A 72,089-nucleotide genomic window follows, 5' to 3' on the forward strand; every position below is an offset into this window, starting at 1 on the left:
TGTTGGATCAATTTCAGCCATTTATCCACGACATCATTGATAATATTGTTGATGTTGAAGCTGATGGAAATTGTGGATATCGGGTGGTTGCCGGTTTATTAGGTATGGGTGAAGACTCTTGGTCGTTGGTCCGCACTCATCTGCTTATAGAACTTGCCAAATTCGCAGAAGATTATATCAAGCTCTTTGGTGGCACAGACAGATTTGAGGATTTAAGGATGATGTCACTACATGTTGATGGGTTAACCACAATATTTAATTTGTGTTTTTGATTTTTAAGACTTAACTTTAAAATAAACTTTGACGTCTATATTTGTTTCATTCAGGTCACTATGGATAAGTGGATGGATATAACCGACATGGGATATGTGATTGCATCAAGGTATAATGTAATCCTTGTATCCTTGTCTCACCAACAAAGCATGACGTTCTTTCCTCTTAGAAGTCAACCACTGGGAGATCTTTCGGTGCATCGCATAATTTGTATCGGTCACGTCTATGAAAATCATTTTGTTCAGGTACATTGTAGATATATTTTTTTTATATTTATGCAATCAGTTGTGTACGATTGAGTTAATACTTATTTATTTTTTCATGTACGACATATTTATTTGAAAGATCGTTGTCCTTTACCGCTGATAGCATTATTACGGTCTACCAATTGTCATACTCAAGTGAAGCAGTGGCCAACTCCATATATTAGTAAAATGCAACATTATAGAAGCTTGACGTTGTACAAAAGAGACTATGTAGACTTAAATGATGATTGAAAATGTACCTTTGTTTATTTGTTATGTTAACATAAAAATTTGTTGCTTATTTGAAAAACAAATAATTGTTGCAACTAAAATAAAGTACGCATGTATGATAAATTGTTGTCTGAGTTGACAATACATTGGGAAATGCAAGCGTGTTAACATAAAGTGTGACAGGACACTGTAAGACTTGACTACACATTGGGAAATGCAAGTGTGTTAACACAAAGCGTGTTACCATGTCACATCATTGGTGTGATTGACAACACAGACAAAAACCATGTGCACGCGTATGTATTTATTCTAAAAAATTGAATCAATAGTACGGAAACTCATCTATATATATTACACAGCCGAACACGGTGAAAAATCAAACATTCATTCCTAACTCAACTCTTCGAACAAAGTATGACATTTTTGGGAGAAACAAGCAGTCAGACAATTGTGAACTCTATATTAGGTTTTATTTTTCCAAATGGTTCCATTGTTTACAATAATAGTGGTGTTTATTTTCAAACCTCCACTCCGGTACCTTTTCGAGTACCTAACGCTTGTGATTTTCAAACGTTAAACACCAGAATACACAATATCCTTCAGCTAACCGATGAACAATATTTGGATGAAATTTACTACCGGCAACCATTCGCAGATACAGGTAACCATTTTCGCTTTCAATGTATGCAATTGAAAAATGATGATTATGTTAACACAATGTTAATGTGTAATCATCAATTCTCAAGTGTTGGTCCGATTGAGTTATTATGCACCATTGGTAGAACACCAGATGGTATACTAAACATACTTCAAGCCACTATGACCCCTACTCATGATGCTCTGCTGTATTACAATGAGAGGTGGAACATGTCATGCCAAAATGAGTTTGTTGGTTACTCGTTCATAGAAAAAAAATCCCAAAAAGTTTGACATTCCTTCCGAATATACCATGGATGAACTGAAAGATTTGATCAAGTAAATTGCGCCTCATGGGATTCCCCCTTATGTTATTCATGAAACACAAACGGTAAGGCGATTGTTTTTTCGACAACCAAGTCACTATGAGTTTTCACATGAAATTATCAAATTCGAAATTATTGAACTAAAATCCAACGATGAAGTCTTGAAGGTGTTAGTGCATTCTATCTACTGGAAAAAATTCGGGCCAATAGAAATTTTAGTCGTTTTTAGTAAGCATGTAATTGAAATGGAAGATAATATGTTTATGTCCTTGTTGCAAAATTAGCATGGCTTAATTGTCATATTTTATGCAAATTTTATTTCTTTCCACTCTCTTTAAGTTAATGTAATGTTTGAAGCTAATGTAATGTTATTTTATGTTTGGAATGATTTTATGTTTCAATTCGTGCAAATTTTATGTTATTCGTATTCAAAAATAAAATGAAATCTCCATCTAAAATAAATATATATAAAAAAAAAAACAAAGACACAACCTGCTTGCGGATCAAGTTGATCCGCAAGTGACTCACGAATCATCTATGTCACCTACGAATCAAATTTTTCTTCTGGGGATCAACCAAAGCCAATGGGCAGATCAACCTCAATGACCTGGTGCACAATTTTTTTTAAAAAAATACACGGGGGGTGCTGGGTGCACCAGCAATAACGCTGGGTGCACCTAGCAACACCCTAACATTTAAGTTGCAAATGAGTTTGTGAAGGGTGCCCTCATTCGAGATCGCTTTGTGGAGTGTGAGATGATGAAGCGTGCGTGCCAGACACCCAAACTTGAATTCATTCATTCAGATGATCAGAGCCATTTGTATGATCCAACGGTTGAACCTCTCTTAACAGGACCTCCATTTGCCGCTAATACGGGAGAGGATCTCATCTTCTTGGCTAGTGTTCTATGATGCTAGCTCGCAAGGAAGTTACGGTGTGCGCACTATCCAATTAAAAGAATTTATTTTTGTAAAAATAATCAATTTTTTTATCATAATTTATTTATAATAATGAGTAAATATTATAGTTTATGTTTTTCGTTGTAAAAAGGATTTATTTTTCTGCGTATTTTTTATTATATAAAAAGTATACACAAGACTAACTTTTTCCCACCACAAAATTTAAGGATAATTTTGGTTGCGATAATCTTTTATTATAAAAAATATCAAAAAAATAAATTTAATTATATTAATCATTAATATGAAGTTAATTATAGGCCTTAGATTGTTATTATTAATTGTTTAAGGTATGTTTTAAAAAAAGAAGTCCAATTGATTTAAATTATTTCACTTGCAAGTGTTTAATTCTTGGTTTGAAGGTGACTTATTAATTTTACTTTTTTACCTCTTTTTTATTGCATCTCCTTTGCCTTTTTTTTCATTGAATCTTAAGAAAAAAAATGGTTTCTACTACAAAATTGCTTTAATTTTTGCATAATTTGGCCCCTTAAGGACAATGAGTCATGGTGGAACTATTATGCACTAGTAGATGACTATTCTAGATTCACTTACTTGTTTCTATTATCAAAAGGTAGTTTTTAAAGCTTTTAGAAAACTAAACAAACTGATTCAAAATGAAAAGAATTTGAAAATAGGTGTAAGTTACGGTGAAGAAGTAAATTTTCTTATGTATGGTGGATGATTTTTTTAACCCTTAATTAATTTAAGGTTCATAGTGATACCATAGACCCTGCACACCAAATAATTCCCTCTACAACGCATCCTTGTCTGTTTGTTTCTTCCTACCCCATGATGAATGCAATGTCGGTGCCACCTCTCCCATCGACTTAAACAAGACCCATCTAGATCGACAACAAAAGAAAATCAAATTGAAAACAATAAATTATCAAAACTAGCAACAACACAAGAGACAAAATTTGAGCTCCCATGTGAAGGCCACAGTAACATCACGATTTCAGGCTTTGTAGCGATGGATAGAAAGCAGCGATGAAGGTTCATGCGATTGTGGGGGGTGACACGTAGTGACTGTGTGTGGTGGTCACGATCTGGAGATTCACAACAGTGAAGGTTTTGTGATGGGGCCTTTGCTTGGTGATGATGGTGGTCCACGATCTGTGAATAAGGTGCTTTGAGGATTCTGACTTAGGTTCTCGTTGTTGTGCGGCTTGGTTGGTATTAGATCTGTTTGGGTCGAAGGTTACCCACCATTTCATTAGCTTCAAATCAGAGTCACCTCTAGATCATGACCACTACACATTGGGTTTGGATTTTATTCTTGGTAGTGATTCTTGTGAGCACGAAGAGACAGGGACAATGGAACAAAAGGACCTTGATGGCATGGACAGGGTTGTTGGCACTGGAGAAACTATCGGAGATCCAGGGGAGAGTGAGGAAGAAGTTGGAGGAAGCAAACAAACAAAGGGAGAGGGATTGTAGAAAGACCTTTTTAGTGTGTAGGGTGTATTGTATTAATATGAACCTTAAATTAATCCAAGGGTTAAAATAATTGTGCACCATACACAAGGAAATTTACTTCCCCAGTGTAGATTACGCCTTCAAAATAAAATCTTTGAGAAATGATCATGGAAGTGAATTTCAAAATAAAGCTTTTGAAATTTGCACAATCTCCTTATAATATATTTAATTAAAGAATTTATATTTTTGAAAATTAAAAGTTGCAAAATATTTTCTTATCATAATTACATTATCATATATTGTAAACATCCATATGTCATGAAGATTATATAGCCCTTTTATATTGTTGATGATGAGTTGTATATTGATAAACACTAGTCTTGATTAGGATGATTGTTATTGCTTTAATGCTTGATTGTGAGAAGTCATGCATACATGCATCCTAGAGTAGAATGTGTAATTTGTTAAGTATGGACATTCCAATTAGTCACAATCGGACGATCCATTCCTGCCTATGATTTTGATTATTACAAAGATATAAATTGTTGATGGACTAATCAGTTATTCTAAAGTGAAACATGAATTCCTACATATGATCAAACATGGATTTTGTTGTCCCCCTACCATCGTCCCATGGAAATGAATATATCCTAGTAGCAGTAGATTAGGTCTCAAAGTGGGTGGAAGTAGTGGCTACTCCCACCAATGATGCGAAGACGATGATCAAGTTCCTTAAGAAGAACATTTTCGGTATGTTTGGAATGCCTCGAGTGTTGATTAGTGATGGAACACACTTTTGCAATGCACAACTAGCAACATTATGAAGTGAGACACAAAGTGACTTCCCCCTACCATCCACAGACAAATGAGCAAGCAGAGGTCTACAACAAGGGGATTAAGCATATTTTGGAGAAGATAATGGCTGCCTCAAGGAAGGGCTGGTCCAACAAGCTTGATGATAGCTTGTGGGCCTACCATATTGCCTTTAGGCACCTATAGGGCTCACACCTTTTTAGATAGTGTATGGAAAGGCATGCCACCTCCCGGTGGAGTTGGAACACAAAGCCTTTGGGGCTCTTAAGTTTTTGAATTTTGATCTAGCTAAATCGAGGGATGAAAAGAAGCTGCTGTTACAGGAGCTAGAGGAAATGCAACTCACTACTTTTGGGTCGTCCAAACTATACAAAGAGAGGACTAAGGCCTACCATGACAATAAGATCTTGAAGAGAGAGTTTAGGCTAAGACAATGAGTGTTGCTCTAACACTCTCGACTTAGACTATTTCCATGGAAGCTAAATTCCAAATTTAGTGGCCCCTTTAGCATAAAGGAGGTCAAGCCTAATGGGGCAATAGAGGTTGAGGACCCTGCTACACAAAAAAGTTGGGTAGTAAATGGTAAGAGGTTGAAGATTTTCTTAGGTGGTGTCGTCGAGCGGCTCATTGCAGTGATCCACCTAAGTGATCTGTGAGGTCGCTTCACACATCAAGCTAGTGACGTTAAAGAAATGTTTACTAGAATGCAAACCCAGGATTCTAACCTTTTTTCTACATTGCATTGCATTTTAGGATAGGTTCATGTTTTAAGTTTGGATCATTTTTTCTTATTGTGCACATTAATGGACACACGATACCCTTCACTTAAGCATGGCTATCCAATCACTTAAGTAGGGTAAGTCAGAAACTAAAGGGGGACTCTTTGTAACCCCCTGCTTAAGCGTGGCTATGTCATCACTTAAGCAAGGAAATTTAGTGCAAGAAGGGGTACTCTTTGTACCCCTTCGCTTAAGCGTGGCTCCCTGTACGCTTAAACGAGGCACTTAAAAAAATGATGGGTCTGAACTTCTTAGCCCATCATCCTCTCTTAAGCGGACAGATGCCCACACTTAAGTGAGCACCCATGTAACTGATGGGAAGTTTTAAAACTTCCTATCTTTCCTTCTTCCCACATTACTTTCTCCATTACTCCCTTAATCATTTTCACCTTTTCACGCTTTAGTACCTACTTCTCCCTTTAAAACCCTATTTCTCTTATTATTCCCTTACACCTTTATTCCTCTACTTCACAAACACACTCAAGCACCCAAGCTTCCTTCTTTCTAGTCTCTGCATCTTCCTCTAGGTATGTTTCTGAATTCTTCCTCTGTTTTCCCTTGCAATTGGTTGAAACCATAACGATAAAAGACGTGGGGTTCCAATTGATCTCTAATTTTTTTATAAAAAAAAATGTGTTGCTGCATTACATTATGGAAGAAATCACTTTGGAACCCCCCCCCCCCACAATTATCTCTAGATATTGAACCACGCTTAAGCATAAGTCATTATCTTTTAAGCATGGTAGGGTTTTTGTTCAAAAATATGATTTTGGGGGTGTTGTTGATATGCCTCACTTAAGCGCAACACATTGCACGCATAAGCGAGCCACCCCTAAGGACTTGTCCTCAGGCTTGGGCGAGGATCATAGCGAGGTTGCCACCTTGCTTACGTGTGTTGTTTTGGGCGCTTAAGCAATGAGGTATAGTACCTTAACTTTTGAATTAGCAATAGCCTCACTTAATCAAGCCCTTGTTCAAGCTTAAGCGAGGCCACCCATAACAACATTCTTTGTTTCTCTTTTCATCTGAGGTTGATCTTTTTTTTTCCAAATGTGTTATTTCCTATGAATTTCAGGATGACCCATATTAAGACAACAACTAAGAAGGAAGCCTCTCCCCATAAGAAACAAAGGCTCCAAGGATGTGGGTCCCCGAGTGCTCCTAATCCAAAGGAAAATGAACCTATGTGACCCAACAACTACTTTCCCTCACTTCACTATAAGAAGTAGTTTGAAGAATTGGGGTGGCGGCAATGAATCAAAGAGTGGTGAGTGGAACTGGCACCCAATCACTTTTTTTCCTTCACCAATGCAATTAAAGAACACCGCTGGAAGAAGCTTTTTGAACCGGACCAGGAGTTTAGCAATGCCCGACTTGAGTTCTATGAAAATGCTTACCATCCTCTAGAGGAAAAGGATGTATTTCTTGAGTGGTACAACATTATTCATGGCATTTGCATTCCCTATGATGCACACACTATTAACACCTATTTGGTAATGTCTACTCCCAGGCTGGGTACTTTTTTTAAGTGTGATTAATGGTTGCACAATCCTTGTGAATACACAAAGGTGGCAGATGTCCTTTGTGTACCGAGGGATGGGTTTTGAGATGAGTGAAGTAGAGAATTTTATTGTTCCCCACTTGATTCATTGATCGATACGAGGCCGTTCACCCAGACTTGGTTGACCTTTTACTATGCCAACATCGCCCCTAACTCCCATGTTTCTGACCTCAACAAAGACGTCACTTAACTCATCTATGTCATCATCGCGGGGATGTCCATGAACATTGGGTACATCATTTTCAATAAGGTTGAAGAGTTTATGCTCTTGACCAACCCCAAAAACCCTACACACAAGGGTTCTTTGGGATTCCCTTCTATCATCATTGGCCTTTGCAGGTCCAGGGGAGTCCAATTTGACCGACCTCATGCACCTCCTTATGATACGATTTTGTGTCCCATCAACTAGAGATTCATTCTTCATAATTGCACACCAGTTGTCCCTAACGTTGTAGATGATGTAACACCCTTAAATATAGACTTTCAAAATAACCCATTGATTTCCTTAATGAAAAGATAGTCTTTAGTTCTCTTTATTATTAATTTAAAAGATTATAAAAGATAGAGGAAATTTTTTTCGATAATACAAACCTTCTATTCCAACTAGTTAAAACTTATTTTTGTTTTTAAAACATGCCTAATAAATTATAGTAATTGCTTATCGTGTTAAAACTTTAAGTCGATAAGTAAAATAGAAACATTTGCGACATAAACAAAACACACATGCTCAAGTAATAAGTAATGATAAATATGTGAACCTCTATGTTCACCAAATATAGATAAATAAGTTTCATGTGTCATAATGAATGAGAAAACATAAGTGCTTCGGTGAAACCAGTAAGTAGAATATACAGCCCCAAAGTAACAAGTAATATAAAGTAAGTAATGACTAAATAGATACAAAGGTTTGAGCCTATGTCTACCCATCCCAAAACACATATAAGGGGGAAAACCTAAGACTTAGAGTAGTCACCTATACCTAAGCCCAAGTTAGGTGTACCTCAAAAGAAGTATGACTGGAAGAAAAAGAGGTCTCCTAGAAAGACTCATAAGAAGAATCCTGTTAAGAGTCCTCTTTCATCAATGCTAGCTCCGTGATGGGGTCCTCCTCATCCATAGACAGATCCTCCATAATAGATGTATCCTCCTCCAAATCTTTTCCTTCATCCTCAACATGAGATCCACCAGGTCTACTTCTGGTGGTACCCAAGACTCAGGTAATACCGATCATGGAGACATTAGAGCAGAGGAAGTAGCCTCAGTTCCCTAGAATGAAGAATCAAATCCAACAAAGGATATCATATCGTCCAAAGGCGGTGAATGGGACTTAGATGGAATGATGACCTCTAGCATGGGCAAATTTTGTTTTAGGTCCCTAATAAATTAGCAAATTTTATTTTGAGTCCCTAATAATGTTTTCTTTTGTGTGGATTTCAAAATAAACAAAAAATTTGTTATTGGTCAATGTTATTTTATTCTAGTCCTTTTAATCAAATATTTCCCAAAGGGACTAATACAAAATGAACAAAATTTATTAGGGACCCAAAACAAATTTCGCTAATTTATCAAGGACTAAAACAAAATATCAAGGATCAAAAACAAAAATTGTTTTATTAGGAATTCAACGCAAAGAAAAAATTTATTAGGGACCCAAGACAAAATTCATTAATTTATTAGAGACCCAAAACATACTTTAGCCTGTGTGTAGAGTTACTCCTCATCCTCACCATTCATTTTCTTAAAATCTAATGGTTGTAATGAATAACTAATCTTAGCTATTAGATTTCGAAAGAATGAATAGTGAGGGCAAACTCTTTGAGTAACTTGATCCCTATATCATATTAATAGAGTTCATAAGATAAGGGTATAAAAGAAAACTAGTCATTAATACATTTAAAAGTGATTATTTGATTCTTATAACTAGGATAAAAAAAATATTATCATTTTCTTAAAATTTAATGGTTGTGATGAATGACTAATCTTAACTATTAGATTTTAAAAGAATGAATAGTGAGGTTGAACTCTATGATTAACTTGATCCCTATATCATATTAATAGAGTTCATCATAAAATAAGGGTATAAAAGAAAACTAGTCATTAATACATTTAAAAGTGATTATTTGATTCTTATAATTAGGATAAAAAATATTATCATTTGCTTCTTATATAAAGTATCACAAAAGTAGTAGTATTTATAATATTTTGTGTATTATAATTAATGCAGTATTTAATATAGTATTTATTATAGAATTTAATATGTTATACTAATTGTAGTATTTGTATTATATTTATTACACACATTATATGAGATAATTATTTAAAAATTTAACAAACTTATCATACAAGATATGTTATGATTGAATGTTTGTGCAAAAAAAAAAATTTAATGTAGTATTTACTGTAAAATTTAATATATTGTATTTATTGAAATATATATATATATACATATATATATATATATATATATATATATATATATATATATATATTCATTTCAAAAATTAATATATAAATTTATTACTCATATTATACATATTTAATGTAGTAATTACTCCCTCTCTTACTTTTTGAGGATCGGATTTTTAACAAAAATTTGTTTTTATCATTTTCAAAGTCCAATATAATATTTTTTTTTGCCAATTATACCTTTTTTCCCATTAACTATTTTACATATTTTGTTTATAAAAGTAAATAATAAATATGCATTAATTTGAAAGAAAAATAAATCAATTATTAGTCAAATATGTAGTGGAGTATGTACACGTTTCTCGTTTTTTGTTTCACAAATTGCTTATTCCCCCAAAAAATAATGATAACACATGCTCTAAATCTAAATTTAAAGGAAAATATTAATTACACAGAAAGAAAAATGAAACTGAGAGAAATTAATAAAAACGACAATCAATAGGAAAAAAAATTATAGCTAGTTAAAGAGACAGAAAGAGAATGGGCACAATAGAAGTGCATACAGTTTTAATGAGAAAATAGTGGATTAATTGATTTTGTTGGTTGAAGTGCAAGATCCTTAAAGGACTATTATAAAACAACGAAGGGAGTACCGTAGAATTTAATATATTATATTTATTGAAATATATATTGTATTCATTACTCAAAATTAATATATAAATTTATCATTCTTATTAAATATTATACATATTTAATGTTGCATTTAAGATAGTAAGTACTATAGAATTAAAAATAATATATAATAGATTATATTTATGGCAATATTTTTATTACATTTATTACACAATATATATATATATATATATGTATTATAGGTGTGTGTGAGAATACAATTCCTTTAGAAATGTTTTTTTATGTGAGAAAATAAGAATAACTAAAAATAATTGTTAGATCAAGAATAAAAATAATAAATACTTAAGGTTAAAATATTTAAATATTATAATTAAAATCTAATATAACATCAAATTTTTAGAACTAAAAAATTCATTGTATAAAATTTAAATATGTAAAGATTTTAAATTTTTCATTGCTTAATATATCTTAATTATCATTAACTCATTAGCTCAACATGATTGTCACCATCTTTACCGTCATGAACACAAAGATGGTGACGACAATGATGATGACAATATAAAAACTTATCTATTATTTTTAATTTAAATTTTTAAATATTTTAATCTTAATCTAATGATTGTTGTTAATTATTCTTATGTTTTTACAAAAGAAAAAGTTCTCACAAGAGTCATATTATTATTAGATATTATAGAGAAAAAAATATAGCATTCAATGTAGTAAATATAATAAAATTTAATTTAATATGTAAAAATAAATTATTTTAATGTTTTTTTTTACTGAAGAATTTAATACAGTATTTAATATGCTATATTTTTAGGGAAAAAATAATATATTGTATTTGTTGAAAAAATATACATAAATTTAATATTATATATATAATTTAATATAGTGTATAGTAATGCATTATGTTTAATGTAGTATTTATATTATTTTTACTAAACATGATATAAGTGAATTCAAGTTTTGTAATCTATAATTATGTATAAAGGAAATAGATTGTTTTGGTGTACACATCTTTATGCCCATCTCTATGATTACATTCATAAGTGTCTTAAGATATATAAATGCTTTTTTTAGAGAAAGATTTAACAAACTATAATGTGGTGTCATTGTCCATTACTTTTTATGTTCTTTTATGATTTACATGATAAATATTTTTTTCTTTTAATTCCTAACCAATATTCTAAGGGCACTAATATTATAATGAGCAAATTACAAGTAATACCCTTTGAGGTTTTGTGTAATTACACAAATATTCTTCTAGTTTTTATTCATATATTCACCTCCTTTATAGGTGTTAGTGTAAGATTTGATGGGGGCATTGATGGGTGTCACCCTAATGTTTTTAGACATATAAGAATGTTAATATGACGTTTTCAAACTTAAAGTGAGATTAATTTAGGAAAATAAAAAAGAGTGAGATTATATGTATATAATTTGATAAAGCACTAAAAGCATTGTTGTCATTTGCTCTATTATAATTATAAAATTTTATAATGTTATTAGGTTATTATATATAAGCGAATCTCTAGTCGTATATAGCCTATATAGAAGAAACAAAAGACTAACTCATCGACAAAGAAAAATAGTTAAATTAGTTATTTTTAATTCATATTAATATAAATTTAAATTTTATTTCAAAAATGTCCTTAACATTAATTGATTTAAGTGGTTATTAGCTATAATGACACTACTCATAATCTAAAAAATATTTTTCAACCAATGATGAGTTATATTGATAATATCTCATTAAATGCACACTTTTATGGAAAATGAGTGATATCATAAATAGACTTCACAGTTAAGATTATAAAAGAAAATCAGTCATTAACACATTTAAAAGTGGTCATGTGAAATCACGATAAAAAAAAAACACTATATTCCTGTAATATTTAATGCATTATAGTTAATGTAGTATTTATTGTAGAATTTAATAAAGTATTTAATATGCTATACTAATCTATCTATAATAATACATACTAAAATGTTTTTCAATATGATTTTTTATACATGACATCCTCAAGAGCTCTAAGCAATAAATTCATTTGATTTTGTTTTTGAGAGAGAATTTATTTTAAATCATATAATAATTGTAATGTAATTATAATAATTGGTTGCAAATTATAATTATAATAATGAAAATGATTAACAATAATTTATGATAATTATACATTCAAGTAATAAAAAAATTGTGAGTAATGAATATGAAATTACTAAAAATATTTTATACACATTTTTAATAGGTTTAAATGCAGTTTTGATTCTCATGTTTTGCTCAATTCCTAATTTTAGTTTTTTCATTTTAAAATAAATACATTTAGCCTCTCTATTTTTTTATAAAAAAAACCTTCATTTTAGTCCCCATATTTCAAACTAGAGATTTAGTCCTTTTATTTTAGAAAATTCATAATTTTGGTCTTTATATTTTAAAAATCTACAATTTTGATTTAATCTTCAAGTTTATCTATCTTTCATTTCTTACATTTTAATTAATTAAATCATTTTTATGATACCTTAAAAGAATATGTTAGGTCTTAGGTTCAACTATATTAAAATAAAAGAAATAAAATGTAGTCAAAATTAAGGATTTGACTAAAATTTAAAAAAATTCTAAAATAAAAGAATTAAATGTCTCTATTTAAAAATTGAGGAATGAGTAAAATAGGAGAACCAAAATTATATTGAAGACATTTGAATAAATATCTTTGTCAATTCTGAATAATAACCTTCTTTGGTGTCTTCCATTATTTTTTGCTTATGTGTTAGCCTTACACTTATTTGAACACATAATAATTTATGCACAATTATTTACATAAAAAATAATTTTAAGACAATTATGAAATTTAAAAATAAAAATTAATCTTTATAGTATCTTCTGATCGAACATAATTTCACAATTAATATATGTAATCAGGGAAATTATTATTAGTATCTAACATTTCTATTTTTATTTCAAACAAAGTTAGAGAATGAAAGGCGGTCAATGAAACAAAAAATGACAAAGGGATGTATCTTCAAAGATAATTCAATCTAGAATAACTATATGTATCAATAATTAAATAAGTTGAAATGTAAATTGAGTTAAAAAAGTTGATATCGATAGAAGAAATTTTAAAATTTAGAAAGAAACAGAAATATCTTTTATTTGCATAATAGATAAACAAAAAAGTTAATTTTGATTTAATTGATTTATATGTTATAATACATAATTATATTTTTTATGGAAAAATAATAATTCTATTAAATGTGATAAAATACTAGTTTATATTTTTTTTTCTTGAATCAGAGACCACACAGGTATCTTTAACTAATAGAGTTAAACAAATTTAACGGTAGAAACCTTTTGAAAATTAAAATGTAAACTTTAGGACTACAAAATTATCTTATTAATTGTAGAGACTAAAAGAGATAGGTTTAGAAACTATATGGACTAAATGGGTAGTTAAACCTATAGGCAAAGTGCTAGCAACTATAGGGGAAGGGAGTTGAGTGCCAATAAGGATCATGGCCCCCTAGTTTCTTATATACTCTTCTAGCTTTCGGATGATCACAAATTTTTTCCATTAATTTTTTTAGGGAATTTTTTGTTCCTTTTTTCGTGCTATGACTCTTTCATTATGCTTCTAACATTTTTCATCTTGCATTTTGTTATCTTACATGTTAAGTTTTTTAATTAGGTCTCATAAATAAAAAATGGAAGGAGTAATAAAATACTTAAAATAACTCTGTGTCTTCTATGAAACGATTAACTTATATAGAAACTAACTTTGAACAAATAAAAAAAGTGATTTCTTTAGTAATATTTTATTAGATTTATAGTATCTATTTTTGTTGATGATAACTTATACTTAGTAAACTTTTCTAAGCATTTATCATGTCTTATTCATTTAACCAAGTATTTTTTCAAAAAATTTCATATGTTTCTCTAGTATCTATTTTTGAAATATTTCGAATAACTTGCTTTGACTATAATGAAATTTTCTTTTAACTTAACTTAAATGAAAATTTTCTACTTTCTTCTCCTTTTGCTATCTGCCTTTGGATGTTTATGTATTAGTTGCACTTGTTGATTAGTATGTCTTATGTTCAACACAATTTATATATTTCTTTTTGCTCATAAGAAAATATTAGTTATATATTAAATTTTTTATAAATGTCATGCATGTAAAATTTTAAATATTTTTTAAGTTATGATTTTTTTATATTGGCCCCTCTTATCTAAAATGTTTGGCTGTGCCCTACTAGCAACACATTCTCTAACTCACTCTCTCATATTGGTTGAAACTTATTGAAAAATACAAAATCATGAGAGCCATTAAATGAGAGGTGAGACCCATACAAATTTATGATTTTCAATAAATTTCAACCAATAATAGAAAGTGTGTTCAAAATAGTGTATTGCGATCACTTTTCATATATATAATATACTCCTTGTGTCCCAAGATAATTGGCATTTACAACTCAAGCAAAAGTAATAAATACATGAAAGAAAGTAATGATTTTACAAAATTAACCTTACATAACCATTAATTAATTTCTAGATTTTTTATTTTATCATTAATATATAATATAAAGGATATAAGTGGAAAAAATAATTAATGTTAAATGAAAAAGTAAAAAATGACAATTATTTTAGGTTTATCTTTTTTCTTACATGACAATTATAATGAAACGGAAGGAGTATACATTATTAAATATTATATATTTAATCATTATTAAATAACAATTTTATGACATGGAGATATGATGTGGGGACTAGAAGATAAAATGAGGGAGCTTTATCCCAGTCTCTTCCTAGGTAAACAAAATTTTTCTTATTGGGGGAGGATTGTAAGACCCATATATTTAATAAATTTTTAATAAGTGATTGAATAATTAAAATGATAAAATTTAATTTAATTTCAATGCCAAAATATTAATCATGAAATTATGGTTGTGTTTTGTGTATATTTTATGAAGATTTTTGTAGGAATTCAACCTGTTTGGCTACTGGTAGTATATAAATACATTGTGAAATAACTAACAGATAAAATTGAAACCTGAGAATTTACTTATAATTACATTCAAGTGATGTTAAAGTGATTTTCTCACCTTATGTATCAAAGTGAGGTAATAAGAGCCATCTAATTGAGTTCAAGAATCTAGAATGTATTATAAGTTGGAATTGTCTATCTGACACACTTAACTGAGACCTTCCCATAATCCACACAGACACATGAAGACCTTATATTCATTCTAAGATTTTTTTTTTTCAAGTCATAAAATTCCATTTGGACAAGAAATGACTAAACTTGAGATTTTGATGAAACATGTTGAGATTTATCTATGTATTCTTTACCAATACACATAAAAACTTTTTTATTTTCCCTAGACAGGATGGACTCACAAAATTATCTCTCTCTTCCACCTAACCAAGTAGTTCTATTTCAACTAAGCTCATTGAAAAGTAACCAACCTAGTTTAACTACATGTAGTTTTCAAGTACACATTTACTTTCCCCATTTTCTATGCATTGTACTTAAGCTTAGTCTAAATCAAATCATGTTCCCTCTTTCCCTAGCTTCTAATTGAAATGTCTCCTTGGGAGATGATAATTTATTTTCACACCTTAAATTGTGAGCAATTATTTTAGCTCTTCTTTAGAATTTTTGTTCATAATTTTGGTTTTTGTAAATAAATTGTATAAAATGGTTTTGAAAACTTAAAAAGACATTTTTGGATATATATATATATATATATATATATATATATATATATATATATATATATATATATATATATATATATATATATATATTGTAAATTTTGATGCTAATGGAATAGATTTTGATCATTAAGAATTGAAGAGTTGCATAGTTAATCTCGCAACATCGAGATATATTTTTGCCACAACAAAGAAGGACTCTTGATCAATTGAAAATAATGAAGATTTGATACAACAAAGCTAAGTCCCGCCACAATGATTTTGTAAATCTGAAGACCTTGAAGTTAGTAGAAACTTGCTCCAGCAAGTCAACTTTTTGCTTCAACGAACAAGGTGCAGAAACATGAATATCAAGTTAAGAGTTCTTAATTCATTAGTGTAATTTCACTGCAACGAAACTTCCATGAGGCATAAAAAAGTTAATGTGATTTCAGCACTATTAAAAAAGCTTGTAAAATCATTGGAATAGACTTTTTTGTTCATTTGATAAATTAAGAAATAGAATCTCGAACTTCTTCTCTCTATTCTTTCTTATATCTTTTTTCTTTCCTCCATTGTTGTTCTTTTAAGGTTCTATATGGATCCTTCATGATCCAAAGGAGCTAAAATTCATAGTTGTTAAGTGATTGAAGTAGAGTTCAAATATGTAATCTCTATAATCCTAATCAATTCTCGTAGTTAATGTGAACCTATTTCAGTTTTATGCTTAGATGCATGTTAGGAGGGATTAACTTAGCTTTTAGGGATTTGGATTGTGTGAAAACAAGTTAATATCCTAAATTTGAATTGAAATTGTGCAAGGTTTTGATACCAGGAATAGATTAAATACTTGCACTTGTAGAGATTCATTGATCTTCTTATGAGTTTCTAGGTTTGAGCCATATAAGGAATTAGGGATTTGACTTGGAACTTAAGGATTAATTGCTAAGGAATTAGGATTAATTATTGTAGTTTGGATTTTGGTTGCACTGAACTAGGAGATTGGTTTGGAACAAATTTTATATAAAGAATTCTATGGATGATTTCATCTCAACAACATTTTGATATGTTGATTTTAATTTTTCTCCCAAATCATGCTTGAAAAACCAAAAATAGTTGGATTTTGCTATAGCGAATCGATGTCTTGCTACAGTGAAACACTTCTTTTCCAAAAACTAAAACTAAAATCTCACATATTTACCACAATGAATTGACAACTTGCTACGATGAATGTGTAAAAGTTTGTTGATTCCTTTATGTTGCACACACAATCTCTATGGATATGATAACTCATTATACTTATTGTTTCTTTTCGATAGATTATACTAGACTTACTTGCCTATCTGTCAGAAGCACAACAAGAAACTGACATCGTTGCCAGGGACTTTGTTTCAACATTTAGGCAATTGACAATTTTGTTATTTTGAACTATTTTAGCTTTAGAATAGTTTAATTTTAGATTTGATTTTTGTGAACTAACTTGTTCGTAGTTGTGCACCTTTTGTCAACTTAAGATTTTCATTCTTTATTTCTTGTTTTCACTTTTTGTTGTTGTTATCTTGTTCTAACTAAAAAAATGAAGAATGTTCTTTTCTTTTGAATCTATGCATGTGGGGTTGCCACGACCTGTCTATTGTGATTTTTGCAGAGAAGAGCATGTAACTAGTGATTGTCATCTGTACTCCATGAAACATTCTTGGTGACAACAAAAGTTGCACCCTCACAATCAACTTGAAGAAGAAAGACTCTCTGGGCTTTAAAATGTGTCAATGCAATTCATAGAAGCTTTCCAAGCTACCTTCGAAGCCAATCGAAATTCAATTCAATTCATCTAATGTTTTTATTGTGTGTATAACTTGTTGAGCTTATTCATATGTCAATGTATGTCTTTGACATATAGTTATATCGCGAAAAATTAACTCATATTTTCACAAATAAATTAAATAAGATTTTTAATGGAGTTATAATTTAGTAGAAAACCTTAGTAGCACCATGAGTTGTTATAGGAAGCCCTCCTTGAAGCATAGAAATGAGAGATTTCACGATTTGAATCATGATTTTAACAACATTGAGTATGACTCCTGTAAGAACACTTTCTTATGTGAGAACATAAGAACAACTAATAACAACAATCAGATTAAGATTAAAAATAATATATGATTGAAATTAAAATGTTTTAAAAAAATCAAATAAACCATTGAATCTCTAAAAAATTTACAAAACAAAATTGAAATATACAAAGATCTCAATTATCACTTCCTAAAATACTGCAATTATCATTAACTCATCACCACCACCATGGTTGGGCAAAAAATGTTATTGTATAATTATAGGCTTGGACTCATGAGTGGTAAGTTAAGGTCTAAGTGGATTGGTCCTTTTGTTGTTACTAATGTTTTTCCTTATGGTACAGTTGAGATCAAAAGCGACTCCACAAACAAGAGCTTTCAAGGTCAACGGACATCGAATTAAGCCACTCCTCACGAACCCTTCTTTAGTGGACGTAGTGGTGGAAGAGACTTCCTTACTCCACCCTACTCTTCCTCCACCATGACTTAGGGAGTTCTTCTTTTCTTATCTCCTTCTTTGCTTTTATTACACTTGTCCAATTCTATTTGATGGTTTAATTGTTTTAATCTCTTAATTGTGCTACATTGAGGACAATGTGTTGTTTAAGTATGGGGGGGGGGAGTGTTCTTTGGTTTTTGTTAGTTTTGTTGGTTTTGTTAATTTATTAGTTGTGTTAATTTGTTAATGTTGATTAGTTTCGTCGGATTTTTAGTTTAATATTTTGGGTCAATTCTGTGTGCATGTACGACTTTGCATGTTTTTCTTTGAATCATAGGATATGTTCAAGAAATGGGTAATTTTTTTGAAAATAAAAGTTTTTGACATTTTGTGACTTGAAATCCTTGATTCTCCTCTACATGTCATGATAGTTTTGAAAGCTCAATTTGAAAGTGATGAGTTTACCTTTGTGAGAATTTGAGCCATCCATCATCATAATCATTTGGTGTGTTTTGTCCCATTGATTGCGTGCACAATAGCCTTGGCTTGATTCTTGTTGATGCTTCCTAATTCACATGCATATTTGGATATGATTGAGGCAATTTTGTTCTTATAAGCTTCTAGCCAAATGAACTTACCTTGACTTAATTCCTTTGATAGCCCTTTTGAGCCTTGTTTCCATTTCCTTGTTTTGAAGCTCACTACAAGCCTTAAGTGAAAAACCATGACATCACCATATCCTTAAGGAATTTTGGAGCTTTGGAATTGTTTTGGGAATAAGTGTGGGGGTTTTTGTTTCATTGGATAACATGTTTTGTTGGCCATGCTTCATGATATATTTTGAGCCATACTTGATATACATTGCATATTGGTTAAATGTTGGACATGCTGAATATGATGCTGTTTCTCAAAAGGCTACAGAGTGAAAAAAAAATCGACAAAGAAAAAGAAAAACAGTAAAGTTGAGTGAATAAGAAAAGAATGATAAGACTCTTGGTTCTACTCTTTATGTTTAAATTTTATCTTTACTTCTTTTTATTTTCTTATGTTTTCTTAATATGCACTTATTCCCCATTGCTCCTCTATTCCTTTGGAATTCAGCCACTTATTCCATATTTTCCATACCTTGTCCTTGGCCCCATTACAACCTTAAAAGACCTTTTGATCCTCATGTGCTTGTGTTTATGGGTTGATTGTCAATTTTAGAATCTTGCCAAGTTTATGTGGTGTTTGTTTTCATAGGTGCTTTGAGGGTAAATAGTAGCCTAGACACTTCAGAGATAGAGTGTATATCTTGTGAGGCTTTATCACTTTTCATTCTTGAGCTGATTAACTATTTTGCCATGATTGGGTTGCTTGGATGATTCTCATGAATGTCTTGACTTTTCGGATCTCCTTATGTTACATGTTACCCATTCCTTTCATTCATTGATGTTCATTGAGAAATATGTGAATGTTTTCGTTTGCCTCTCTTTGATATCCTTGGATTTTGTTCTTTGTTTCATTTTGCCGAGGAGTGCAAAAGGCTAAGTATGGGGGGTTTTGATGTGCCATCATTTTCTTCTATTTTCTAAACCCTTTTTGCTCCATTTTAATTACTGGTTGGTCTTAATTGTCAATTAATTAGGCAATTTTATTATTTGGTCTCATTTAGCTAATTTGATGTTTTTAATCTAATTTCAGGAATTAATGAAACATTGGGCTTAATCCGGATTTTGGTTGTGGACTTGAAGAGGGCAAATAAAGCAGCGCTTACCTTAGTTAATTTTTAATTAGGAAATTTCGCAATTTTATTTTATGTTGTTTAATGTTTATTTCGTTTTGGGCCAGAGTATTGTAATAGGGCCCAGCGACTTTGAGTGACTCTTTTTAAATAGCAGCCGTGGGATTCGTGCAAGGCATTCTGTTATGTCATTCATTATTCAGAGCTTTGTTTAGGGTTTTAAGTTCTTTCTGTTCTAATGCTACTATTTTTGTTCTTAATACAATTTCCCATTTCCTGCTTCTAATTACAATTTTGTTCTTGTTTCTTCTTCTACTTTCATTTACGTTTCTGTTTTCATTTTCGTTTCTATCTCATTTACGTTTCTGGTATTTATGTTTCTGCTTCATGTTTCATTTACGTTTTCTGTTTGAATCTATGGAAGGCTAATTATTCTGGTGCTGTTTCCTTCCGAGGAAGAAGCCCAACTCTCTTTGAGGTCTCGTTTATAATGTGGTTCCCTGGCAGTTTTCCCTTCACCAGTTAACCCAAATTCGTGAACATTAATCAGTGCACGCTTCGTGTTCGATTAATTGCCTCTGAGCCTAACTTGCGTTCATGCTTAATGGACAAAGGGCTAACTGGTGTATGTGGTGCCTAATCATGTATTGACAACCCTAGCTTGATTTTCGCTTAGTAAATTAAAATAGGGTTGGATTAAGTGGTTACTGTTAGGGTCAAATTCTCCATAACCCAGGATAAGAGAATGGCTTCTGAATCAGAGGAAACAACCCATTTTTAATATTATTAGTTTCGTATTCCAGTTTACTTGTTCTGCTCCTTAAATCACAAAACAAACAAACCCCCCCCCCCCAATCGTTACTGTTACTGTAAGTATATTATGAACATTTGGTTTATCATTGCTCGTTGGGAAACGACCTAGGATCACTTCCTAGTTACTGCATTATCATGTTTATTTGATTCGGGTACGGCCTCGATCAAATTTGGCGTCGTTGCCGGGGAGCAGTGTCCAAAGGTTCATAATAGCTAGCTAGTGTTGTGTGTTTAATTCCTTCGTGTTTTATGTTTAATTGTTAGTATTGTGTTAGTATGTGTGTTAGTGTTGTTTAGTGTCCTGGTATTTTGTTTAGTGTGTGTTCTGTTTCAGTTTTCCTATTAAGCGCTTCCCCTGTTTCAGTTTTGGGTGTTTTGCTGTGAATAATGTTTTGCGACGGACTTAGCGACCACTTTTGCTTGCGACAAAACAGAGTAGTAGTAGAAATCAAGTAGAGACGGATTTTAGCGACCACCCATACTAAATTATTTGAGATTTTTTGTTTTAGTAGCTAGAGTTGTTATTTTTGGCTGAATTTTTTTGTGGTAACTTCTTTTAATCTATATTTTGTGGGAAAAATAGTTGGAGCCTTTAGTTTGGTCAGATTTGAAAGTTCCAAAAAAGTAGCAAATTTTGTGTTTGTCGAAACTTCAAACAGCCATAACTTTTGCTCCGGTTATCAGAATCGCAATTATTATATATGTATTTGGGGTAGAAAAAAATTTCCTACGCCATGTAAGCCGGCCGGCGGCCGGCGGCCGGCTGAGGTCTCCATCATCCAAAAATAGTGATTCTGTCAAAAGTTTTTTATTTTTCAAGTTTTATTCACTTATTTTTCTTAACCTACCATTTTTAGCTTCCATAGTTAGACTTTGAATTTTTGCCTGAAATTTTTTTGTGCTATCTTCTCATCCTTTTATAAGGTTGCTTACAAAATTTCAAGTCATTTGGATATCATTTGAGGGTAGCTGTAGTTCAAACCTGCACCTTTATTTACATGACAAAACAACTAGTTGTGCATGCTGAATGTAGTGTATGACTAGAGGCAATCCATCTGACTTACAACCCTTTGATCCTGAGATAGATAGGACATTTCATAGATTAGTTAGGCATCATTTTATACCTTTTGATCATCCTGAGCATTCCATTACTGGTGAATCTGTGCATTCTGTCATTGGTGATTTTGAACATCCAGATTTTGAGCATTAGAATTTTGAGCATTCTGATTCTGAGCATTCTGATTTTGAACATTCTGAGAACATGGCACAACCTCCACCCCGTGAGAGGACTCTAAGGGAAATGGCTGGACCTGATTTCACCTACGAAAGCTTGTGCATCCAATACCCTGATGAGGATGTCCCATATGTTCTTCAAACTGGACTGATTCATTTGCTTCCAAAGTTTCATGGCCTTGCAGGTGAAGACCCGCACAAACATTTGAAGGAATTTCATATTGTCTGCTCCACCATGAAACCCCCAGATGCCCAAGAGAATCATAATTTTCTGAAGGCTTTTCCTCATTCTTTAGAGGGAGTGGCAAAGGACTGGCTGTATTACCTTGCTCCAAGGTCCATCACAAGCTGGGATGACTTGAAGAGAGTATTTTTAGAAAAAAATTTCCCTGCTTCCAGGACCACAGCCATCAGGAAGGATATCTCAGGTATTAGACAACTCAGTGGAGAGAGTCTGTATAAATACTAGGAGAGATTTAAAAAACTATGTGCCAGTTGCCCTCACCATCAGATTTCAGAGCAGCTGTTTCTCCAATATTTTTATGAAGGACTCAGCAATATGGAGAGAAGTATGATAGATGCTGCCAGTGGTGGAGCCCTTGGATACATGACTCCTGCTGAAACCAGAAATTTAAATGGGAAGATGGCTTCCAACTCCAAGCAGTTTAGTGCCAGAAATGATGTTATAGTCATTAGAGGAGTGCGTGAGGTAGCTACAAACTCAGCTGCATCATCTGAAACTAAGAAGCTTGAAGGCAAACTGGATGCATTGGTTAACTTGGTAACCCAGCTGGCCTTGAACCAGAAATCTGTACCTGTTGCAAGGGTCTGTGGTTTGTGCTCCTCTGCTGACCACCATACAGACCTTTGCCCTTCCATGCAGCAACCTGGAGCAATTGAGCAGCCCGAAGCTTATGCTGCTAATATTTACAATAGACCTTCTCAACCTCAGCAGCAGAATCAACCACAGTAGAACAATTATGACCTCTCCAGCAACAGATACAACCCTGGATGGAGGAATCACCCTAATCTTATATGGTCTAGCCCTCAGCAACAACAACAACAGCCTGCTCCTTCCTTCCAAAATGCTGCTGGCCCAAGCAGACCATACATTCCTCCACCAATCCAACAACAACAACAGCCCCAGAAACAGCCAACAGTTGAGGCTCCTCCACAACCTTCCCTCGAAGAACTTGTGAGGCAAATGACTATGCAGAACATGCAGTTTCAACAAGAGACCAGAGCCTCCATTCAGAGTTTAACCAATCAGATGGGACAATTGGCTACACAATTGAATCAACAACAGTCCTAGAATTCTGACAAGCTGCCTTCCCAAGCTGTCCAAAATCCCAAAAATGTCAGTGTCATTTCATTGAGGTCGGGAAAGCAGTGTCAAGGACCTCAACCCGTAACACCTTCCTCATCTGCAAATGAACGTGCCAAACTTCACTCTACTCCAGAAAAAGGTAACGACAAAAATTTACCAAACAATTTCTGTGCAGGTGAATCTTCCACTAGTAATTCTGATTTGCAGAAGCAACACATTCCTCCTCTTCCATTCCCTCCAAGAGCAGTTTCCAACAAAAAAATGGAAGAGGCAGAGAAAGAAATCTTGAAAACATTCAGAAAAGTAGAGGTAAACATACCTCTGCTGGATGCAATAAAGCAAATTCCAAGATATGCCAAATTCTTGAAGGAGTTGTGGACTAATAAGAGGAAGCTTAAAGGAAGTAACGAATTAGCATGGGCAGAAATGTCTCCCCACTGATTGGTAAATCTGTTCCCCAAATTCCTGAAAAATGTAAAGATCCAGGTACATTCAGCATACCTTGTATTATAGGGAATAGTAAGTTTGACAATGTCATGCTAGATTTAGAAGCTTCTGTTAGTGTTATGCCTCTGTCTATTTTTAATTCTCTATCTCTAGGTCCCTTGTAGTCAACTGATGTGGTAATTCATTTAGCTAATAGAAGTGTTGCCTACCCTATTGGATTCATAGAAGATGTCTTAGTTAGAGTTGGTGAACTGATTTTCCCTGTTGATTTTAATATTTCGAATATGGAAGATGGATTTTCTCAAGGATCAGTTCCCATCATTCTAGGCAGACCCTTTATGAAAACTGCTAGAACTAAGATAGATGTTTATGCAGGCACACTATCCATGGAGTTTGGTGATATAACTGTACATTTTAATATTCTGGATGCTATGAAATACCCATCTGAAGATCTTTCTGTATTTCATGCTGAAATAATTGACCATGTTGTTGATGAATACATGACTGATCTTTACTCTAATCTGCATACCTCTCACTCTTCATGCATTGAGTCTGAAATTGTACTTGATCATATGTCTGAATTTGATGCTGAAAGTGAATCTGAAAGTGATATTGATTGCATGTCTGGTGGTGGTGTTTTACCTCTTGAGATTGATTTTATAGAGTCAGATAGGACTAACCATGTTTCAGGAAGTACACATACCTCTAACTTTCTTTATGAGGTACAGGCTGAGAAATCATCTCCTTCTACCACTACCCAGCCTACCACACCAGAATTGAAGCCTCTGCCATCAAATTTAAAATATGCTTACTTGGATGATAGCAAAAGTTTTCCAGTGATTATATCTGCCTCCCTTACTGATGAGCAAGAGGAAAAGTTGTTGTATGTTCTCAACAAGCATAAGAAAGCTATAGGCTGGACCCTGGCGAACATTCCTGGTATTAGCCCATCCACATGTATGCATCGAATAAATTTAGAGGATATAGCTAAACCAGTAAGACAGCCACAGAGAAGACTCAACCCGGTGATTCTTGATGTAGTGAAGAAGGAGATAACCAAGCTTTTGCAAGCTGGAATCATTTATCCTATCTCCGACAGCCAATGGGTGAGTCCCGTCCAGGTAGTCCCAAAGAAGACCGGCCTCACAGTGATCAAAAATGAGAAGGAGGAGCTGATTCCTACTCGGGTGCAGAATAGTTGGAGAGTCTGCATTGACTATAGGAGCCTGAACCAAGTTACCAAAAAGGACCATTTTCCCTTGCCATTCATTGACCAGATGCTTGAGCGCCTGGCAGGTAAATCTCACTACTGTTTCCTTAATGATTTTTCTGGTTATATGCAAATTACTATTGCTCCTGAGGATCAGGAAAAGACCACATTCACCTGCCCCTTCGGCACTTTTGCCTATAGGAGGATGCCTTTCGGCCTGTGCAGTGCCCCTGGTACCTTCTAGCAGTGCATGATTAGTATTTTCAGTGACTTCTTAGAAAATTGCATAGAGGTGTTCATGAATGATTTCACTGTGTATGGATCCTCTTTTGATGGTTGTCTGGATAGTTTGGAAAAAGTTTGAATAGATGCATTGAAACTAACCTTGTTCTAAATTTTGAAAAATGTCATTTTATGGTTGAGCAAGGCATAGTTTTAGGCCACATAATTTCCAATAAGGGTATTGAAGTAGGTCCTGCAAAATTTTCTGCTATTTCACAATTGCCTTACCTCTCTTATGTGCGAGAGGTGCGATCTTTTCTTGGTCATGCAGGATTTTACAGGCGCTTTATAAGGGATTTTAGCAAAGTAGCCCTTCCACTGTCCAACTTGTTGCAAAAGGAGGTGGAGTTTGACTTTAATGACAGATGCAAAGAGGCTTTTAATTGCCTCAAAAGAGCGCTGACTACCACCCCCATCATCCAGGCACCTGATTGGACAACCCCTTTTTAGCTTGTGTGATGCATCAAATTATGCATTGGGGGCTGTCCTTGCTCAGAAAAATGATAAATTGCCCAGGGTGATATACTATGCTTCTAGGACTTTAGATGCTGCCCAAGCGAATTATACTACTACTGAGAAGGAGCTTCTAGCCATAGTTTTTGCTCTTGAAAAATTTCGATCTTATTTGCTTGGTACCCGCATCATTGTTTATACTGACCATGCAGCTCTAAAGTACTTGTTGAAGAAGGCTGATTCTAAGCCTAGGTTGATCCAATGGATGCTCTGGCTTCAAGAGTTTGACTTGGAGATCCGTGATAGGAGCGGAGCACAAAATTTAGTTGCTGATCATTTGAGTCCGATCGAACATGTATCGGATGCGAATTCACCCATTCGGGATGATTTCTCGGATGATCATTTGCATATACTGTATAGTATTTCTGACTCTCTTTCTACTCCCTGGTTTGCTAACATTGTCAATTATTTGGTTGCTTCTGTTTTTCCTCCCTTAGCATCTAAGGCCCAAAACGATAAAATTAAAAGTGATGCTAAGCATTTTATTTGGGATGACCCCTACTTGTGGAAATTGTGCAGTGATCAGGTCATTAGACGATGCATTCCAGATCATGAGACTGACTCAGTCCTGCAGTTCTGTCATTCTTCCGCACCAGGAGGTCATCTGGGTGTTCAAAGGATAGCTCGCAAAGTGCTTGATTGTGGTTTTCATTGGCCCACCATCTTTAAAGATGCATGGAAGATCTGCAGCACTTGTGAGCAATGTCAAAGAGCAGGAAATACACTTACATGGCGACAACAAATGCCTCAGCAACCTATGCTATTTTGTGAGGTGTTTGATGGCTGGGGTAGAGATTTCATAGGCCCTTTTCCTGTCTCTTTTGGTTATGTTTACATTCTCCTTGCAGTTGACTATGTTTCAAAATGGGTGGAAGCCAAGCCCACTAGAACTAATGATGCTAAGGTTGTTGCAGATTTTGTCAGGTCTAATCTGTTTTGCAGGTTTGGAGTACCTAAAGCAATTGTTAGTGATCAAGGAACCCATTTTTGCAACAGAACAATGCATGCCCTGCTTAAAAAGTACGGGGTGGTACATAGGGTATCCACACCATACGACCCCCAGACCAATGGACAGGCAGAAATTTCTAACAGGGAGATCAAGAGAATTTTAGAGAAGATTGTGCAGCCAAGCAGGAAAGATTGGAGTACTAGGCTTGATGATGCTCTCTGGGCACATCGGACTGCCTACAAAGCACCCATAAGAATGTCTCCTTATCGAGTTGTCCTTGGAAAGGCATGTCATCTTCTAGTGGAAATTGAGCACAAAGCATACTGGGCAGTGAAGACTTGCAACTTCTCTATGGATCAAGCTGGTGAGGAAAGAAAGTTGCAACTGAGTGAGTTAGATGAAATCCGCCTAGAAGCCTACGAGAATGCCAAGTTTTACAAAGAAAAGACCAAGAAGTTCCATGATAGCATGATAGTTAAGAAGGACTTCATGGTTGGGCAAAAAGTGCTATTGTATAATTCTAGGCTTGGACTCATGAGTGGTAAGTTAAGGTCTAAGTGGATTGGTCCTTTTGTTGTTACTAATGTTTTTCCTTATGGTACAGTTGAGATCAAAAGCGACTCCACAAACAAGAGCTTCAAGGTCAACGGACATCGAATTAAGACATTCCTCACGAACCCTTCTTTAGTGGACGTAGTGGTGGAAGAGACTTCCTTACTCCACCCTACTCTTCCTCCACCATGACTTAGGGAGTTCTTCTTTTCCTATCTCCTTCTTTGCTTTTATTACACTTGTCCAATTCTATTTGATGGTTTAATTGTTTTAATCTCTTTAATTGTGCTACATTGAGGACAATGTGTTGTTTAAGTATTTGGGGGGGGGGGGGGGGGAGTGTTCTTTGGTTTTTGTTAGTTTTGTTGGTTTTGTTAATTTGTTAGTTGTGTTAGTTTGTTAATGTTGATTAGTTTCGTCGGATTTTTAGTTTAATATTTTGGATCAATTCTGTGTGCATGTACGACTTTGCATGTTTTTCTTTGAATCATAGGATATGTTCAAGAAATGGGTAATTTTTTTGAAAATGAAAGTTTTTGACATTTTGTGACTTGAAATCCTTGATTCTCCTCTACATGTCATGGTAGTTTTGAAAGCTCAATTTGAAAGTGATGAGTTTACCTTTGTGAGAATTTGAGCCATCCATCATCATAATCATTTGGTGTGTTTTGCCCCATTGATTGCGTGCACAATAGCCTTGGCTTGATTCTTGTTGATGCTTCCTAATTCACATGCATATTTGGATATGATTGAGGCAATTTTGTTCTTATAAGCTTCTAGCCAAATGGACTTACCTTGACTTAATTCCTTTGATGTGCCATCATTTTCTTCTATTTTCTAAACCCTTTTTGCACCATTTTAATTACTGATTAGTCTTAATTGTCAATTAATTAGGCAGTTTTATTATTTGGTCTCATTTAGCTAATTTGATGTTTTTAATCTACTTCCAGGAATTAATGAAACATTGGGCTTAATCCGGATTTTGGTTGTGGACTTGAAGAGGGCAAATAAAGCAGCGCTTACCTTAGTTAATTTTTAATTAGGAAATTTCGCAATTTTATTTTATGTTGTTTAATGTTTATTTCGTTTTGGGCCAGAGTATTGTAATAGGGCCCAGCGACTTTGAGTGACTCTTTTTAAATAGCAGCCTTGGGATTCGTGCAAGGCATTCTGTTATGCCATTCATTATTCAGAGCTTTGTTTAGGGTTTTAAGTTCTTTCTGTTCTAATGCTACTGTTTTTGTTCTTAATACAATTTCCATTTCCTGCTTCTAATTACAATTTTGTTCTTGTTTCTTCTACTTTCATTTACGTTTCTGTTTTCATTTTCGTTTTTGTCTCATTTACGTTTCTGGTATTTACGTTTCTGCTTCATGTTTCATTTACGTTTTCTGTTTGAATCTATGGAAGGCTAATTATTCTGGTGTTGTTTCCTTCTTAGGAAGAAGCCCAACTCTCTTTGAGGTCTCGTTTATAATGTGGTTCCCTGGCAGTTTTCCCTTCACCAGTTAACCCAAATTCGTGAACATTAATCAGTGCACGCTTCGTGTTCGATTAATTGCCTCTGAGCCTAACTTGTGTTCATGCTTAATGGACGAAGGGCTAACTGGTGTATGTGGTGCCTAATCACGTATTGACAACCCTAGGTTGATTTTCGCTTAGTAAATTAAAATAGGGTTGGATTAAGTGGTTACTGTTAGGGATGAATTCTCCATAACCCAGGATAAGAGAATAGCTTCTGAATCAGAGGAAATAACCCATTTTTAATATTATTAGTTTCGTATTCCAATTTACCTGTTCTGCTCCTTAAATCACAAAACAAACAAACCCCCCCCCCCCCCATCGTTACTGTTACTGGAAGTATATTATGAAAATTTGGGTTATCATTGCTCGTTGGGAAACAACCTAGGATCACTTCCTAGTTATTGCATTATCATGTTTATTTGATTCGGGTATGGCCTCGATCAAATTTGGCGCCGTTGTCGGGGAGCAGTGTCCAAAGGTTTATAATAGCTAGCTAGGGGTGGGTGGTTAATTCCTTCGTGGTTTATGTTTAAATGTTAGTATTGTGTTAGTATGTGTGTTAAGTGTTGTTTAGTGGCCCAATATTTTGGTTAGTGTGTGTTCTGTTTCAATTTTCCTATTAAGCGCTTCCCCTATTTCAGTTTGGGTGTTTTGCTGTGAATAGTGGTTTGCGACGGACTTAGCGACCACTTTTGCTTGCGGGCAAACAGAGTAGTAGTAGAAATCAAGTAGAGGCGGTTTTTAGCGACCACCCATGTTGAATTATTTGAGATTTTTTGTTTTAGTAGCTAGAGTTGTTATTTTTGGCTGAATTTTTTTGTGGTAACTTCTTTTAATCTATATTTTGTGGGAAAAATAGCTGGAGCCTTTAGTTTGGTCAGATTTGAAAGTTCCAAAAAAGTAGCAAATTTTGTGTTTGTCGAAACTTCAAACGACCATAACTTTTGTTCCGGTTATCAGAATCGCAATTATTATATATGTATTTGGGGTAGAAAAAAATTTCCTACGCCATGGAAGATGGCCATAGGCCGGATGAGGTCTCCATCATCCAAAAATAGTGATTCTGTCAAAAGTTTTTTATTTTTCTAGTTTTATTCACTTATTTTTCTTAACCTTCCATTTTTAGCTTCCATAGTTAGACTTTGAATTTTTGCCTGAACTTTTTTGTGCTATCTTCTCATCATTTTATAAGGTTGCTCACAAAATTTCAAGTCATTTGGATATCATTTGAGGGTAGTTGTAGTTCAAACCTGCACCTTTATTTACATGACAAAACAACTAGTTGTGCATGTTGAATGTAGTGTATGACTAGAGGCAATCCATCTGACTTACAACCCTTTGATCCTGAGATAGATAGGACATTTCATAGATTAGTTAGGCATCATTTTATACCTTTTGATCATCCTGAGCATTCCATTACTGGTGAATCTGTGCATTCTGTCATTGGTGATTTTGAACATCCTGATTTTGAGCATTACAATTTTGAACATCCTGATTTTGAGCATTACAATTTTGAGCATTATACTCTTTGTGTCTCTTTGTTGGTGCATATTGTTCCTTTTTTTATCCTCATTTGATTAAGTATGCTTATTGATTTTTCCCCTCGATATTCCTTGTTTTGCTTATGATTTGTGGCTTGGCTTTAATGCTCCGGTTCCGATTCACATGTAAGGTATTACACATTTTATTTTAATGATTCTTCTATCCATTTGGCTAAATCATTTGAATGCTTGTTTTAAATAAATTTTTATAATTTATTTTTGGTATTATTTTTGTATAATTTCTTGAAATTCTAAAATATTTTATTTTACATTTATTAGTTTCAGAGTTCAAAGAGCATTGCGGTGAAGTATCTGAATTCAAAAAAGTATATAAAGCTATCAATTTGCAAGTTGGAAATCCGTTTTATTGTTCTAACATTTTTTTCATAATCTTGATTTATATTTTTTTATTTATTTTTCCCGTACATTAGTTGTTTTATTTCAAAACGTCAACTCAAAAATTTGAATTTGGTTATTCAAAACTTAAAAAAAAAAAAAGAGTTGATGTTTTAATTGAATCACAAAAGGGGTCTATAGATAGATTTATAGATAAAAATATAGGTAATGGCTCGTTGAATGAACAAGTTAACAATGTAGAAATTGATGAAAATGAAAATAGAGAAGAAATATTAGTTAATGAACAAGTTAACACAGTAGAAATTGATGAAAATGAAAATAGAGAAAAAGTATTAGTTAATGAACAAGTTAACAATGTAGTAATTGATGAAAATGAAGATAACGAAAAAGTATTATTAGTTAATGAACAAGATTATATTTATTCCCAAACTCAAAATGAAAAAGAACAAGAAATTAATAAGTTAAAAGAAAAAACTATTAAAATATCTATGATCCAGGTCAATGGACAAATTATTAGTACAAGTTTGAGAGATTTATTAGTAGAAAAAAGTCCTATTAAAATTACTAATATAGATTTTCCTAAGGATGAATTCTCAAGAAACATTTTTTCATCATTTTACATTCAGAAGTTGTCTAATGATAAACAAGGTAAAAGAAAATGGTTAATTTATTCTCAAGATTTGGATAAAGTCTTTTGTTTTTGTTGCAAATTATTTAATCTTGTTCGTAGTACAACTAAATTAGCTAATGAAGGTAGTAGGCATTGGAGAAATATTAGCCATAAGTTGAGGAATCATGAGATAAGTAATGAGCACATTGCTAATATGATTTTATGGATTGACTTAGAAAAAAGGTTACTAAAAAATAAAACAATTGACAAACATGATCAAGAACAAATCAATAGAGATTGGAAACATTGGAGAAACGTTTTATTTAGAATTATTGCCGTTGTTAAAATTCTTGCAAAAAAATAACTTAAAATTTTGTGGAACAGGTGAAAATTTTTACAAAGAAAGTAACAAAATTTTTTTAAGTATAATTGAAATGGTTGCACAATTTGATACTATAATGCAAGAATATATTAGTCGAATTAAAGATAATAAAATTCATAACCATTACCTTGGACATAGATACAAGATGAATTGATAAATTTGTTAGAAAGTGAAATTAAAACAAATATTATAAAATATTAAGAATGCAAAATATTTTTCAATCATACTTGATTGTATTCCTGATGCAAGTCATCAAGAACAAATGTCTTTTGTATTATAGTGTGTAGATGTTTCTTCAACTCAAATATAAGTTTTTGAATATTTTTTAGAATTTCAAAAAGTAGGTGATACAATTGGAAAAGACCTTTTTGATGCTATTAAGAATGAAATAAATAATATAGGACTTGATATTAGTAACTTAAGAGGACAAGGTTGTAATAATGGATCAAATATAAGAGGAAAACATCAAGGTGTGCAAAAAAGAATTTTAGACATTAATCCTCAATCATTTTATACTTCATGTAGTTGTCATAGTCTAAATTTAGTACTTTGTGATATGACTAACTCTTGTCCTAAAACTTCATCTTTTTTTGGAGTACTACATGTCTACATCACATATATATTCTATTTTCTTCTTCAACAATAAGATGAAAAATTCTACAAGATCGTATTCCTAAAGTAACTCTCAAACCATTGTCAAAAACACACGGGAAAGTCATATTGAAAGTATAAAAGCTTAAAAATTTCATACTCCACAAATAAGAAATGGTTTATTAAAATTAGGTAAAATTAATGATGATCTTAAAATAAAAAGCAAAGCCAGTAGTTTAACAACTTATGAGCTTGAAAATTTTGAGTTTTTGTTAAGTATGACTATTTTGTATGACATATTATTTGTTGTAAACTCCATTAGTAAAAAGTTACAATCAAAAGATATGGGTATGGATGTTGCTATAGAACAATTGAAAGGTCTTATTTCTTTTTTTGAAAAATATAGAGAAGATGAATTTCAAAATGCTATAATCTCTGTCAAAGAAATTAATACTGAAATGGATATAGAACCTAAGTTTCGTGAAAAAACATGTTAGTCATAGAAAAAATAATTTGATGAGAATATTGATAATGAAGTTGTAAAATCGTCTAAAGAATCATTTAAAATTGATTACTTCTTGTATATAATAAATTAAGCAATTACCGCATTAAGAAATAGATTTAAACAATTTAAAATATATGAAGATATTTTTTGTTTTCTATTTAGCATTAAGAAATTGAAGTCTTTTGATAGTAATAATTTAAAAGAATATTGTTTTATCCTTGAACATTCACTAAAACATAATAATCGCTCGGATATTGATGGATTATATTTATTTATAGAACTAAAAATTATAAGAGAAATTATACATGTCAAAAATGATACATTGATTGACATACTTAATTATATAAAAAGAATCGATTCTTTTCCAAATGTTTTTATTGCTTATAGAATAATGTTACTAATTCCTAAAAGTGTTGCTTTGGCAAAAAAAAGTTTTTCAAAACTAAAATTAATTAAATCCTATTTAAGATCAACAATGTGTCAAGAAAGATTGAATGAATTAGCTTTAATATTGATTGAAAAAGAAATGTTAAAGAAAATCGTTTATAATAAATTAATAAATAAATTTGCATCATTAAAAGTTCGAAAAATAAATTTTCAATAAAAATATTAATTTTTGTTAAAATAAATTTATTAGACTCTAGTACTTGTCGTCTTCCATTCAAACATTTTATACGAGGATAAAAATATATCCGATCGACTTTTTTCCGAGGCAAATTCCAAGAATTGTTCAATGCCTTTCTCATACACAGGACTTATGCGACTTCCATTCATCTAACTTCGATATATCTAATAATTCTGTGATACACACAAAGTTATTCTATGTACGAAAACATCACTTTTTTCATTAAAGGTGTGACCCTATCCCATTTAGGAAACCATTTTTTATAGTAGATTCATATGTATATGTTAAGTCTTTTTTTTCTTAAATTTGACAAAATTTCGATAGCATTTTGCATTGATCTTCAAATACACGATATGAAAGGGGTGATATGAATTCCCCCACAATCAGTTATGCACTCAGAGAACAAAGTGAAATATATCATACCAAAATTTCGTCAAATTTAAGAAAAAAAAACTTAACTTATACATATGAATCCATTATAAAAAAAAAAAATTTCTCAAACTGTCTAAACGGACAATTCAAGATTCAATACAACAATTAATCCAAACTGTTTAGAATCATTGTATTGAATCTTAAACGAAAAACTAAGGTTCACTCATAATGAACATAACTTTTATATAAAACAATAGTTATTGATCAAAAAGTAGTGATAATGATCACTAACAATCTCCAACAATGAATGTTGTGATGACGATGCAAACAGGAAAATAAAAAATGCCTACAAATTACATTGAACATATAATATTCAAACATTCAAGAAACTTGTGGTGACATGATATAATTGTACTATCTTTTTATCAATCAAAAGGTAGAAGTAAAAGTGGTATATGGCTATCATATTCAGCATATATATAATTTAAGGTCATCAGGAAATTTTCAAGAACATAATAAGCATTTTCAAGAAGAAAAAAACTAGGCAAATATTTTTAAAAAATATTAAACCATCAAAAAATCATAATATCAAGGATTTTTACTTATTAAATGTATCCTTACTTTTAACCAAAGCAAAACACAACTGGTTGCATCCAAAGCACGTGCGTCTCGGACCCAAACCAAAATGGGCCGTTGACCCCACTATATTGTCTATTAGCTTTTTGGCACAAGAAAACCGAGAATCAATCCAAATCACTTAACTTCTTTAATTGAAATTTTGAATTACACGAAGGAGACAAGTACAGATACATCATTGTATTAATTAATTTGATTAGGTATAACTCGAAACTCAAGGTAAAATTATAATATTGTATAATATGAAGCTATCTTTATATTTGATTGTTTTTTTACGTAATTAGTATGCATTCCTATTTCCTAAGATAACTATTTCTTTAAATAGAAATTAAGCTAGAAAAATTAGTGTACTAGTCCTTAATTTGGATTCACAAAAAATGCAGCGAGCATATATAGCTTTTTCTTATATATTAGTGTATTAGTCTTTTGGATTGTGTAAACCAAGGTCTTAGGAGGTTTTCTGTTTATGTTCCCCTTTATGCTTCTCTTAATCTATTTTGGCTTATCAATTTTTTTTAAAAAAAAAAATCTAATTCGATCCCTAAAAAGTTTAAAGGTGAACACGTTAAAATCCCATTTTAATTGGTCTTTCAAATTCGAAAAGGCGGGTTATATATTAGTCACTTTTAGTAACTAATGTGTTCTGTTTGAAAAGAAAAATATGACTTATATTTGTGATTTTTCCAATGTACACTTTTTGTATCATCAAGGACTCGATTAATTAATATGTCCTATGTTAAATTTATCATAAGCAATACAAAACCATAGCTCCCATTAACTTCTCATCTAAAAACTATCAGAGGATGAACTACTTTAGCTTATGCATTCAGCTGGTTAGTTAACAATTGACCTGACTCATAAGCTTAATAGTGAGAAAAATTAAGAACTATTTTAATTTCTAAGTAACTTTTATTATTGATTTATTACAGTATGGGTAAACAATGATTAATATAAAAGTAGGATGGAACAAAAATGAAAAGGCTTACCGACTACTGCTTATAATGAAATAAATACACAACATACAAAGAGTGAAATGAGCATATATTCCATATGATTACAATGACAAATAAAACTTATTCATCAGTCATCACCAAATGAGCATAATCACATAAATAAATGGTCGGAAATTGTTTTTAAATTGAAAAGGAAGACTGGGAGGGGCCACGATCACTGCCAGCTGTTGGGAATGATTAAATTCACCCATTCATTCATTGATGAAGGTGAAAGCTCAAAGAAACTGAATGACCAATGTCTCTCCATTATGACACACGTAATGTCTCATCTCTCACGCATCAACCCACACTCTGACACTTTTTTAATCCCCGCAAATAGAACCTTACCCACCTAATCCAGCACTTTGTTATTAACTTGCATTTTGAAAATAAAATTGAAAGACACCCGTCGTGACCTTTCATCTAGGCAGAGTATTTCGACAAAGCAATACGCACAATCCACAAAGCAAAGTATTGGGGTTTGAGTAGTTTATTCCAGGGCGAGAAATGCATTCAAAATATAACGGAGAGAAGGCAAAGATGGGACCATTTGCAGGTCTAGAGCAAGCGCGACACAGTCAGAAGATACTAACCTCGTTGTCGCCGTGGAGACGGTTGTGAGTGAGAGCGACAATGAGAGTCAAACCAAGAGCAAGAGCGAGAGGAAGCGCCGCCGCGGAGAGTGAGAGCGAGAGGAAGCATTGCCGTAGAGAGTGAGAGCGAAAGTGGGAGCGAGAGGAAGCGCCGCCGCAGAGGATGAGAGCGTGAGAGTGTGACTGAGTGTAAGAGTAGGCGCGAGAAGAAGGGGAAAATGATTATATACGAAAAACACAACATAGATTTCTTAGAAAACATGGTAACGAACTCATATTATTTATAAGTATACCACCCTATTTTTGTTAACACCGATTCTATTGAAAATCAATATTAACTAGTGATGTCAAAATAATTTTTTCTAGTACTGAATTAATGTAGGAAAACAAGAAAAAATAAGATGTTATTATATGTATATAATTTGATAAGAGCTCGGAGAGTATTATTGTAATTTTCTTCGTTATAATTATAAAATTTGGCAATGAATGTTGTTTTATTAATTTTATTATTGTTTAAATATTATTTTATAAAAAAATTTATAACATAAAAATTTAAATATACTCTATTTTTATTTTTCATAAATTATTTTGAATTAATTTTCTATTTATTTAACATTAATATAGTATTTATATATCTAACTTTTATCTATAAAATCCTTATTTTAATAATTATTTTTCATTAAATGTATTTTAAATATAAAGCGTAAACTTACTTATAAACATAACAATTTATTTACTAATTATAATAAAATATTATAAATCATTTCAGTTTGAAATACATTTTTATAAAATCAATATAGTTATGATATGTGTGTGTGTGCGTGTTATTTAATTTTATGATTGTAGTATTTATATATCTAAAATTTATAATATAATAATATTTTATATTATTATTTATATACAGTTAACTTTTATCCACAAAATTCTTATTTTTAATTACTATTGATCATAAATTATATTTAACGTAACTAAATTAAAATATAAAATAGACTTATGTATATTCATAATAATTTATTTCTTAATTTATATCTTTAATTATTATTTAAAATAAAATACAATTAATAAATTTAAATTTAACTACATATTTATAAATCCATTAGTTTTGAAATCAATTCATCTTTTCATCATAATATAATATTTCATTTAATGTTATTATTATAGTATTATAAATATAATATTTTTTATCATTTATTTTTGAAAAAAATGTCTAACTTTGTATCTAAAATGTACCCATTTTTATTTATTATTCGTGAAATATATTTTATCATAACTAAAATTAAAAAAGAAAACAAACTTATGTGTATGCATTATAATTTATTAATTAATTTGTATCCTAACTATAAAAATCATAGGACTTGTATTAATGGTTAAATTTAATTTTTATTCTTAATTAATTGTGAGATCTATCTATCTGATTCACTCATATGTAGTCGTTGGAGGTTGAATTCCAAATTCTAATTGCTAAATGAGTTGTCCAAGTTCTTGCAGCTAGTTGTTTTGTACAGTGGTTCCCCGCGGTTTTCGAATTTAAACCATAGGAAGTCTTCTGAAGATTGGTCTGTATCATCTCTTCTATATATGTTGTTATAACTGCAGTGCAATGTACTTAAATCTTCAAATGGCTTCTTGTTCTTTGACAAGGACACACCATCTTCTTAATTTGAGTTTCATTAGTTGAAAATCTTCAAAGATAATGATGAGCTCACAACTTCAAAATCAATGTTTCAGAACACTAATGCATGTCTTCAATTGGTGTGTGCTTCTAGATGGTGAGACACGTTTGCTTTCACAAACCACTTTTGCAACGCAATTTTTTATGATCCCTAATCATGTATAACTTCTGACATCTACCCATTGACTAAAGCTATCCCTAGCATCATGCATTTGATCATACACAACTTTTATTATCTTCACTTTGACGCATAAAACATGTTGATCTGTCTTTCCAGCTTTTGAATACCTTTCCTTCTGGTAATCCTGCTTCTGAATGCAGAATTTGTCTTGAAAAACTTCCATTTTAGGCCTATGCTTCACACCTCCTCCATGCTTTTGAATTTGTCCTGTCTTATTTGAAAACACTCAAAACAACCATTAGTAGCAAAGTTCATAATAATTGAGGTTTTGCTTCTTGATGGCTTGTCATCATTAAAACTCTAACTTTTGGAGGGACTTTGTCTTAACAACAACTGCCAATTTGAAGGCAAAGGGATTGGGAAAGTGAAACACTATGCTACAATAAGGTTCAAAAGGACAAAGAGAAGTCTTCATAAAGAACCAGAAAATGATCAAGAGATAGAGAAGCTCTTGAAGGAGATCGGAACTAGAAAAGTTCTAAAGAGCAAAGTACAAAGAGATGGGCTCAGAAAAACACATAAGCAAACTATAAGTTATCTCAACTTGGCTACTAACGGTTGCTTTAAGCATGCTTAATTAGATAGGACTAAATTCAGAAGCATGGAGAAGGTATGAAGCATATGCATGCCTATGGTTGAAGTTTTTTCAGACATATATTCTATATATTTAGAAGAAAAACTAATAGGAGAGATGCTTAGAAATTGAAAAGATAATCATGTTTTTTGGGTCTAAGTATAAATATCAAAAGTTGTGTATAATTAGAAGCATGGTGTTAGGGGTAGATTTAGTCAAGGGGCATGTATCAAAAGCTACACACATGATTCGGGAAGACAGATGCGTCTATGTTAGAACTGGATCGTCCAATAGGTTATATCTGGATGATCCAAATATACTCATCGTTTTAATGATATAAATATATAATTATTGATAAACTAATGGTTTCTATGAAGTGGAATATGACATACTTGATATAAGTTCATATAGTAAAAATCCTTATCCTTATGCTCTTATATGTTATTGTTCAATGACTAATGATTTATTTTTAAGTAAAACAAACTTACTATATATGAACTTACATGGTAACAAAACTCTATTCTTATGCTCTTATTAGTAACCACCAGAGAAACTTGTTTTTATTAAGTACTATTCAACGTCCAACGTACATTGGTGTTTAAAACTCATAGTTGAAGAGCAGAGTTTTCTCTTTAGTGCAAATCATCTAATTATTATTTTGAAATCGTGTTGGTGTTGGAGCATTAGACGTTAGTTGTCAAACCATTCGGGTAACATAGATATTCACGAGTAGGGGTGGGTAAATAGGTCCAGGTCCATGGACTGGCCCACGAGGTCCGTGGTCCGCGCAGGTGATGGACCAATTTTTTAAACGGTCTATGGTTATTTCATATTTTTGGGTCCGTCCCGCTTAATCAGCGGACTATGCGGCTTTGACCAGCAAGGTCTGCGAGTTGCCCGCAGCCCGCATTAGGTTTGATTTGTGTGACCCTGACCCAATTATATTAGGTTTGATTTTCTCTTTTTCATTTTAAACTTTTCTTTTAAAATAACAAATAAAGAAATATATTAGATAAGATAAAAATTTAAAGATAAAAATAAAAGATTTAAATTAAAAGATGATAAAGATAAAAAAAGGATAAGATAAGAAAAATAAAAGATAACAGAAATAAAAGATTAAGATAAAAAAGATAAGTGATAACATGCTAAAAATCTTTCTTTTTGATATTTTCTCGATCTTTTTTCTTTTAATCTATCCTCTTCATATCTGCAAGCCATAAATAATAAAAATATCAATTCTTATCATTTAAGCTAAAAATAATTGTTAAATAAATATTTTTAAAGATATTTTAATATATTTTTATCATAAAAAATAGCTCACAATATACTTTTTCTTCTCACGGTTTTTCTTCACCACGCAGTCACGCACGCGCGCAAGTCATACGACTATTTCCCTTACAAGGAAAACAAAACGCGACTCACACTTACGCAGTCATGCAACACATCACAGCAGCACAGCTTCAGCCCACCACCGCGCCACCACGCAAAGTACATCTCTTCTCTCTCTAGAATTTGTTTTTATCCTATTTTTGTTGGGGCTGATTCATTGTTGTTGTACTCTTAAATGTGGAGATGGAGAAGGCTCAAGCTACTTCAAATATGGAATCATTTGTTGTTGGAGATGTTTAAATTTCATATTTTAGATTTATTGCTTGAATTTTCTTTTGTTAAGACATTATTTATTTTATTGATGTAATTGACTAATTATTGAGATTTTATTTACATATGTATTGAACTTAATTTGTTTGTATTGTATTTTTATTAAAATTGAAATTATTTTAAAACTAGGCCCGCGAACCGACCCGTTTGACCCGTGGGCTCCGCAGGGCGGGGGCGATCCAATTTATTTGGTCCGCGTAAGAAGTGGGGCGGACTGGCCCGATTGGCTGCCAATGCGGGCTTATGCGGACGGGCCTTACACGGGGCGGGCCGGCCCGCTTACCTACCCCTATTCACGAGACAACAGTAATGAAAATAATTCAATAATATACCACATTCTCCTATTTACTTAATTGCGTTCAATATTGTGCATAAATTGCGATATGGTTGGTTTATTTTGTTAGACTAAACCTTTTAACCTGTGATGTTACAAACTACAAAAGAAACACAGGTCATTAACAAATTGCGGAAAATAAAAATCAAATCATACCTCCATCCATTGCCATGAAGAGTTTTCTTGTTTTTGGTTCTTCCAAGCTCTCTCTCTTCCTCTCTCTAGATGGTGTATCCGAATGAATTCGAAGAAATGAGCTCAGGCACCAAATACATGTGCTATATATAGACATTTTACCATCAAGAATGCATTTAGTAGTCATTACCACTCATTATTGGCTGTTACAATTCATTAGTGGCCATTACCACCCATTAACAGCCATTCAATTTGGCTTCCAAAACTGACGAGCGTTTTCAAAATGTTAGGACCAGAAATTATTACATTCTCCCACTTGGTCCAAACATTTTGACTTAATGCTTAATCTTCTTAAGAAATGAATATACGAATCATAGTAATAGTTCCTCTTATAACAAGTAATATCATCCATGTATTACAATATGCTCAATTTTCCAAGCAGTATACTCAAAGTGGTAATAAAACTTAATGAATAAACCCAATGTTTATTCTTGGTCCAAAACATAATTTTTCTCAAATAAATCAATGTGCACCCAAATATGAGAAAATATCATGATATAAAAGTTTCAATTTTAACATATAAGTATACAATCATAAAGTAGAACCAAGTCTCATTTTTTCTACATGATCCTTAAATTTAAATGGTGGCATGCCCTTAGTTAAAGGATCAACGATCATCAACTCAGTGCTTATATGCTCAATGACCATTTTCTTGTCTTTTACTCTTTCTCTAATGGTTAAGTACTTAATGTCGATGTGCTTACTTCGACTTCCACTTTTGTTATTCTTAGCCATAAAGACAGCAGCTGAGTTATCGCAAAAAATTCTCAAAGGCCTTGAAATAGTATAAACTATCTTCAGCCCAGAAATGAAACTTTTAAGCCATACACCATGTGATGTAGCCTCAAAACAAGAGACAAACTCAGCTTCCATGGTAGAAGTAGCAGTCAAAGTCAGCTTAACACTCCTCCATGAAATAGCTCCACCAGCCATCATGAAAATGTACCTAGATGTTTATCTACGAGAGTCAACACAACCAGCAAAGTCTGAGTCTGAATAACCAATCACATCTAGATTGTCTGTCTGTCTATACATAAGCATATAATCTTTGGTCCCTTGAAGGTACGTCAGCACTTTCTTAGCAGCTCTCCAGTGGTCAATACCTTGATTACTCTGATATCTTCCTAACATTCCAACTGCAAATGCAATGTCAGGCCTTGTGCATACTTGAGCATACATAAGGCTTCCAACAACTGAAGCATAAGGAATGTTTTTCATTTGTTCCCCCTCAAAGTCATTCCTTGGACATTGGTTCAAATTAAACCTATCACCCTTCATAATGGGAGCAACACTTGGTGAACAATCTTTCATAAGATGCATCACCCACATCCTTCATGTCAAAATTCTTAGAGAGAAATTGTTTCACCTCATGTAGCAAACCCCGATCATTGGCTGCAAGTAAAATATCATCTACATATAAAATAAGAAAACATATTTTACTCCCACTGACCTTGTGGTATATGCATTGATCCATGGGGTTTTCATCAAAACCAAATGAAAAAATTATCCCATGAAACTTAAGGTACCATTGATGAGAAGCTTGTTTTAAACCATATATAGATCTATTAAGCTTGCAAACCAAATGCTCACCACTATTAGAGGAGAAACCTTCAGGTTGTTTCATATAAACCTTCTCCTCTAAATCACCATTAAGAAAAGCTATTTTCACATCCATTTGTTGCAACTCAAGGTCAAAATGAGCAACTAATGCCAAGATTATATGAAGAGAATCTTTCTTAGATACTGGAGAAAAAGTCTCTTTGTAATCTATTCCTTCCTTTTGAGTAAATCTCTTAGCAACTAGTATTGTCTTGTATCTCTCAATGTTACCTAATGAATCTCTTTTGGTCTTAAAGACCCATTTACACCCAATGGCTTTTGCCCCATTAGGCATCTCTACAAGGTTCCAAACTTTGTTACTCTGCATGTAATTCATCTCATCCTTTATGGCATCATACCATAAATTTGACTCTTTACAACTCATGGTTTGATCAAAAGTTTCAGGATCATTTTTAGCTCCAATATTATAGTCAGATTCTTTCAAATATACAATATAATCATTAGGAATAACTGATTTTCTTACTCTAGTAGACCTCCTTAATGTTGCATCAACATTTTCTTGGGGATCATGTTGTTCAACTGGTTGTTCATCATTTTCATGAATTTGATGATCAACTTGATCTACTGGATTATCAACAACAGTTTGTGGAATGCCAATCATGTGTTGTTCATCATCCCTTTGAACTTGAGGGGTATGAATTACAACCAATCTTTCATTTGATGTGGAAGGTTGAGACTCTATATAATCAATTTCAGAACCTAAGTCCCTCAACTGATCACTCCCACTGATCAAGTCATTTTCAATAAACTTGGCATTTCTTGATTCCACAATCCTAGTAATATGATGTGGACAATAAAACCTATAACCTTTAGACCTTTTGGCATATCCAATGAAATACCCATTAATGGTCCTCGGGTCAAGTTTATTCTCTTGTGGGTTATATATTCTCACCTCAGACGGACAACCCCAAACGCGCATATGTTTCAAACTCGGTTTCCAACCTTTAAACAACTCAAAAGGTGTCTTTGGGACAGCCTTGGTTGGAACACGATTTAATATATACACTGCCGTCTTTAGTGCTTTAGCCCACAAGGATTTAGGAAGATTGGAGTTGCTAAGCATACTCCGCACCATGTCCAATAATGTCTGGTTCCTTCTTTCTGCCACACCATTCTGATTTGGAGAACCAGGCATAGTGTATTGGGCAACAATCACATGTTCTTGAAGAAACTTTGCAAAGGGACCAGGTGCTTGTCCATTTTCAGTATATCTGTCATAGTATTCTCCACCTCTATCTGATCTCACTATTTTTATTTGCTTGCCACATTGGTTCAACTTCAGCCTTAAAGACTTTGAAGGCATCCAATGCTTCATATTTGTTATGAAGCAAATAAACATTCATATATTGTGAATAATCATCTATAAAGGTGATAAAATATTTCTGACCACGTGCATCCATATCTGGACAACAAATATCAGTATGAATTATTTCTAATATGCTCGAACTCCTGTTAGCACTTTTCTTAGACATGTTGGTCTGCTTACCCTTAATGCAGTCCACACAAGTCTTAAAGTCAACAAAATCTAGAGTATTGAGTATCCCATCTTTCACTAGCCTTTTAATCCTCTCAATGGAGATATGTCCTAATCTCCGGTGCCATAACATAGAGGAATTCTCATTAATATTACACCTTTTAATGCCAGTTTGAACATGCATTGAACTATAAGTGGCACTATTTTGTAAACCAAGAAGATAAAGACCACCAGACAAGATAGCATTCCCAACACATTTAGAATTATAAAATAACTCAAATGATGTGTCTTTGAAATTAAAGGAATATCCAAATGGTACAAGTCTTGAAATAGAAATCAAGTTTCGGGAAAACTTGGTATATAAAAGGTCCTTTCTAATTTTAAAATAAAGCCACTACTTAAAGTCAAAATGCAAGTTCCAATGGCCTCCACATGTGAGCCTAGCTTATTGCCTAATAAAATGTTTTGCTCACTTCCCACTGATTTCCTTAGGTTTTGCATACCCTATAACGAATTTGCAATATGAATAGTAGATCCAGAATCAATCCACCAGGTGTTAATATTAACACTAACCATATTAGATTCATAACATACTAATGAGATTGATTTATCTTTCTTCTCAAGCCATTTCTGGAACCCGGGGCAATTCTTCTTCATGTGTCCCTTCTTTTTGCAAAAGGAACACTTTGCCACCTTCTTAATATCAGCTTGAGGTGGTATTTTACCATTCCCCTTCTGATTAGCTTGAGACTTAATTGCTTTGTTCTTCCCATAAGCAGTAGTCAGCAATGCACTCTCACCCATCTCTATTACAAGCCTTTCTTCTTCCTGAACACACATGGTCATTAATTCATTGATAGGCCATTTATCTTTATGTGTGTTGTAGGAAATCTTAAACGGCCCATATTCATGCGGAAGGGTGTTCAAAATGAAATGCATTAGGAAGGACTCAGACACATCAACCTCTAGTTTTTTAAGTTGAGCTGAAATATCGCATTTTTATAACGTACTCACACACACCTTTCACACTGGTGATCCGAAGAGAAGAGAACTTCATGATCAAGGTGCTTGCTAAAGTCTTATATGAAGTTAAGAACTGGTCATCAATGGCCTTAAGCAAGTCTCGGACCTTTTCATGCTGGTCAACAAAACCATGTATCACAGCCGAGATTTTAGTCTTAATGAACATCACGCTGAGCCGGTTGGATCGCTCCCTCCACTCATATAGCGCAATGTCAACTGGGCTACTTTCATCAGTTATTGCAGGTGGTTCGTCTTTCCTTATAGCATAGTTTATGTCCATCCACCCCAATTGTAGAAGAATTCTCTCCTTCCATATCTTATAGTTATCTCATTTGAGTTCGGGAACATCACATTGAATATCAGAAAAACTAATAGTTTGAGAAGCTGCAAAATTCAAAGGCTTGTCAAAATTTGAGGCATACTAATCTTAATTGTATCTTTTACCAATGTAAACATACCATAAAATTGAATCTTGTGACATAAAAATTGCCTGTGGGCTAAATTTTTAATTCAATAAGAAACAATTAAACCTTATGATAGAATAATCAAATTACTTGCTCAAATTCATGCTTTACGGATATAACATGAAAATAATTTAATTTCTATCGCAAATATTTACTTTATGATAAAATCGACAAATTATACATACCTCATGATGCCTATGGGTAAATCATGAAAAATAATATATCATTTTATCCCAATTAATTATACAGATATAATAAAAAAATTCCTGTGGGATGAAATTCATTATATAAGTATAATTAATTATAATATTATGTCTAATTCCTTATATGATCTTTAACCAACTTAATATATAATTTTAATCAAAATATAGATGTTGCGGCTAATCCATAATTAATCAAAATTATAAAGATCACTTAGACATAAAAATTTATTATATGAGAATAAATGGTATTATGCATTTTAAAATCAAGATACAATATAATTATGAATAAGATTCTCATATAATTTTATAATTGAAACATAATATTATGCATTTGATTTCATATATATATGCATAGAATACAATTTTCCAGAATATATTCATGCATAAATTAAATCAAAATTCCAAAATTGTAAAGCAGAATGAGTATATAACATATGAAAAACGAGTACATATAAAAAAAATACTGATTTAGTGGTCTGCACGTGCTATAGTGTCCTATGAGTGATGAGTTTGACACCCAGCTAGCGCAAAACTAGGGTTTTTCGTAAATGTTAGACTAAACCTTTTAACTTGTGATGTTACAAACTACAAAAGAAACACAGGTCATTAACAAAATGCGGAAAATAAAAATCAATCATACCTCCAGTCATTGCCATGAAGAGTTTTCTTGTTTTTTGGTTCTTTCAAGCTCTCTCTCTTTCTGTCTCTAGATGATGTATTAGAATGAATTCGAAGAGATGAACTCATGGACCAAATACATGTGTTATATATGGACATTTTAATCAAGAATGCATTTAGTAGTCATTACCACTCATTATTGACTGTTACAATTCATTAGTGGTTATTACCACTGATTAACAGCCATTCAATTTGGTTGGCTTCCAAGACTGAGGAGAGTTTTCAAAATGTTAGGAACATAAATTATTACATATTTTTCCAAAATTGTGTTTAGATTTTTGTTGAAAAGTATGAACATCACCCGTTAATTGACTAATAGCCTGTAATTGTTTTATTTCCTAAAATAATTTTTATATATAATTTTAATAATATAAAACTATTTTAAAATTTATATATATTAAATAAGAAAATTTTAGTGGTCTTCTAAAAATAAGGTCTTGGCGATCGTTCAACTCAATCGTGCTATCAGAACCATCACTGTATGTTATCGCAACGCAGTTTATCATCACATCCAATAGCAATACAAGAGCCATGTTAGTATTAGTAGCTTCGGTTAAGAAGTGAAAGATTATGTCAAATGAGTCCCCAATAGTGTATCCAGACAAGCTGTAGGTATAATTACATTGTGTCTAAATAAATATTAGATTATTATAATCTTCTTTTCAAAGGAGAAAAGTAGAAAGTTCCCGAAATGGTGTCAATCTTCCTCCAACAAAATTTTAAACTCATAATTTTAGGGGAATCAAAAGCAATCAAACTTGAAAATATTTCAATGGCAATATCCTTCTTTCCATCTTCCTTGTGATGAAAATTATGTGAGTATTAATTCAGCTTTTAATTTGCTTCCGAACCTTGCAAGATCAGTACGTTTCATTCAGGCTTCGCACCAATAGAGAAGAACTCAATGATGACTTCAAGAGGCATGCCCTTTGTTTCAGGAACTTTCAAGTAGACAAATATCCATGCAATGATGCACCCAACAACGAATAATCCAAAGACCCCAGTAAGACCAAGGAGATGGAGCAAGAAGGGAAATAAAGAAGTGACTATCAATGTGCAGATCCAAAATGTGAGGGAGCAAATAGAAATGCATATTCCGCGAACACTTGTTGGGAAGATTTCTGAACACAAGATGTTTGGAATCACACCAAGTCCCATGCAGAAGCAGCTTTCGTATACCATAACACTCACTGCAGTGATTGTTGCATTAAGGGTGGAACCCATGTGAAATGAGTCCCGAAGTACTAGTACCATGAGAGACACTACCAGAATGGGTATTGTGTATAGCATTATTGACCTGTCATGAGAAAATATATAAAAATGTCATTGTCATCACTCATCATGATTTGTTACATTCTAGTTTAAATTTTGGCTTAAATATTGTTTATAGTTAAAGTAATATATACTTGTTTTATGGTTTTAGTTGCTATAAATTTTTTCTAATAATTTTAATCCAATAGAATTTCATTTTATCATTTTAATCCGGGTTACTGTTCACCCATAATGTGGCAACTATCTATTGAAAAAATAGACTTTGATTTTTCTTAAATAATAGATATTAAAATGAATATCTTCTTTTTTTAATTAAAATTAAAATTTATATCTCCTAATGAGGGACTAAAATCAAAAGTTTACAGATTTATAAGCACTAAAAAATATCATTAAAAACTAAAACTATAAAATAAAATTTTATAAAAATCAAAAGTGCAATTTTTTTATAAGAACTAAAACCAAAAAATAAATTTATTATAAGAACTAAAAATATATTTAAGTGTTAAATTTTTTGTTTTTGTTGCACTAATATGATGGAATTTAACTACCGTGTTATTTTTAATTGGGGAAACGGACTAAAGGGACAGAAAATGGAGATAAATTATTTCAATTCCTAATAGGACACTATCTAGCCTTAGAAATTAATGAACCTTGAAGTAGTAACCTTGTAAAACTGCTATACATTCCACCCATCTAATCGAGTACAAACTAAAAGGAAATTCAAGCATACCTCCTGCCAGCAATATCCATGAGCCTCATGGAAACGGCTATACAAGGGAGCATAGTGAATGTTGTAATGACATTTACAAGTAATGAAGCAGATCTTGAACTAATACCCAAATTTGACAGAAGTGGCCCAACACCTGCCTGTTCAAGAATCTGGGGAGCATAGTATAGAAATCCATTTATGCCAGCAGCCTGCAACAAAAAAACTTCTGTTTTTAAAATCTAAGAAAAGAATCTAGTATAGTGTGTAATTAACACAATACAACTACAGAAAATATGCTATTTTAACTTTTCCTATCAACATATCTCTTTTGCTATAACCAAGTTCAAAACAACACTTGGAAGCATCAAGTACTAAGCATATGGAAAAGAACTTTGAAGATTGACTGTAATAGAATTGAAGTCCTTAGGATGTTGTATAATAGAGTAAATGTGAAAGAAGAATTGAATGTATAATAGAGTAAATGTTCTATATGGTTGGGTTGGTTATATATAACAACCTTTTAGAGTACAAGTGTGTAAATGTATCCATAACAAGAAGAAATTTGATTCTTAGATTTTTTTTATTGTTGAGAAGGAAAGTTAAGAGGGGCTAGGTTGCCCCATTTCAAAAGCAGAGCATCTTAGCAAAGGTTAGATAAAGTACTAATGAAAGATCATAATCAGTTGATTCAGTACGAACCAAAGACTTCTTTTGTTGATATTGTTCAGTTCTACTAGTTGAGCTAAACCTCATTAACTACTATTGCACAATATTTGAGGTACACAATGATCAAACGACACCCTAATACCAAACTCATCAGTAGGAAAACTAGAAGGTTGCAAGGGAGTAATACCAATTAGTACTTTGTTCTTGTTTGGATAAAATCTTCAGTATATACTTATAGGAGAAGAAAATAAGAATGTAAAATTAAGTAAGCTTCTTCCATAAGTTAAAAAGTAACTTATGCATAAAGTAAAATCAACTTTTTAGAAAAGCTTATCAAGATAACTTCTACAAAAAGTGAAGTGCATAGGTTGCTTTTAACTTATAGAAGTTAAATTAATTCATTTTATCTTGTTTTTTCTTATTCCTTATGTAAGTACTTATCGAGAAGTTTATCTAATCAATCCTGTTTTGTTTTACCTGCTGAAGAACTTGCAGTCCAATTCCAACAACCAATGCGCGCCTGACTCCTAAATCCAACAAACCTCCCCAACCAGTACGTTTGGCAGCAACTTCTGGTTTGATGCTCATATCCTTAGGGCTGATAACTGAGTGACTAACAAGTGCAGCTGCTGGAAAAGCCTCAGTACTACCATCTGCATGCAAATCATAGCCAGAAACAAAAGATCCTTGCTGAGACAATACTGCAGCATTAGGATCTGCACGCAGATACACCCTTTGGCGTGCCCCTTCCCTTTTCCCACCCTGGTCAGTTGATTTATAAACCAATTTCCAACCTCCACCAATGTCAGTGTTATTGCTCCCAACTTTTAACATGTCTTTGGATCCAACCCTCTCCACAGTGCTCCCTTGTGCTGAAAGCAATGGAGCATGCAGGTTCTCACTGTTGCCATAGGGGCTCTGATCTGGCTCCCCCATTAGCATGCTTCTTGAACCTGCACCAGCTTCAAGGGGGGTAACATTCTCATGCATGCTCCCAAAGAGATTGACTAGAGGGTCTTTGAGATTTGCAGCCTGTGCAACAATGCTTCCTTGGCGAGACAAGGTTAACATGCTGCGAGATACCATGCTACCTTGTCCACTCAATGGTTGTGCAACCATTGAAACTCCTCCTTGGTGGGGTCCATAGAGCTTTATGCAATCCCTTCCTGCTTCCTTGTTGGCTATGAGGTCACCGGCGGGGGCTACTATGTACTCTTCTATGGTGGTGTTTTCACCCCCTGGATTCATACCCTCAGCCAGCAGAGCCAATTCCCCTATTGATCAAAGCATAAGCCAAATTAGTGTCCTTATTCCTATGTTGAACCTGCACGGATACTGGTGTTGAGCATATTCTAAAAGATTAGCATACCCTACAAATGTTTTTTTTTTTTAATCCATAGCAATCCAATATATTATTAAGATATTTATAATTACTTACATACTTTCTTCGATCAACTAAGTTAGATCTGCTTAGTCATACACCACATATGCACAATATTAAATAAGATGTAATTGTATATTTGTATATGTATTATTCAAGGTTTTGTTGTGATCTTTATATTACGAAAATTAAAAAAAAAAAAGTGACTGGTGCGACTGAAATCTCCGTCTAAAACCATCGTATATTATTAAATATTTTATAAAAACTTAGTCAAGTCTTAGTCTTGTAATAGTTTCTTAAAAGCAAAAATAAAACTTCTTTGAAACAAGGATATTTTTATGGAATATAAAAACTATCATATAATAACTAAATGATGTAATTATCCTAATTAAATGTGTACATGCATGTATTGTAACCAAGCAACCAAAAATCATTTTTATATAACAATTATGTTAGTTATTATAAAAATTAATAAAATTATATATATATATATATATATATATATATATATATATATATATATATATAATTGTCTGTGATTTTCTGTTAGACAGTAGAATGTCAGTGCATATAATATTAATTATTGAAGTTGAAGTATTGGAGTTGGAGCATTAGAGTGAGTATAAGCCAGTGATGATGGTAACATTGTTATAACAAATTAAGAAAAGTTTAGCTTTAGAATCACCTGAAACATCGTCAGTGCCGCGAATTCTTTGCAAAACTTTCTTAGCCTCAGTGATTCTCCCTTTACTCACAAGCCAAGGAGGAGATTCAGGGAGGTAAAGCACAGCCAGAAAAAAATAAGCAACAGCAGGAACAGACACAACGCCAAGCATTGCTCTCCAACTTGGATTCTCCATCAGGGACAACCAGAACACCATGATGTACGCCACAAACATTCCCCCGGAACACGAAAACTGAGGGAGAGTGTTGAGAGTGCCTCTGATGTCAGGTGGTGCAATCTCTGATATGTAGAGGGGAGTGAGTGTTATAGTCAGTGCAATGGCTATTCCATCCAACAGCCTCGACAACAGAACCACGAGAACATTAGGTGCCCACAGCATCACCAAACCGCTGAGGAAAAACATGATCGATGATGTTATCAGCATAGGACGCCTTCCGAGCATGTCGGAGACTGTCCCAGAGAATATTGTGACAACAGTGCCAGTGAGAAACGATGTGGACACAATTAGACCCTCTAGGGTGGGGTCTGTTTCCAAGTGGAACTCTTGTTTGATGTAACTCAGCCCCCCTGCATGGATCTAAATGTCAATGCCATTGGCATCACCCAACAACACAAGTTTTTTTTCTTGTTACTTTCTAAATTTTGAGACTTGGAATATTTGTTTCATATGTACTAGAAACCCAAAAGAGAATAACATTTGGGAGAAAGATAAAAAATATATATTACAAATATTAATCAACAATTTCACTTTAATTTATGTCACAATTTTATGATTATATTACAAACCTCATTAGTGTACAATGGTGATGATGATGAGGTTTAAACTTAAGACATGAAGTAAACTATTGGAATTTTTTACCACTAGGTGGACACTGATGAGATTCGAATAAGGACACTGACGACATATATAGATTAGACTATAAAAAAATGTTAAAGAAGAATATGAGTATATTTTATTTATACCTGCAATGGTTGAACTATCCCATCCAACCAGAAGATTCCCAAGTGTAGCAGCAATTGCAACAATCACAACCTCCCTCATTGTTTTTCTTGGCTGATGAGAACGTAATTAACAAAAGAATCCAGAACACAGTTTGGGTGACATGTATGTATTCAAATAAAAAACCTTGGACTATATATTCTGCAGAGATCTGTATATGAAATGTGGTAATCTAGATAGTAGGGTTGTAAATGTAAAAGCACTTTACGGCAATACCAGGGTTTGAACAACCTCTAAAGTGTGCGCATTTTATAGTTAATTACTTGCATACGTGTACGGTTTTCATTAATTAATGCGTCTTAAGTTTTTAAGCTGTCCTCAAGTGTCTCTCATATCTATGGTCTAGCAATGATATTGTTGAAGTGGGATTTTGTTCAGTTAATTAGTTGAAGGTCAAAGGATCAATGGCAACCTCAAATTTCTTGTATGCATGATGCTTGCGTGTTCGTGACTAGTTATTGAAAACGAAATATCTGCAAAGTTTTGTGAGTGCTATGCCGCCACGATTATATTTTACTATTTTAGAACACAAAGGTGGTAGTGATTAGCACTGTAATAGGATCAAAACTTAGCAATATGCCACGATCCATTCCTCAAACCTCCATTTTTTTACGTAATTCTTGTAATAATAACAGAAAAATAAAGGAAATGAGGCAAATCGAATTAATATGAAATTCTTCATTCAATAATAGCAATGATTACATTATTTATAATCTGTATAATGGGAATAGAATGACCTAGAACCTAGGAGAATAAAATGGAATCAAAACATATTCTTGTATTATTTGTAGACAACTCATAATGTAATATATATAAGGAAAGGGAAATAATGCTCTCATAAATGTAATATATATAAGGAAAGAGAAATAATGCTCTGCTCTCGAATAATGTTGTTGTTATGTGGTATTTAAGTTAGGATTATATGCTTTCTCTGTTAGCCCGCAAAAATATTTTGTAATAGCAACTTGGAAAGATTGGTGCCGAAGGATTGAGGAGGGAGAGTCTTTGTGAATATATCCGCAAGTTGATTTGAAAAAGGGATTGGGAGCAGTAACATCAATCCAGCTTGGGACTTTTCACGGACAAGATGACAATCAATGTCCAAGTGTTTGGTGCGTTCATGAAAGATCGGATTGACAACAATGTGAAGAGCACTATGATTATCACAGTAAAGTACGGAAGGCTTGGAAAGGGGAATCCGTAGATCTCTTAGAAGATAAGAAAGCCATTGTAATTCACAAGTTGTGGAAGCAAGTGCTCGATATTCAGTCTCGGAAGAGGAACGTGAGACTATAGTTTGCTTCTTAGTTTTCCATGAAACAAGTGAATTGCCTATAAAGAAGCAATAACCAGTAATAAAGCGCCTAGAGTCAATACACGTTGCCCAATCAGCATCACTAAACCCAAGTAGATGAGGAGAGCAAGTCCTTGGAAAAAATAAGCCTTTGCCTGGACACCTTTTGAGATACCAAAGAACACGGACAGTTGCAGCATGATGGGCTTTTGTTGGTTTTGACATAAATTGACTTAGTTGCTATCTAGCAAAGGCAATATCAGAGCATGTGTTTGTCAAATAGACTAGTCTTCTAACTAGGCGTCTATAAGATAGGGGATCATCGAGAAAACTAGAGGAATCATTATGGAGTCGAAGAGAACTATCCATAGGAGTGGAGGATGGCTTACACCTAAGCATACCTGAATCTTTCAGTAAATCCAAACAATACTTACGTTGGCATAATGAAATTCTTTTATCAGAATGTGCAACTTCAATCCCCAAAAAATATTTCAATTTCCCCAAATCCTTAATGTGAAAATTAGTGTGAAGAATATGCTTAATATGTTCAATCTCAGCAAGGGAATTACCGGTTAGCACAATGTCATCAACATATACAGTTAGAGCAGTAAATTCAGAATTATAAGCCTTGATGAATAGACTATGATTAGTATGGGCATGTGAATAACCATAATTGTCTGCTGGATTGCTTTAATCCATAGGGTGATTTCTTCAATTTGCAACTCTGACTTGATGTGTAACCAAGCAAGCTAGGAGGGATCTCCATGTAAACGTCCTCCCTGAGATCCCCATGTAAGAAAGCGTTGCTAACATCTAATTGATGGAGGTGCCATCGATTAATCGATGCTAGAGCAAGAACAACTCTAACAGTGGCCATCTTAACAACAGGGGAGAAGGTTTTAAAGTAATCTATGCCCTCAATTTGAGAGTATCCTTTTGCAACAAGACGAGCCTTGTAACGCTCAATGTTGCCATCCGGTAGTCGTTTGATTTTATATACCCACTTGCACCCAATTGGTCATACATGAGAAGGGGTTTGAACAATGTCTCAGGTTTGATTCAACTGTAGGGCCTTGATCTCACATTTCATGGCATCACGCCAACATTGATGTTTCACAGCTTCACGAAAACTGTTGATGTTTGCGTTCCACTTTTCCATTTTGTTGAGGGGTATACAAACAACTAGTTTGGTGAATTATACCCTTCGAAGAAAAAAAATCTTAAAAAAAAAATTAGGACCATTATCTGATCGAATGCATTTAATTTTTGTTTCAAATTGATTTTCAACCAAATTAATAAAATTTTGAACATGTGTTTTCACTTCACTTTTTGATTTTAATAAAATCACCCAAGTATATCTACTAAAATCATCAAGTATAGTTAAGAAATATTTATGTCCATGAATTGATGATTTAGAAAATGGTTCCCAAATATCCATATGAATCAACTAAAATTTTTTAGAGCTTCTACTCGAACTAAGAGAATAGGGCAATCGTTTTTGTTTAACTAAATGATAAATGTCACAAATTTCATTAGAATCTTTTGAAATAAAAGGGAATTGTTGATTTAAGACATTAAAAAGATTACCAGATAAATGACCTAATCTAAAATGCCAAAGCTTAGAGGTATTGGTGTTGGTGGTCGTGATATTGTTGGTAGATGGGCTTTTATCCTTTCCAACTATCAAGTGAAAAAGGCCTTCCTTCAAGTCAGCCAAACCAATCGTCTTCAATGTGCTCATGTCCTATATTTCACAAGAAATTTTAGAAAGATCACTAGAAAAAATAATACGACTTGGGAAAGTATATAATAACTTTGGGATAGACAAAAGATTGAAGCTAAAATCAAGGACAAAAAGAACATTATAGATAACAAAATCTGGAGTGAATTTTATGTTGCCCGAAATGTGAGCTTGGATAGTGGATCCATTAGGTAAAAGAATCTTTACTGGTGCAATTGTAGAATATGTATAAAAACAATTTAAGGAACAATTTATATGGTCTGTGGCTCTAGAATCAATTATCCATGGTACGGTGTGTGAACTAAGATTGTTAGGTGCGTGTGTGGTGGGAATAGAAAAAACAAAATGATGACCAAAACCAGAATTATGAATTTGATTTGGGTTAGAATGAGTGAGGTTGGCTCGTGTAAGAGTAGTCTCAGATATTGCACCACTAGGTCCAGAGGATTTGTTGAGAAGATTCATCAATTGTTGGTATTGGGCCATTGTGATGTGAGACAAGGAAGGTGATGGTGGTGGAGTGGGAGGTGGAGTAAGATTGTCCTCACCAGATGAGTCGGAGGTAGTCATAGGGAGATGGCGACTGGAAGCTTAGAGGGCTCTTGATACCATAACAGAAAAATATAGGAAATGAGGCAAATAGAATTTGTAGAAGCAAATGCCTTTGGTGTTTTGATGATGATCATGATGATTTGATGCAAATGATGCAAATGGGCTTTTCAAGTTTAAGTTCAAGACAATGATTCAAGAATACAAGCCACAACATCAAGATGATCACTAGTATTTTAGGAAGGGAATTCCTAATTGATATAGCAAAAGGTTTGGCCAAGTAATTTAAGTTAAAAAGTGTTTCTCAAAAGATTTACTCTCTGGTAATCGATTACCAGAGGATGTAATCGATTACCAGTGGCCAAAAATGCTTTACAACAGCTACTAAATATTTGAATTCAAATTTTAGACTGTGTAATCGATTACACAATATTGGTAATCGATTACCAGCAGTTAATAAACGTTTTAATTCAAATTTTAAAAGTTGTAATCGATTACACAAATCCTGTAATCGATTACCAAACAAGATTTTCAGAAAAATGTTTCTAAGAGTCACAACTTCTCAAAAGGTTTTTACATGACCACCAATGGTCTATATATATGTGACTTAGAACACGAATTTGCTCAGAGTTTTTCAGAACAACAAGTGTTTATTCTCTCAAAGAGCAAAATCATTTTATCCTCTTAAGAATTCATTGGCCAATCCACTTGCAATTCATTAAGGAATCATTTGAGTGCTCAGATTGTAAAATTTATCTCTTTCAAGAGAGATTCATTCTTCTTCTCTTTCTAATTCTCTAAGGGATTAAGAGACCGAGGGTCTCTTGTTGTAAAAGAATTCTAAACACAACGGAAGGATTGTCCTTGTGTGTTTAGAACTTGTAAAAGGATTTTACAAGATAGTGGAACTCTCAAGCGGGTTGTTTGGGGACTGGACGTAGGCACAAAGGTGTGGCCGAACCAGTATAAATCTGAGTTTGCACTTTCTCTTCCCTTAAACTCTTTTATTTATTACTGTTTTATATTTATATTCAGATTGTTCTATTTGAATCAATATTTAAGAAGTTCATTATTAAGGGAATTTATAACTTGAATAGAAAGTGAAATAGAATTTTAATTGGGAAAATAGTTAGTAATATCTTAATTCAACCCCCCTTTCTTAAGATATCTGAGGTCACTTGTCTAACAAAATTGATATGAAATTCTTCATTCAATAATAGAAATGATTACATTATTTATAGTCTGTATAATGGGAATAGAATGACCTAGAACCTAGGAGGATAAAATGAAATCAAAGAATATTCTTATACTATTTGTGAACAACTCATAAATGTAATATATATAAGGAAAGAGAAATAATGCTCTGCTGTCAAATAATATTTTGTTGTCATATAATGCTCTGTTGTCAAATAATGTTGTTGTTATGTGATATTTAAACTAGGATTATATGTTTTCTCTGTTAAATAATTCATTTATAAGGATACATATTTGTTTAACTAGTTCTTTTTACCCGTGTCATACACTTGGACTATTATTTTAGTCATTTTTATGTATAAAATAATTTTAAAATATTAATTATAATATTTATAAATAAAATTAAATGGTTTCTAAATTTTTAAAATAATATGTACTTAGATAATACTTCTTGTCGTCTTTATTATAAATTAAAATAGTAGTTATTATTATTCATTCAAAAAAATCAAAGTAAATTAAATCTTTTGCAATAAGTTGGTTAAAAAAGTGAGACGGTGGCTCCAATCAAGACTATTTTGATCTACTTTAAAAATTTATTACAAAGTTACAACCTATTGTGTTGTTTATCGAAACATTTACATTAAAAAAGGATGTAAGGACATCAAAATGAAGGTTGCAACAATTTAAAAATTTAACAACAATCTTGAATCTTGATACCTACAAAATAAATTATGATTTAATTTAAACATAAAGATAATAATATATTCATAGTAATAATAATAACAATTTAAATTAAAAATATAAAATATTTTTTTTTTCTTTTTCTTTTTTAGTTGTACATTTTCTTATATAATTTGTTGTATAAATATCATTTTTCATTTGTTTTTGCTGAATCTATTCAATTGAAGGGGCAGAAAAGAGATAGGGAAAACGACATATTTGATTCCCACTTGAAAGAACCATTTTTTAGTATAGCGTTGCTACCCCATCTCATTCGATGTTTAAATGAGCCCTGACATTTAGCCATGGAACCATGAATGTGTTTGACATTTATCTTGTTGAAAGAATACACAATGGTATTTGGTGGTCACCGCTATCACACTCTCTGGCATTGGGGAAATTAATTTGGCGTGAATCTTTAATATGGTTCGTCATGTATTTTCACTTGGCTTCTATTAGCTGAAAAACTACGATTTTGAAAGATTGATGATGATTTTGTGGACCCTACTCAAAGAGGTGGAAGAGACTTAAGAGAACTGAGTGTTGACGTTCTTGTCATAAGAAAATATGCAGGATTTTTCTATACCGTGTTATTAAATATCCACTCCCAACCAATTATCATTAACTAATTAATAATAATTTTTGAAAATAAAAAGCAATTACCTCACTTTTTTATATAGGTTATGTTAAATAAGATATTTAAGTTAATTTTAAATTTTTTACTAGTTAAAAAGTTTGTCTAGTTGTTTGGTAAATAATTTTTTTTTAGAACTTAGTATTTTTTTGGAATACTATTTAAAATATTATTTTTTAAAATATTAGCTTCTAACTTTTTATATTTTTTTATTTAATTTTTTGTAAAATATTAAAATATTATTTTGGAATACTTTTTTATATACCTGTAATATTATTTTTAAAACATTACCTTCTAACATTAGCTCCTCAATACATTTATTTAATTTTCTGATTATCTTTTTAAATAAATCATAATTTTATTATTTTGATATTATTTTATACTTTTCAACTATTTCAATAATTAGTTTTATCAAATATTTATAATTTAATAAATTAACTTTATATCTTTTACCTACATACCATCTAACTTTTTAATTTTTAATTAACTTTTTAATTTGGAGATAACTTTTGAGATAATTTTGTCAAACGTAACTCTATCTCTTTTCTATTACAACAAATACTCTGGCTGCTTCTAAACTCTAAAGTTACTCCCTTGCAACCGAAGCATCAAGTTTCTTATTAATCCAGACTTTCCCATTATTGTAGGAGATAAATAAGTATTGTAGCTTATTAAAAAAAAAAACAAAGAGGTATCATAGCTCCCTAATTTTTCTTTATTTTTTTTAATTCAAACTCTACTACTCTCTAGCAACAAATGTTTTTTTTTCAAACACAACGCTATATAGGTAAATGTGGGAATGAAAAGTGAGAATGAACCAGAAGTGTAGAAATCAGTACGCGGATTGCAAGATCCCTTTCGAAAGGAGAGAGATAATATGTGAGTTGTAGCAATTAACTTTGGAAGAGAAATTACAGATATATATTATATGAAATTGACTTCTCTGTTAAAACTATTTCTGTATTAACCCTATAAAATAACGTTATTTTGAGAAAATATTAACACAATTTTCAAAATGATGTTATTTTGAAATAACAGCTACAAGATAACTTTAAAAGAAAAAATAAAGAGATTAATATGTTAGTCAAAATTAATTGAGTGGATATTTAATGACTAAAGTTACACAGGATATTTAATGACTAAACCTGTCCAAATATGCAATTCCCTATTGCTGTTAAATATTTAGATAATGACGTGTGATCAACCTTGAAATCATGCCCAAATTTGTCTCCGGGGTAGAGGGTATTATGGGCAGAGCACGATGAAGCTTCAAAAACGTCATGGTGACAGATAGACCTAATTTAAGTTCACATGCCATTGAGTAGTAATCAACTAAACCAAAACAAATACCAATAGGTATGTCAAGCGTTCTACAGAGTGCAACAACAATAGGACTCCATTTGAAGCATGAAAATGAATAATAGGATACGGTGAGATAGCTTAGGAGACATAACATTATAAGGCTAAGATAAAATTTTAATAGATATAATATAAAAAATGGTCTTTCATTTGAAAAAATTGAAACCCTTCTTATTGGATGACCAAGATATTTCCCAAAAATCTCAACCCCTGGAAAGACACAACATTAAATAAGGCCCATCATTTCACAGGTAACACAAAGCGTTTCAATTTTTGACAATGATAGAGTAAAGCAACATACCTGTACACAAAACACTCAAGCTTTTTGACAGAGAGAAGACGAAAGGAAATAATTAGGTGAGAAAATAAAATAAGATAAGGTGAAACATAGAGTATAAAAAAAATTATTTGATTGGAAAATAAGTGAGAAATAGAATAAAATAGAGAGAAATGATTTGAAGAATTAAAGTTATTTGGTAGATAAAAAATATATTAATAAAAATACATACCCTTCACTATTTTTTTCACATTGACTCAAATCATACCCGAATGCATAACCAGTTATATTATATAGCCACTTGGAGGAAGACGGCTCAAGAGAAGGGACAAAGTACCCCACGTTCACGCGAGCCTGCAGTGAAGGAACTAATTTTAGATAAATCGTTTAATTATGTTTGTAATCTTAGATCAGTGGTTCTTTTATTTAATCTCTTAACTTAGAATTTATATTTTTTTTAATCCCTTATATTCAAAAAAAAAAGAAATTTAGTTCCTCCTCTCAAATAAAAATTTACATTTTTTATTCCTTAAAAGACATAATATTCTAGCCAAATAGCCTTCCCCTTGTGTCCAAAGCCAGTGCCGGCCAATGAGACACGTCATCCATCCCCTACTTCTATTTGATCGAGAATGGATTCGACGTTCTTCACATGGATGTATTCAATGAAGAAGTTAGTAAAAGCAAAAAGGTAAATAAAGTGTTATTTCTTTTTGTTCTTTATTTTTATGGTTAACCACAAAAATACTATCTTATTTTTATTTCAGTTTTATTTTAAATTTTTATATAAGATATTAAAAAGGTTTTTACAATTTTTAATAATATTAAAAAATAAATAAGATTATGTTTTTGTAACTAAAAATAAAAGCATTTTTCTGAAGAAAATTTCGGGAAAAGATATTTTAACAGTTTTATATAGAATTAGAAACAGTAAAAAAAGTAAATGGGGATATCAATCATGCTGCCTTCCTCTGAAAAATGAAATATTAAATTATATTGAAGACTGAAGTGGCACTGTGGCAGGAAGATATACATACAATAGAGTGGAAGTAAACATAAATGGCTGTACACTTGTTTCCATTTTCGAGATACCAGAAATACAAATGAAAAAATATTAAGTTCTACAAAGGAAAAAATATATATATAAATTGAACAGGAAATCTACAGTATGTGCCTCAAAGTTAGCAAATTCCAACAGCCAAGGAAGATTCCCATGCCTATTCATTCTCTCGCAATGTTGACCGGAGACTGACAGACATATCTTTGTCCTTTTTTATATAAACAAATGCATCTCCCTGTCATAAACACAACATTAGCCAACAAATGATTTGGTAGCTTTACCAATTAGTACCAATCTATATTGTAAAAGTAACAATTAAATTATGCAATGCATTCACTCTATGCCACTACTTCCTCTGATGGAATTAGACATGACAATGGGCGATGTCGCGAAAAGTATTATTTCTCTAATTTCTAATGCTGATTCTTTAAATATGTTTTTATATTTGTACTCGATACTTGACGCAATAAAATTTATTATTTCATCCTTGTACCTGTTGGGAATCAGATATCTCTGATCCCGTATTCGATTAAATTAAAAAAATATTTGTTTATAAAAAAAATATAAAAATTTGATTTTAAAAAAAATAAATTGATTGTCAAACATTTATTTTTAATTACTTATATATCAATAAATTTATTATAACAATATGTCTACAAAAATTATTAAGAAAAGAATATTAAATTATGTAAAAAATTTAAAATAAAATTAACTAGCAATAAAAATTCTAGACCTTTTAATTAAATTATGCAAAAATTTGTAAGTGGCCGAGCGGATCTGGATTCGGAACGGATATAATAATCTCATACCCGTACCCATATCCAACTTTTGGTTATCGAAAAAAATCTAAACTCATATCCGATTTGGGGTATGGATTTTCTTGCCATATCTAAATGGAATCTAACCTTGCCAAAAGTGCTGATTCTAGGTCAATTAAGGCCACAAGTGTTACAGGTGATTGGTGAACAATGATTAAACCTACAATTATTTCATAATCCATACCCAACTCCCATGTGACATTACAAGCATTGACCAATGACCAGGAAAATTAACTCAACCACTTACTCATGGAATCTTTTGCTTGCCATGAATGGCTTTTGGGGAATTTAATCAGGTTTTAACAAAATCAACGCCGTCACGCTTCCTTTTGTTTGACTTTGAAAAGAAGCACATATGATGAGCCCAACCCTTTTTCTTCTTAATAAGTGGCTGCAATTTAGCATCCTTCTTCTCAACAAGATCAGCCATGTACCTGACCACAGCCTGCGATGCACCATGACTTGAAACATGAGATTCATATAACAGAAGGATTTTTTTTAGCGCAAAAAGAACTTGAAGAAAAAGGAAAGGGAGAGGGGGGGAGAGTTTGTTTTAAGAAAATAATTTCTGTTTTCATTATTTATTTTCAGATATTTCCGTAGTGAAAATAAAAAAAAAATATTTTTCAATAATTTTTTTAAAACAAAGGAAATTAGTATAAAAAAAGTGATACTTTTGTAATTAAAGAAAAATAATATTAAAATGAAAGCCTGCCAATCCACTTTAGTTCTTGATAACGGATAAGCATTGATTTTCAAAATCAAGGACTAACGTGAAATGAAATTTTGGTAAAATCATACCTACCATTATGACAGGCGCAAACAACATCAGAAATTAAGGGTAAGTTTGATTTCTTTTTCACTTTTTAGTTTTAAAAACTGTTTACTAAAATAATTTCATAAGTAATTAATTTCTTGTTAAAAATAAAAAAATTTGAAAATTATTTCCAAAACAAGTATCTAAAAACTAAGAAACAGAACTTGTTAAGAAACATTTATTCATTATCTTCTTTTGTTTTGTAATTCTAACTCAATGATGTGGGTCATTTCCATCCAATGGTGTTGTATGGGGTTAAGCATAAGCTTAGAGTGAGTATATGTTTTCTTTTTAAACTAAAAACAGTGTTTGTAAATAGCAATATGAACACCCTAAACCTGGTTAAATTGAGAAAGGCAGTTAGTTACCTGTGCTCCCTTTTCAGCAACATGTCTTGGAGGTATTTCAAGAGGATTCTCTTCCACTTTCAGGACACGTAAACGAGTGAGCATCCTAAAAGAGTCAGGAAGGACACGAATCTGATTGTTGCTGATATCCAACTCCTCAAGCATTTCAAGGTTCCCAATGGACCTCGGCAAGGATCGCATGTCAGCAAAGTTGTTCCCTATGTTCATCTTCACAAGCGAGGTAGCAAAACACAGGCTCTCAGGCACGTACTCAAGCTCATTAAAACTCACATTGAGCTCCTTCAAGTTCGACAGAGACGACATTGTCGTAGGTAGCTGTTTGACATTGTTGTACCTCACAGACAATACCTCAAGGCTCTCAATCTTCCCCACAGCCTCAGGCAGGGCCTTGAGCCTGTTATAATCTGCACAAAGCTCCCTAAGTGCAACACAACGACCAATGGAATGCGGAATTTCTTCTATGTCATTTGTCTCCACATTCAGTACTTTTAGGCTGACAAGAGACCCTATGGCATCAGGAAGCACTGAAAGCTGGTTGGAGCTCAAATCAAGTTCCTCAAGATGCACCAATCTGCCCAACGAAGCAGGTAAAGATGATAACTGGTTTCCCCCTACGTTTAGATACACAAGACTTAAGAGATCTCCAACACACTCCGGAAGCTCCGCGATCTTATTCGAATGCAAATTCAAACTTGTCAAGGAAGAAAGGCCTCCAATCGTTGAAGGCAGCACCGTAATTCGATTCTCAGATAAATCCAATTTGATCAAACTAGATAACTTCCCTATTGAATCAGGAAGCCAATCAACTTGGTCCATCAACTTGTTCTGTAATATGAGCTCGCGTGTACCTTTCTTCGCAGAAACTTCCATCAAGCTAGCCAGTTTTATCAAACTCAACTTATCTTCACCTACAAAATTAAAACCCAATTTTAGAATAAGCTATTGTAGTTATCCAAATGGAACAAAACAAAACTTACATGCAGTATCTTAAGTGTTTATCTTCAATCCGAATTGAAATTTTACCTTAATAACATACATTGATATTTAATGCAAACATTTTTTTATGCAAATTACTGAGATGAAACTTTAATTCTGATCGAAAACAATACATCAAAAACCTCTAAAAAAATTATGATAATCTTATATTGATCGGATACCTAGTAACTTATGCTGATTTTTAATGCAAACATTTATTATACAAATCACCGAGAAAAAAACTTCAATTCAAATAAACAATACAAATATTATATATATATATATATATATATATATATATATATATATATATATATATGTTTTGTCCAAAATAGAAACTACAGGAAAATCAGATACCTGAAGTGGACGCGGGTATTATCGAGGAGTCAAGTATCAGCGGTTTGGATGAGACACTGGGCCCAATTGTATACCCATCAGGGTAGAAATTGGGTTTGATCTTATTCATATAGTTATCATCTCTCGTGAACAGTATCTCGGAACTCTTCACAGGCTCTTTCTTGAACGCAGAAACAGAAACGGAAGAAGAAGAAGAAGTTTCCCGTTTCAAAACGGAGTTCTTCGAACCCGAGCGCGAGGAGACGCAATTGGAAGCTCTCTGAATCAATTCGTCGAACAGGACATGGACGTTTTCGAGATCGAGGAGTTTGAGCGCCTCGCGCCTCTGTTCCTTGCTCTGGAAGAGCACCACGCTCTTCTGCATCTCCTGCAGCACCGCGAAGAGCTCCTCCGGCACGTGCGGGCCCTTGCGCTCCCTCGCACGTGCCACGGCCTCGAGCTTCGCCTGGTCCTCGCGCTCCACGTTCGCGACCAGAGTCCTTGCCGCCTCCACTTCCTCGATTCCCAGCCGAGCCGGTAGCGACCGGTGCAGCCTCATTATCTCCTCCACAGTTTCGTCCACGGATCGCGCCGGTAACAGGTTCATTCTCGGTCACGCTCGAGATCATACAACACCAACAACAACAACAACAACAACAACACCTTCAAATTAAAAGCGTAACTCAATTTTGCTTCGTCGAGTTTCTAGAAACTAGAAAGCAAAAATATTGTATTAGTATATAATAATAAACGGTTAATTGACACTTCACAGTTCACACGCTACCCACCAAAGAAACTTGAGAACACGTAAAGACTCAAAATTAAAAATGATTTTTAGGAATAAATAAGTAGTTTGAAAAAAAAAAAAAAAGGAGGTGGTGTTGTTAGAAAGGGTTCAAGTTCAAGTTCATTTCAGTTTGGGTTTTCTAATTCGGGGAGGAGTGAGGAAATTGCCTTAACTACTGACTCCTTGCGGTTGCGTGATCTTTCTTGGCAGACATCAACAACAACGACTCTTTCCATGCCTTTTTGGTTTCTCTTGAAAATAAAAGAAGGCATTGAATTTTTTTATTTTTTTCTTTCATGGTCCTCATGATGATAATATTTTAAGGACCAGAGTGGGTTGTATTAAAATGAAAGGGGGGGGCAGCAGCGTCTGAGTCAGAAAGCAGTTTTGTTTGAGAAAGCAGAGGGGGAAAAAATGGAGCAAGGAAGGGATGGGTGGAAAATTCAAATAAATAGAGTGTAATCGATTAGAAAAGATACCGGTTATGATTTCACTATGATTGAGTTACATAACTTACATCAACTGCTCTACCCTTTCACTCGTTGGCTACCTTTTTCTTGTTTTTTTTTTTATTTAAAAAAAAAACCTTTTTTTGTTTGTCTTACAATAATGATATATCGATATTTTTATTTTAAATATTTATTTAATATTTTTCAACACTACTGTTTTTTAGACAACAAAAGTTGCTTAAGTAACTCATCTCATAAGAATCTCATGCATTTAATTCTCATCAATGATGTGAAAATTTTATTAATAAATAATATATAAGTATGTAAATACTTATATTAAACTTTAAAAATTTGTTTTGATGAACTCACGAGATTCAATTCACATAATTTTTTTTAATAAAAAATTATACCACTATTTTTGTAAGAGACAATCTTATTCCTGTGATGTAAAATCATTACAAGGAGTACAATTTTTCTAATAAAACTCTTTTTTTAATATTCAATGCAAACGTAATTGTGAGACTTATACTAAAAAAACTAATTAAATAGAACAATTTTGTGCTAGTTAATTCATATATTCAATTATATAACTTTTTCTTATCTTTTTTTCTCTTGGTATATTATATTTTAAATTTTTTTCTAATCGTTACTTAGAATAAAAATGTGTTACAATATTTTCCCCTTGTTTTATTAGCTCTACTTTGCCTCTTGTCAAATACAGTATGATAACTTAAAAACAATAATTATTTATGTTATACTGTTGTATATTTTTTATTTTTCTCTAATTATGATCCGTATAAGTAATACAATTTTTTTATTTATTAAGAATTAATTAATATACTTTTAGCTATTGTCTATTTTAAAAATTAAGAGAAAATAATTATCAAAAGACTTCAAAATTTATAAGTTAAAATTGTAAATTCTTGTATGATGCAAAATTGCATTTTAATTTTTCTATACATGCAATGAATTATCTTTTAGTGGTTTATTAAGAATTAATGCATTTTTATTTGCTATTTGTTTTACAAATTGAGGGGGGAGGAATAACTAAAAAAATTTTAAAAAAAAATATAACATAATGTATACTTATTGAAACATATTTTAACTAATCATTAAAAATTAAATTAAATCCATATGTTTTAGTCTTTCCTTTAAATTTATAATAACAAGATTGAAGGATAACAAAATTTATAAACAAGTAGATATAGTATTTTGCCATCAAAATATATAAGCACCAAATTATAACTTCTTGTGGAAACAAACATACAAAATTAAGGGAGTGCATCAACCATAGTCAATTACCAGTCAAGAAAAATAGTGCATTTTGTTGGCAAACAGAAAATTAAGAAGCAAGTGGAGATAGGTTAGAATTGGATTGGATGGGACTTTGTGCAAATGGTGATGTTGGAAGTAACGGAGAGAGAGTGCAAACAGCAAAGAGAGTTTTAGGAAGGGGCACACGTGGTAGTTCATGAGCCCAGCCAAATACAGCTGGCAATGCCATTGCTACTTGGCTTCCTACTACTGTCAGTGTTACTTACTCACACAATAACCGTTTTGCTTCTTTTCCTTTTCTTTTTTTTTTTTTTTTTGCATTAGGAAGTATTTGAAGTTTTTTATTTTTTTATTAGCCAATTTAAAACTCAGATTCTTATAAGATATTAATTTGATTTCCACCTACCAAACCAATCATTATTAGTTGAAGTTTCTTATTAGGCATTCGGATAATCTTCTTCCACTAATTAGTCTATTTTAGGATAAAATAATATCTCCAAAATCTATACCCTAAGTTCCTAACCAAAGATTCAAATCTCAAATTTTGATCAAGAGACTCATGTATTGATTCACCAGAACATTTAGCCTTTTTTAACCGTTTTGCCTTTTGTAGCAGAGAAAATTTAAAGCATCAAAATAGAAAGGATATTGTCTATTATCTGATTGGTATCAATTCTATCGCACTCAGCAGCCTCACGTGCTGTGTAATTACCTGTCTCTTCGTCCTTTTCTCCGTTCAGGCGAAGCCCATGCACATGTTGCCGCTCCTCCTACATCTTTTCTACACGTATACACTCCACAATTATAACCAAACATTTGTTTCCATACAACAATTTGTATAGTTTTTATAACCACGAAAAAAATAAGTAGAACCAATACCAATGTGATCTAGTAAGTAGATAATCATGTTAACTTAAATATGTTTTATCTTTAAATTTAAATATGAAAGATTATTTGCTAGATGAAGTTAATCTTTAAAATAAATTTCCCTATCGGAAGATTAAGCCCTAACTTGGTAAGAGATATTTTGGGTTAAAAAAATAAAAAGAGAAAAAGTAAACTAAGTAATTTTATAAAAAAAAATCAATGAAAATATTATTATTATAAGTCTTTCAAAGTTATTTTTAGAATAATTTAATCACTCATTATAAAAAATAGTGTAATTTATTATAAATTATCTTTATTTTTGCTTTTGCATTTCATTTACCGTCTTTACATTGGAGAGTGGAGATTCAAATACACATGTACAATCAGATTTTGAGTTACATGTTTCTAACACTAAAATTTGCATCTCTCTTTCATTTTCAAGAATCAAATCATTTTTTGATTTAATATTGAAGCAACTTTGTATCAGTTTTGAAGCAATGCTCAACCTTTGATTATTGAAGTAATCTTAAAAGCAACCTTGTTTGATTATTCTTTGGCATCATCAAAATTATGTATTCATACATTCACAGTTCGTCCCCAATTCATTAATGTATTTTACTCCAACTCTCGCATGGTCACAGATTCTAAAACTACTTACTTGATACCCAATCCCTTGGACATACCGACATAAGCAATCATCATTAATGGTCGAGAATTAGCGACGTGTAACCAATATTATTCTATCCCTAGAGATAATCTTATTGTTTCACGTTTGAGTTTCAACAAGACTCATAAAAGCGCAAGTCAATTCTTGAATTCATTTATAAGATGGTCAATCAAATAAAAACATTAAGTATGAAAACAAATAAAGAACTCAAGATGAAATATTGAATTGATAGAAATAAAGTGAAACAAAGTTCATCCTTTTCTCTCCTAGGTGGAAGGAATTGCACTCAAAAATAATATAATGAAACCTAGAGTGTCTAATGGAATAATGGAGGTATCTAGTAGGTGAAAGTCTAAAATATAATTCTAAGAATTACTTGGGACTTCTACCCCATTACAATGAAGGTATAGCCTCCTATTTATAAAATTGTAGTTAGGTTTAATTAAGGAGGTAATCATAAAAAATTACAAACAAATAATATCTCTAATTAATTCAAGTATTATCTTCTTCTTTGGCTGATTTATCTAAGAAAAATATCTTGTTCTTGATTTTTCTAATTTTTATCTTCAATTTTTACAATTTTTCCTTCTAAAACTTTCTTTTGATTTTGGGCCTTTAGAACTCTTATCGCAATGACCTGTTTTTACTGAAAAACTATAAAAAAAAATTCATTAAACATAACTAAAACATAAAATTCTATCTAAGATAAAGTAAAAACTGAATTTAAAGCTAATTTGATTTAAAAAAGACCTAAAATTAATTAAAATGTCAAATAAACACCCCAAAATGCATATAAAAATCCAATAAGTTTAACGTTTATCATTGAACCTCATTAATTTTATTAAATATATATAAATGTGCTTGAAACAATTCCTCCCGACCGATTCTCTTGGGATTTTTACCTCATGTATCTTTTCATAAACATCTTCCTTCATGACGAGACTTTGGAATCCCTTTAGGATTAACATATGATACATATACATTACAAAATTCGATAGTTTCTTCTACGACGTATTTTTCATTAATAGATGTTTTAAGATAATGTTGATTTTTCACAAAATCTAAAAATATCTATTTTATTTACAAAAATACCAAAGCATTTTTTTATCAAAACGATTCCTTTATAATCAATCTAAAAGGCTAATTTAAATTCCGATTTTTGCACTAGTGACATTAGCAAAAGTCACTTCCCCAACAAAAAGTTGTTCATCTAGAGGAGATTTACTTATACCCCATTATCCCCCACTTTGTAACTTTGATAATCTAGAGGAGATTTACTTATACCCATTATCCCCCACTTTGTAACTTTGATAAAAATTCTTCTTAATTGTTTCCTCATCATATCATACAATTCTTCCGCCTAATGTTATAGAAAAAAGAGCCAAAAATCTCTTTCTCTTAAACCCTTACCTTGTGTTTGGATGGAGCAATTAAAGTGAGTAAAGTATTTTAACTGAGCTATTAAAATGCTTCTTATATTTTAATATGTTTGGATAAAGTATTTTAGAAAGTAATTAAAATGTCATCATTTTCTTGAAGCATTTTAATAGACTAAATTAGAAGAATTTTAAATTCTCACAAAAACCACAAGAATTAAAATTCCCCATCCCTCTCTTCCACTGTCAGCCACTCACTCACGCAGCAAACGCTCTCTTCCACTTTTCCCCTCTCAGCCACTCTCTCTTCCTCTCTCAGTCACTCTCTCACACTTTCCCCCTCTTAGCCACTCTCTCACGCTCTTCCCCTCTCAGTCACTCTCTCACGCTCTTATCCTCTCAGCCACTCTCTCACACTGCAGACGCAAGTAAGTTTTCTTTGCGATTTCGATCCACACTCTTGTTGTGTCAAGTGAATTCATTTTTTTCGTTAATTTGTGATTTATTTTTTATTTAGTTGTTTGATTTCATTGGTTTTGTACTCTGGGTACTCATTGTTTGATTTTGTTGCTCATTGTTTGATTTCATTAATTTGTACTGTGGGCATTTTTGCAAATTTGTTAGGAACAGACCTTGCACTCTAGGTGCTTGTGTTTATTCTTCAATGAGAACTTTGGTTTCTTCACTTTGTGTTTATTCTTCAATGACAACTTTCTTTTCACAATGTGTTTTTCTGGGATAGGGTTTTGGTTTGTAAATTTTTTGGATTAATTGAAGGGTTTCAATTGTGTGGTTAGAGTTCCAATTACGGTGTATCGTTTGCTATTTTGATTTTGATTGATATGCTCTTGCATTGTAATGTTTGATTCTATTCACCTCCATTCATCTTAAACAAAACTTGAATTTCAGTACATTGTATGGAGGGCCTGTACATTTTTCCTTGCTTCAAGCCCAAAGGGCTCTTCCATGAGGGGACATGTTCAAAATAAAACTATTGGAATTAGTAGTTAAATGCCTATTGTTCACCAAAAATAAAGTAGTTAAATGCCTATTGGAATCTGTAGCAACTAGCAATTATTTTTCAGATTCATGTACATAGCTATTCTTATACTAGAGTATATTGTCTAAGGAACTAGGATCATCCTTAATCTCCTTATAATCATTGTCAAATTGTATATAAATACTAGATAAGCTGAATAACTCCCTCAATCTATTCAGAAAATTCATTCTCAGCTGTTAATTTGTGATTTATTTTTTATTTAGTTGTTTTGGATAATTGAAAGATTACCTCATTAGATTCTGTTGGAACAGGGGAATGTCCTAGAGTCAAGTTTAGTAATCAATCATCATTACCGAGCATCAAAGTTAGAAATTGTTTCACTAAATTGTAAGTATATAAATATTGCCAATACTAAGTTAACAAGAGCTTTAAGATATTAATTTCTCTATTAGTGTACAAACTGATTATAAATAGGTGTTGTGCAGATTAACTATTGCCCTTTGTACTACTTATTTGCTGCATCAAACATAAGTGATAATTTATATTTTATGCAATCAATATCACTAGAAGGTAAAGTAAAATGAGCCAAGAAATATATGTACGAATGGTTTTTTGTTTGTTTGTACATATATTATAAGAACTTGTTCTCGTCGCCCATGGAAGCTTCAACTTGAGACGCCCCCAACATGAAAGTCTCCCTCCGTTTGTTTTGCTTCTAAGAGATGAACTTTTTTCCATGACTTCGAGATAGCTTCATTCATGGAACGAAACTTTAGTCTAACTTGTAGTGTTTGTGCCTGGTGGGGGTGTTATCTTAATTCTCAATTTATTTGCTAAGCTAGATGATATGTATGGAGAAGCAATACTATTAACATCTGGATTAACCTCTTGAGGAATAATGTAGTTATCTCTATTATTTACAATAAATATTACAAAAGAATAGAATATTTTATTAAAATATAAAATGATAAGTAAGACTTAAATAATATTATTTACATACTTAAATTTCCAAAACAAAATAATTAATTAATATTATTTTTTAAGAATAACCTAATATAAAAAATCTAATGTGGAAAAATCAGGGGACCAAGGCCCCCCTCATGTAGCCGTAGGTCTGCCCCTGATCATGTATGTTTGAAAAGTTGTTTAAAAATATGTTATTTCCAAAATGCAAAGATATATTTAGATTCATATTATTTAATATATTTTTATTTATTTATAAGAATGGAAGATAAATATACTAAAAGAATTACATCAATTTACGCATCTGTTAAATAACTGAGCTAGAAGTCCCCTTAGTTCATACTATTTAATATGAACAAATAAATTTGATGTCTTGTAATTAAATCTACACCAGCTTGAAGAAAGTCACAAAAAGATGAAACTGAAGAAATGGTGCGTACAATGTCATGGGAGGGGGGGAAAAGAGTGCAGCTAAAAAGTAATAACATGAATTATAGCCAACAACCCATGACATGCTCCCTGA

At 32.4% G+C, this 72,089-nt stretch overlaps 2 protein-coding genes and 1 non-coding gene across 5 annotated transcripts; all 3 read right to left on the reverse strand.

Moving 5' to 3' along the window:
• Window positions 1-22,648: 22,648 nt before the first annotated feature.
• On the reverse strand, window positions 22,649-22,755 carry LOC112999827 (small nucleolar RNA R71). Its single transcript, XR_003265045.1, has one exon. It is a non-coding gene; the product is annotated as a small nucleolar RNA R71 (small nucleolar RNA).
• A 24,180-nt stretch (window positions 22,756-46,935) lies between these two features.
• On the reverse strand, window positions 46,936-52,082 carry LOC100792264 (monosaccharide-sensing protein 3). The gene is made up of 5 exons (XM_003548731.4): window positions 52,004-52,082; window positions 51,041-51,607; window positions 49,452-50,248; window positions 48,330-48,517; window positions 46,936-47,624 (listed from the first exon to the last, which is right to left on the reverse strand). The coding sequence occupies exons 1-5, from the start codon at window positions 52,080-52,082 to the stop codon at window positions 47,198-47,200; spliced, it is 2,058 nt and encodes a 685-aa protein (XP_003548779.1). The 3' UTR covers window positions 46,936-47,197.
• An 8,692-nt stretch (window positions 52,083-60,774) lies between these two features.
• On the reverse strand, window positions 60,775-65,474 carry LOC100793316 (plant intracellular Ras-group-related LRR protein 4). 3 transcript variants are annotated; one of them, XM_041010294.1, is made up of 4 exons: window positions 65,137-65,430; window positions 64,204-64,894; window positions 62,872-63,779; window positions 60,775-62,131 (listed from the first exon to the last, which is right to left on the reverse strand). In XM_041010294.1, exons 2-4 carry the CDS (start codon window positions 64,787-64,789, stop codon window positions 61,979-61,981), a joined length of 1,647 nt encoding a protein of 548 aa, XP_040866228.1. In that variant the 5' UTR covers window positions 64,790-64,894; window positions 65,137-65,430; the 3' UTR covers window positions 60,775-61,978. The 3 variants fall into 3 exon arrangements, with proteins under 3 accessions (XP_040866228.1, XP_040866226.1, XP_040866227.1); XM_041010292.1 differs by having other exon boundaries at window positions 60,775-61,103; window positions 61,934-62,131; window positions 64,204-65,430; XM_041010293.1 differs by having other exon boundaries at window positions 64,204-65,474.
• Window positions 65,475-72,089: the final 6,615 nt, after the last annotated feature.

Source organism: Glycine max, chromosome 16 (assembly GCF_000004515.6).
Source record: "Glycine max cultivar Williams 82 chromosome 16, Glycine_max_v4.0, whole genome shotgun sequence".
Taxonomy (NCBI): domain Eukaryota; kingdom Viridiplantae; phylum Streptophyta; class Magnoliopsida; order Fabales; family Fabaceae; genus Glycine; species Glycine max.

Coding starts and splice junctions, on each gene's coding strand:
- LOC100792264 (XM_003548731.4), bottom strand. CDS start 52,082: ATGAGGGAGGTTGTGATTGTTGCAATTGCTGCTACACTTGGGAATCTT. Junction 51,608..52,003: donor GGATAGTTCAACCATTGCAG/GTATAAATAAAA, acceptor AGATCCATGCAG/GGGGGCTGAGTTACATCAAA. Junction 48,518..49,451: donor GACTGCAAGTTCTTCAGCAG/GTAAAACAAAAC, acceptor TTTTTGTTGCAG/GCTGCTGGCATAAATGGATT.
- LOC100793316 (XM_041010293.1), bottom strand. CDS start 64,789: ATGAACCTGTTACCGGCGCGATCCGTGGACGAAACTGTGGAGGAGATA. Junction 63,780..64,203: donor AATACCCGCGTCCACTTCAG/GTATCTGATTTT, acceptor TTAATTTTGTAG/GTGAAGATAAGTTGAGTTTG. Junction 62,132..62,871: donor TTGCTGAAAAGGGAGCACAG/GTAACTAACTGC, acceptor GGTGCATCGCAG/GCTGTGGTCAGGTACATGGC.